Source organism: Eutrema salsugineum, unplaced genomic scaffold (assembly GCF_000478725.1).
Source record: "Eutrema salsugineum unplaced genomic scaffold, Eutsalg1_0 scaffold_11, whole genome shotgun sequence".
Lineage (NCBI taxonomy): Eukaryota > Viridiplantae > Streptophyta > Magnoliopsida > Brassicales > Brassicaceae > Eutrema > Eutrema salsugineum.
In genome coordinates, this window is record NW_006256901.1 from 9,804,120 (window position 1) to 9,869,289 (window position 65,170).

Below are 65,170 nucleotides of genomic sequence, written 5' to 3' on the forward strand. Positions count from 1 at the left end.
CCATGGATCAGCTTTTGGGGGTCACATGGGAGCATTCAAGACTGTGGCCAAGGTTCTTCAGAGTGGGTTTTGATGGCCCACAAAGTTCAAGGATGCTCAGAGGGTTGTTTCAGCATGTGATGCCTGTCAGAGGCATGGGAACATTTCAAAGAGGAGTGAGATGCCTCAAAATCCAATACTAGAGGTTGAAGTCTTTGATTGTTGGGGAGTGGACTTTATGGGGCTTTTCATCTCATCTTATGGGAATCAGTACATACTAGTGGCTGTGGACTATGTATCCAAGTGGGTTGAGGCTATTGCTTCCCCTACCAATGATTCCAAGGTAGTGGTCAGGTTGTTCAAGAACATAATCTTCCCAAGATTTGGAGTACCCAGGGTTGTTATTTCTGATAGAGGTTCTCACTTTGTGAACAAGACCTTGGAGGGGTTGCTGAAGAAGCATGGAGTGAAACATAAGGTAGCTACTCCTTATCATCCTCAAACTAGTGGCCAGGTTGAAGTGTCTAATAGACCAATTAAAGCCATTCTTGAGAGGACTGTTAGCTCAAGCAGAAAAGATTGGAACAAAAGGCAGGATGATGCATTGTGGGCTTATAGAACAGCCTTTAAGACTCCAATTGGGACATCTCCTTTCAATTTGCTATATGGGAAGAGCTGCCACCTTCCTCTTGAGCTGGAGTACAAGGCATTATTGGCTATGAAGTTGCTGAACTTTGATATCCAAACAGCTCAAGAGAAAAGGATCATTCAACTCCATGAACTTGAAGAGATCAGGTTGGGGCCTTTTGAGAGCTCCAAGATCTATAAAGAAAAGACCAAGGCTCTACATGATCAAAAGATTTTGAAAAGGGAATTCAAAGAAGGTGACTTGGTGTTGCTGTTCAACTCTAGGCTTAAGTTATTTCCTGGAAAACTTAAGTCTAGATGGTCTGGTCCTTTTAAGGTTCTTGAGGTTAGGCCAGATGGAGCTGTTGTGCTATAAGGCAAAGATGGTCAAGAGTTTGTAGTAAATGGCCAAAGGATCAAGCACTACCTGGTCTCACAAAGGAAGGAGGAAGCTACAACAGTTCCCCTTCTTGATCCACCATCAGCATAAACCTGGTATCAAAGTCAAACTTAGAGACTTTAAACAAAGTGCTCTTGGGAGACACCCCAAGCTTATCCTTTGTAAATATGCTTTTGATCTTTTCTTTTCTTTCTTTTTTATGTTTTAGAACTTTTTGATGGGTTTTGTGAGCTGTTCTCAGGTTCCAGGTGATTTTTGGAGACTATGGCTCAGGAACAAAGTGGATTGGGGCATGTGAGAAGGCTGAGAGAAGAGTTTAAGGCATGAAAACTTGGAGGACGCCTGTGTGCTACTTAGGCGTGCGGCTCAGTCATGCCATGGACCAATTCGCATCAGAACTCGCCTTTAACACCTATTTAGGCCTGCGAGCTACTCACTTAGCAGAAGAAGATCTGAGCACAAAAAAAATGCTAAGTGTAAGGACTGCGACTTGGGTCTGCGACGTGGACGCACATGAAACCAGGCCGCACTGATACTCGCAATATACACCGGCCTGGGCGTGCGAGAAAAACCAAGAGAAGACCAGGCCGCACTCATGCTCGCAATTTACACCGAGGTGGTCCTCCGAGTCGATACAAGAGAGTCCCAGGCCGCACACCAAACGAAGGACCCAGGAAGTCTAAGTGTCAAGAACTGCGACATGAGCATGCGGCTTAAACCAATGGAAGACCAGGCCGCAGACGAACTCGCAATTTACACCGACTTAGACATGCGGCCTAGCATGATATCGTCCAAGGTTGCACAGCAGGAATAGAGGCCGAGGTGTCTAATTGTCAGAACGTGCGACCTGGTCATGCGAGTTGGACACGAAGGATCCCAGGCTGCACGTTAACTCGCAATTCACACCGACTAGGTCATGTGGGACAGCTGAAGGTTGGGCCAGGTCGCAGCATGAGAGAAGGGACGAGACCGTGCAGAAGAGACTTGTGTGCAACATGGGCTTGCGGGTCAAACAAAGAAGATCCCAAGTCGCACACATAAGGGCACTTAACACCGAGATGGGCGTGCGGCTCGGTCACAGGAGTTCCAGCCCGCACAAAGGGAAAAAGAAGTCTGGTCAATGAGAAAAGGACAGGTCAAAGCCTTGACTGGTAAAAGTGGATCTATTGACCACCAGTCCAAAGGGTGTGCGAAGTCCCACACTCTCTCTTCCTCACCAAAATCACGAGTTTGCTTTCTATATCCATTTCTCTCCATTGTTTTCATCACAACTCTCTCATTTCTTCACCAAATTTGTTGATTCAAAGTGCTCTGAGCTCGTTTTTGAGTTGTTAACCTCATCCTGATAGCATTTCGAACTCGTTTGCATCATAATCCCAAGGTATTCACTCTGTTAAAATTCATCTTTTTCCATGTTCTTAAATGGTGATTTTTGAACTTCAAAATGTGGAATCGATTTTAATAGGTTGTTTTTGACCTTGGGATTATTTTTATAAATGCGAGGGTGCTAGATTATCATGGAAAACAGAGCTCTTTCTTGGTGATTCACTGTTCTTGAATTATGAAAATTGTTGCAAATAATTCAGGGAAAAAATCGATTTTTCTTGAAAAAGTGATGAATCTGTTTCTTGCTGAGTTTCTGCTTTGCACTTTTGTTTTGCATTGCTATGAATTCATTGGACTGATGCTTGGCTTGAGAAACTTGTTCATGTGCTTTAGAAATCGATTTTTGCAACAATTTTTTCAAAAAATTTGAGAACTTTGTGAAACTTGATCTTGTGCTAACTTGTTTCTGAGAAAATCTTTTGCAGATGACTGAGAGAACCAATGCTCTAGCCCGCATGAAGAAAATTCTTGCATCCAAAGACAAGGGCTTGGTCTCAGGATCTTCAAAGCCAAAAGGAAATGGCCAAGGCACCAAGAAAAGCACAAAGCAAGGGAAAGGTGAACAAGCGACAAAGAGGCCAGACAAGGAATAAAGAGAAAGCATTGGTGGTTGCTTCTGCTTCCAAGAAGAAAGGAAAACAACTTGCTGTGGTATCTGATGATGAACAGACTGAGAGTGGCTCAAGCAGCTCAGCTGGAGGTTCCCAAGACACCATTGAAGAGGCATCAAAGAGGATCAAGAAATCTGAACCAGAAACACCTGATTATCTGGCCAAGTTTCAACAGATGGGGATCCAGAAAGGGAGGTTCTTTGATGTGGACTTTCTGAAGAAGATTGGCATCTATGAGGATGTCAAAACTTTGCTTGGGAACATGGGCATTGAATCACTTTTGGAGCTGAGAGAGATCGCATATGAAGTGGAATCTCAAGAGTTCTTGGCTTCTTTTGATGCTTTTATGTACTACCCAAGGGATTCAAGGATTCTTCAAGGGGATGATCTTGGATACATGGAGTTTACGGTGAAAGGAAAGGCCTAGAGAGTGCCATTCAGGGAACTGAATGAGATATATGGGTTTTCTGCGCCTAAAAACGTTCCTCTCTCCAACCAGATCGGTCTTAGAAAGGAAGATGTTCAAGCTTTATGGAGATCAATAGGTTCTGGGAAGTACACAGCTGGAGCAGCTAAGTCCTCTTGGATAAGAAATCCAGTGCTGCGATATGTCCACAAGATCCTCTCTCACAGCTTCTTCTTCAAGCTTGATTTTGGGAGAGTTCATAAAGGTGATCTGAACCTCCTTGGTGTGGGGCTGAAACAGTTGATGCCAACCTATGAAGATGGGAAACCCTATGAAGGATATGCTTACACACCTTGCCTTGCCTCTCAATTAGCAAAGCCTTTGATGTTCGACAAGGATTGCATTTGGGGTTCAACAAAGAAGGATGCAAAGCTGGCCCATGGTTGGGTTGTAACAAAGATCTTGAAGGCAAGAGGGTACAAGTTCAAGGAGAACAAGGCAAGGTTTGACCTGATTAGTGAAGCTCATTTGTGTAAGATCGGTTTCTTTCAAGGAAGAGTTGGAGCAAAGCTGATTTACAACTTCAAGTCCTTCATTGATGAGCCAGTCCAAACTCTCCTGCCCAATCCCTCCATCACCACAGTCCAAGTAAAGAGAAACATTCACTTCTACTTGTTGAAGGAAGAGCTGTACAATGTCCAAACTGATCCACCAATTCTCAAGTACAAGAAGGCTTGCAGAGAAGAAGCTTCCAAGGAAAAGAAAGCAACCGCTGAAGCTGCTACCACTAGTGCTGCTGGTGATGGAGATGATGGTCTGCCTCCACCTCAAAAACGTTATGGTGGGAACAGATATCACTTTGATGATTACAACTGGGAGGAGCCAGGCACTTCAGGGTTTAGAGCTCAGCAAAAGATCGGTGTTCTCTAACAATGGTGCAAGTACCAGGATAAAACGATACACAAGATGGCGAAGTGCATCAAGGAGATGAAGAAAAGGATCAAGAAGCTTGAAAACCCTTGCAAAGGTGGATCTCCAGCACCGGTTTCACCAAGGAACAGAGAAGAGGTCGAAGAGAGTTCCACCAACCGCACAGCCCTGGTCCCATATGGTACAGCATGGGTGGATCTTGAAGACGGTTCTGATGAGGCAAGCCATCACTCCTGGGAGACACCATCCGGTCACACTTCAAACCCCTCCTACTCCTTGGGGTCAGACTTCCACAGCTCTTAGGTAACACTCCATCCTTGTAAATATGCATCTAGCTTAGCTTATTTTCTCTTTGCATTTTGTGACTTTGCTTTGCACTTCTCCTTCATGCTTTTATAACACAAGGGACTGTGTTATTTAAGTGTGGGGGAGGAGTTTCATCTTTCACTAATCATATTTTCTCTGTTCTTATTTTATACTTTGAGTCTTGAGTCACATTCTTGCATGCATTCATATAGATGCATTTCATCTAAGTGCATATAAAAAAAAATTGAAAAATCTGAAAATTACAAAAAAAAAAAATGCTCATGTAGTTGCATTCTCATTCTTTTTAGAGTCTAGTTGCATCATATAGGTTGCAATGGAGCAATGAAAGGTTTTCCTTCAGAATAAATCACTTTGAGAATTTGGACTAAATATGCTTGTGAAATGACTTCTATGCTTGCAAGGCTTGAAATGATCTAAATCTGAGAAGCAAGTTTGAATTGAACTCAACTCTAATAAGTGAAAACCCTGAACTTGATTTGAAATTATCATTTGGTGCATTGTTTGAATAAGCTTGTGGATACCATTATACATATTTGAGCTAGAATCCTGTTTTTACCATCATCTTCCTTAGCTCAAATAGCTGAATCTGCATAATAGATCAGTTTTCCTCACCCTGAACCCATCCTTCTTTCAAGCCAATTGTTTGTGTGTGATTGAGAGGCCACCTTAGACCAAACTTAGCAGAAAGTGTTAGGTTTAGGGCGACAAGGGCAAGTCTCATTGTGAGTAAGTTCCATCATCAAGGAGCTGAGAGATTTGGCGAGATTTAAGTGTGGGGGAATACTTGTTGGTGAGTGGAAAAAGGAGAGATGAGTGGAAATAAAAGGAGAATGGTGAGAACTAGGGGATAGAAAAAGAAAAGAAATCAGTCTTGGAGTTTTGAGTCAAAGAAATTGAGCTCCAGTGTTTTGAAAAGAAAGAGTCTAGCCTCTAAGTGAAAAGAAAAGAAAATAAGCCAAAGAGCTCAAATGTTTTAAAAAGAAAGAAACAAAAAAAAGAGGCTAGAGGTTACAAAAGAAAGTGAAAAAGAGCTATGAAAGTTTGAACTCCAAGACTTGTGCATGGAAAGAAAAAAAAAGTGAATCCCCTAGTGAGAGAGGAAAGAGTGTGAAAAGTAAGCAAGTGAGGAAACTTTGAGTAGAGTGTGGGGTGGGATGAGTTCTTGCCCTTGTATGCATAGGTTGCCTTTTACCTTTAGCATTCTGCAAAAGTTTGGTCATTCATAGAGAGATCCCTTTGCTGCATTAAACCCACTCAGGCACTGATGAGATCATTTTAGTCTCATAACCTCAACCTAGCCAAACCAGCTTGTTTAGACATTGCATCATTTGATTCACTTGGTTAAAAGCTTAATGAATGTCAAAGAGTTGAGGAATAAGAGAACTTGTGGAGATTTCTTGTTGTGTTGAATAAATCTGAGTATGGTCTTGCATTGCATATTGAGCATGTACTTGAATTCTCTTAGTGGTCACTTCTCTCAAAGGAAATATGAGCTCCCAATGCATTCAACCTCTTTCTCTCATTTGTTCTTTGTGCTTGAGGACAAGCAAATGACAAGTGTGGGGGAGTTGATATGTTCATAATTTGCATCATTTAGGTTGTATATTTCATTCCAAATCATGTTATTTCTCATGCATATTAGGTCCTTAGGTGTTGTTTTAGAACTTAGGAGTTGCATTAGGTCCCAATGAGCCTTTGCATGTTTGAAGTGTTTAGCAGGTGTATTTGGAGCTATTTGGAGTTGAAAAGGTGAAACCAGGAAGAGAAACGGTGATCAGAGCTTGAAAGATGGTGAAATGGGTATTTGGAGGTTCTCGGCAATTCTCGCGTACCGCAGGCAACTTTTCTCGGCGTTTTTCACGTACCGCAAGTGAGCCTCTCGGCCTAAACGCGTACCGCTGCTAAGGTTTCTCGGCCAAAATTTCCGGGTACAGAGACATCTCAGAAATCGCGCTACCGGAAGGTCTTTCCGGTCGATTCAATTGTCGGGTGCTTCATTAAAGTTGGAGAGGATTGGGTCATGGTTCCAGAGCATGTGGAATTATAGGATTTGGAGGCGTGAGTAGAGAATTAAGTTCACCGGAAGGCACGCCTGTCTCCCTACCGTTTTTGACCGACCCGATGAGCTCCGAATATTGCAAAGGACGATGCACTTCCAGATCGATTCAGTCTACAGGGATTTTATCAAGATTCGAGATATTTGAGTCCTCTTTCTAGAACGGTTGAGATCATTCAATTTGGAGCTATGAGCAAGGAGATAACGTTTCCGGAATAGACGCATGTCTAGAAACCTCTTTCTGACCGTATCAATGCACTGGGAAGATGAGCCCTCCAGGGAACATTCCACTTCTGAAGCGCCAAAGGTTCCTTCACCAAATTTTAAGATATCTGAGTGCTCTTTCCACTGAAGTTAGAATCAAGCCGTTCGGATCTATATTCCGAGAGTTACTCACCCCCGAATGTGAAGTGGTCCGAAGAGATCTGAAGGCTGCGAGATAGTCTTGCAACTTGGTTAATTCGCAGTGCCTGCAGATTAATGTCTGGGGATTGAGCTGCGTGTTGAGATGTGCGAGTAAGGTAACACTGGGTAAGGTCAAAGGTTCCCGAGCAATAAAAATACTAAGTCCACAAGCGTGCGACTTGAGCATGCGAGTTGGCCAAGCTTGGAACTGAGCCGCATGAAGACTCGCAATTTACACCAACTTGAGCATGCGATTCGGGAGTGATGAAGACCATCCCGCACATATTTCTGAAGGCTCCTGCTACATAGTCGTGCGAGTTAAGGAGCAAAGGGGACTGAGCCGCATGAAGATTCGCGTTTTACACCGAGAGAGTAATGCGGCTGGGCTTACATAGATTCTATCTCGCTGAAGCTTCTTTCTAGGATCATGCGAGTTGGGCATGCGACTTGTGACTAAACGAGGACCAAGTCGCACACATATTCTCCCCAGATTTCGTCTTGGTCATGTGAGTTGAAGAAGAGGAAGACTAAATCGCACAAAGACTCGCAGAACACACCTAGATGGGCATGCGGCTGAAAATAAAAGACTTATGGCTCACAAGACTGCTTCTTTGGCTGTGCGACTTGGGCATGCGACTTGGGAAGCTACTGACCAACTCGCACACTCGTCATTTTACCCATTAAAGCCGGGTCAGGGCCCGGTTTGTTCCGGGCTGACCCGGTTCGTTTTAAAACCTATATATAGTTTTTTAGGGTTTTACCCCAAGGACTTAAGCTTTATTCCTCATTTTTTTGCCTCTTTTGTGTAAGAAAACTCCTTTTGAAGAGAAATATCTGATTTTAGGCGTTTTAATCAAGAGATTCAGAGATTCTTGAGTGTTTAAGGCTGTCTTCTTCTTAATATATCATCTCCATCTTCATTTACACACTTCTAATCATGATTAACAACACATCTTGCAAAGGATTTAGTGTGTTGATTATGATTAGTGAGTAATCCCCATATTAAGGTCTTAGATATGTAGATTAGGGTGCTTAGGTGGTAGATTAGTGAGCTTAGGGGTTAGATCATTCATATTCCGTTCTCTACAACCTGTTCTTAATGCTAGATCCATACACATCATATGTGGTCTAGATTATGGGCATTTCATGCACCAAAAGTGTTTGATGAAATGCCTGAACCAAGGTTGTTAGAGGCTTAAGTATTATTCATCATGGGAATGATTGTTTATATGCTTAAATGACAGATTAAACTGGTTCTTAATGTTTGTTGATTCATGTTTCACTAATGATGATTAGGTTAGAGACTGTTTTAGCAAATAAGTTAATGCCTTCATGAGAGGATTAGCTTAGTTAATGATGTTTAAGTTGAATGGTTTGCTTGATCACATGATTCATTAGCTCACTAGTTTAGCACCAAAGGCACCCTAATCCACTATCATGTCTAAGACCTTTCTCATCATCATACATACATTCTCATCTCATTTAGCTTATTTACTTGGTTGTTTAAGTTGATCATTAGCTTGAGTCCTTGTTTTAAGTTCTTAGTTGTCATTAATCATCAAAACCTTGCTCATTTGATTTGAATTAAGAAATGATCCTGCATCTTAGTGTCTACACATGATGGATTGATACCCTTTGTACTGCAAAGTGACAAAAGGGATTGATAACCCCTCATTTAGAGCCTTGAAAACTCTAAGTTATCACCATTAAAAAGATGATGGCCAGCTATGAAGCCAACGCATACAAGGACAAATGTCGCCTAGAAAAGGCGAGGCAAGATGCCGCAGTGTACAAAGCCGACCTCGAGAAAGCTATGAGCGAGAATGCCAAAGTGCTGTCTCGGGTTGGTGATATATTTTCATATCTTTGCATGTTTAGGGTGCATTGTTAGTCCAAGAATAGAGTCTCATGCATGCATTTTAGATAGATTCTTCATAGTTTATCCTTGTTTTAGAATTTTAGGACTTTGCATTAGGTCCAAATGAGTCTTGCATGTTTGGAGTGTCTATTAGGTACTTTAGAGGTCACTTGGAGTGGAAAAGGTGAAACCAGGTGAAGAAGTGGTGAAAGAAGGAGCAAAAATGGTGAAATGAGTTTTAGAAGCTTATCGGCATTTTACCTTACCGCGAGAAGGTTTTTACCGGCTAAAAGTCCTTCCCAGGAAGCTTTTCTCGACCAATTCACGTACCGGATCGAGCAGCATTGACTAAGATTTCCTGCTGCAAGAAATGAGTTTTATCACGGTACATGAGTCTCAGCCAAAACGTGTACCGAGGTTATACCTCGATAACAATGCCTCGACTCAATCCAACTCAAGGCATGTCTTCTCAACTCTTGTTAGGCACGCCTCGACATGAAGGCCTCGACCTGATCAATCCAAGGCAGGCTCGCTCAGCAACTTTATCTCCAAAACGGCTAAGTGTCAAGCTCTATACTTCATCATGTGTTTGGATCTGGAAACGACTAAGTGTCACATGAGGCCTCGACCTGTATGCCTCGGTCTACACCAAGCCGAGGCACCTCTGCATTCCTAGCCTCGAAATGAAGGCCTAGACTCATCAAGGAACCCGAGGCAAAGTCCGAAAGAAAACATGCAAAACCTCGGGTTGGTGTTTTAGGCTGAGGCAAGCTTTACCGAAACAAATGCTCAAAACCTCGACCTCTTGCCTCGACCTATTGTACCCTGAGGCCCACTCTCTTCACACATCCTGATCAAGAACGGACCTGCCTCGACATATATGCCTCGTGAAGATCAAGCCGAGGCATGCACGTGTTCTTGAGCTTTTACCCATATTTCATGCCTCGACATGGAGGCCTCAGCTTGGAGATCTGGACATTGACCCAAGACATACCCATTTTTACCCAAGAAGACCGGGTCAGTACCCAGTTTTTCCTGGGCTGACCCGGTCTGAGACCCTCTCTATATATAGTTTTTGGGGCTAAAAACCCTAGGGATCCTTTATCTACTTTTGTTTTCTTGCCTCTTTTGTGAAAAAACCCATAATTTGTTAAGAGATATCTTTGAGTTAATCAGATTTTAAGCTATTTCTTGCAATCTTATCATCTCTTCTCACCATCTAAAGCTTATAATCATGATTAACAACACATCTTGCAAAAGATTAAGTGTGTTGATCATGATTAGCGAGTACTCTTTTCATAAGGTTCTAGATATATAGGTTAGGGTGCAAAGGTGTTAGATTAGGGAGTTTAGGAGTTAGATCGTGCATTTTCCTTTCTCTAAATAGCTACTCCTAATGCTAGATCTCTGATAATCATTTTAGTCTAGAGCTTAGGCATTTCACCACCCAAAAGGTGTTTGATGAAATGCCTGAACCAGCTAATTAGAGGGTTATGCTTTGTTCATCATGAGAATGATTGTTTAAGGCATACATGACATATTAGAGCTGATTAATAATGCTTACTGATTCATATTTCACTAATGAGAATTAGGTTTGAAAGTGGATAGTATAGAGATTAATACCTTCATGAGAGGATTAGTCTACATTTGAGTTATAAGTTTATTGAAATTGTTTAATTGTTTGTCATTAGCTCTCTAGTTTAACACTAATGCACCCTGATCAACTATCATGTCTAGGACCTTTGTTTTTATCATATTCATATCATCATCATCTTGTCTTTGTTTGTTTTGCTTGCCTTTGAATCATCTTGTTAATCTTATTTAGTTTCTTTTCATCATTTGTTACAAAACCAACTCATTTGCTTGCTTGGATTAAGACAGAATTCATGCATTCTGGTATCAAGATATCACACATTGGATTTGACACCTCTTTGTGCTACAATAGAGACAAGGGGAATTGAAACCAAAGAGCTTGAAAAAGATCTTGTTTCAATTTGGCGCTGTTGCCATTGTGTGATTGCATCTAGTATTGGTCTTTGAATTCATCTGGAGATCAAGCATTTTTCTTTTGTTTTACTAATAAAACGTTTTAGTTCTGTTTTTGGAGTTTCAGGCTTATGAACCATAGGCCTACAACAAGAACCAGAAGTTATGAATCATTAGAGCCCTTCATTGACAACATTCAGCTGCTTGAAAGAAGAGGTAGAAGAGCAAGGAGAGAGCAAAACATCTTCAGCGGCTGGGTATGGATCAACAAGGGAATCAAGCTGAGCACCAGGCTCAGGATAATCAAGACCAGGCGGCCAGAAATGAGCAACAAGCCTTTGTGAACCAAAACATGGCTGAAAGAAATGAGCACCAAGCTCAGATGAACCAGAACCAGGCGGCCAGAAATGAGCATCAGGCTCATGTGAACCAGGAGAACCAACACCAGCATCAGGCTCATGTGCGCGTTCTCATCATGCTGAAGGATGTGATTAGGTAGCCGATGAGAATATGGACTAGGGTTGACCATAGGAGATGGAAAAGCTTCATCTCGGTACATAGGAGGCTCGCGGCTTCCGTAAAACTGGTGGTTCGGATTAGGGTTTTGAACCAAGTTGAGAAGCGCATATAATGCTCTTCTCTGCATCTGGTTGCTTGAGGAGTGTTGTAGAAACCTTCCTCATAGTAGTGATTTCGGTCCATAAGGTGCATTTCTTTAAAACCTGAAACAAAGGGAACTAAAAACAAAAATAAGTAGAAAAGGGTGTTCTAGAGTCGATTTACTAAACTTTCTAGGGTTTTGCGGAAGAGAAAACGCTTGCTTTCCCCAGCAACAGCGCCAAAAATATGATGTGCGTGTGGTGTGGGCAGCAAGTTTTACCCTAAAAGAATCAATTAAATCCGCAAATGCTCAGGTACTGGATTATAGTACTTAGGGATCAAATCCACAGGGAAGGAGGATCTTTTCTACAAAAACCATTGAAAGAGATTAAAGGGGATTTATGGGGTGTCACTAAAAGGGAAAAGGAAGGAACGATCAAAACGTGAACCAAAAACGACCTAATCTAAAGATTTAAGAAAATCAGCTGGGAAGAAGAAATAACCTAATACTAAAAGCTTGAAATAAAATCGCTGTAAGACTTATTAAAACGAGATACTAGATTTTCAGGGAAATTATATCCAGGGTATGAACAATTCAAAACATTGCTAAAAAGTAATTTAAAAGATCCTAACTAAAGCTTTTAGAACTGGAGCTCGAAGGTATGACTCCATCACAGTCGTTATCGCAACCAACTGTCACCAACGACCCTGACCAGTAGGTTACCACTCCGGCCCTGGAAGCAAGTGTACGCAATCTTGCTCTAGACTCATCTACATTGACAACTCACCCATAGGTAGGTTTCCACTCCTATGACAGAATTGCTCTTCTCAAACTACATCTGGCCCCTAATGAAAACTTTCGCAACACTATGAACCTAAATCAGATTATAGTTCATGACACTACTCTCATGCATTAAAATAAGTTTAGAAGAAAAAGTTCTAGAATTCGGCTTTAGTAGCTAATGGAATCCTCATCGAAAATATATAATCCCCATCAAAAATTCCCTTAAACCCAACAAACAAATTACTCAAACATGATTCAAAAAAAGCAAAAACATTGTATTGAAAGGCAGAATAAAAATTGATATTGAAAAGAAACAAAGAGGGTTCAAGAGATAGATCTCTATCTCCCTAAACCTAAAAACAAGCTAACAGTATAAAGAATAACTAAAACATATGGTACACGATAACACACGGCCTAGGGTTCCTAGAAAAAAGTATTTATAGAGCTCAAGTAATTTCTGGAGGTCACTTAGAAATTCTACAAATGAAGAAAGCGATCTTGGCCTGGAAATGGGCTCCTTGGTCTAGCAGTGTATTCTCCGCGGTCAGAGGGTACGCGACCGGTGGAAAATGCTTGCTGGCCACGGTCAAGAATGCTGGCGTACTGGTTGACTGGAAATCTTGCTCTTCGCGTAACTTTTGATTGAACCGTTGGATTGTCCTGATGTAAAGTGTGCTGGAAATCTAGCTGCTCCATCTTTAAGATATCCAAATTCGATCTGGATCAAACAGTGAGAAGGCCTTCATTTTAGGGTAAACTTCTGACGGTTTGACTCCAAGCTAAAAATCTGGTTTTCTATCAATTTTGCTAAGCTTTTACCTAAGTTTCCTGAAAAGAGTCTTGAAACTACAAATACTAGAAAATCAAAATGAAAACACTTAATATAATTAAAAAGCATTGAAAAAGTATTTTAAAAAGATCCATAAAAATGGTCAAAATACGATATTGTCACTAAGGTCCATAGTATGGTTTTGGACCCTATACGCCATCTGATGGTGGAGTGTCACTACATATTGAGTGTGGGAGAATGGTTTGTTGGTGAGAGCTTAAAGAAAGAAATCGTCAGGGTAAGAGAAGAGAGGTTTATGGAAAAGTGGAGAGTGATGAGAGCTAGGGGATGGAAAAGAAAGGAAAATGGTTTGGGGCCAAATGTTCAAAGAAAAGAATCTCTAGTGTTTTAAAAAGTAAAGTCTGGCCTCTAAGGGAAAAGAAAAAAAGAAAAGAAGCCAAAAAGGCTCAAGTGTCTAAAGAGATAAGAAGAGAGGTCAGAGAGTGTTAAGTGAAAAAGAGCTAAGTGTAAAGTTTAGACCCCAAAGCCAGAGTTTGTAAATGAAAATAAAGAATCCCCTAGTGAGGTGAGAAGGGTGAGGTTCATGTGAGGGAAGCAGTTGAGAGTGCTTCAGCCCAATAATATAACGGTATAAAAGCTTGATGAAGGAGAGATCGTACCATATTGTTGTTCGTGCAAATCATGTCTTTAGCTTTACAATTCTGTTGCAAGGTATGAGGGCACAAGAAACATTGAATGCTGCCATGAGAAACTACAAATCACGAGAGAGACGATTGTTATACCTCTTGCCATTATCACACTGAATGCAGCAATTTCCATGCCAAATTGGGTGCCAACATATGCTGTAAAGTGAATGTTATGACCCAATATATCACTCTAACGATGGAGAGGATAAACCCAAATGCACTGTGAGAAGTCATCAAGAAAGAACAGCATAATATTTCAAATCCCTAATACTAGGAAGTGGAGATGTCCAAATATCAGAATGGATTATCTCAAAAGGTTTTGAAACACGAGTATTTGAAGAATAAAAAGGCAAACAAACATGTTTTCTTATTTGACACACATGAAAAAAGACATCATGTCGATCTTATTTAAACCAATAACACCCGAAGAAAAAAAAGAAGAAGAAAGAACAGCTTTGCCAAGATGACCAAGACGACGGTGCCATAACTGAGTAAGAAGACTAGAAGCAGACAGAGCCTGCGGAGAAAAAACAATATGCGACTGATATTATTACAGAAGTTGGTTTTCTTAGTTGCAATTTTGTTGGTTCTCCTATTGATTAATACCATCATTTAGCTCTCCCAAATTAACATGTTCATGCAAATCCTGCACACTACTATCATATGTTTGGATTTCTCATTTACTTAGCTACAACTCGTCCCAACCAGACGTACCTCATTCACATTCTATCACAATTCATGCATAAGCCAAAAGCAAATTGCCTGATCTGGATCTTATGGATGTAACTGTCGTAGAAGATGAAAGCTAACTACGGAGGGGACGTGAACTGAGATGAATTAGGTTTAGTCAATGTATGATCTCTCTTGCGACCAGAGACAAAAGCTACTGGTCGAGTTTGAGCGATTAGATGGTTAGGGTGATGACAATTTGCTAATCATACTTGTGTCTGTTCTAGTTCCAGAATCATAGAAAATCCTTATTTAACTTCCTAATGTTATAGATCATGAACCCTAGACAAAATTCCTAAGGCCCAACACTTTTTAATCTATTGCTTTACAACCTTTTTCTTTTAGTTTGATTTTCTACTTAGTGTATTTAGAATTTTCCTCACAAAACTCCCTTTTAATCTGATTAGGTTTAGAGTTGTTATTAGTATCAATTAGAGTTCTTCTACACACAAATCCCTGTGGATTCGATTCCTAAGTACTACTATGTTCTTATCATCAACTACGTCTTCTTCTATATACTTATACTTCTAAGTTATAAGAATTATATATAGGTGAATACAAGTAAGAGCAATATATATGATTATTAGGAAAACTATTAGTATGTATTTTTTAACAATAAATAACAATTATGAATGGGTAAAAATAAGAACAACATATAAATTATTAATTAGTAAAAACTTATTAGAAATCTGTTTAACCGTTTATTTTTATTAATGATTATTAAATTTAGAAAATATATTAGGGAAAATAATTAAAATCTAAACACAACAAAAAATCAAAAAAATTGTTAAAATAAGATAATTAAGGAAAAAAATCAAAGACAATGCAAAGAATTGACGAAACTTATACTAAAAACATTGAAAGGATCTCCAAACACGAAAAGGATGCATCATAGAACCTGCACATAACAAAGCATTGTACATCATTCGAAGAGAGGAGCGGGAACTCATTGACTTGCCTCATAGATAGCTTTGACATACTCGGTATCATCGTAAATTAAACCAAAGCATAATATGCATCTTTGAAAGTAGGATGGACAACACCATTAATTATTCTTATATCCATATAAAAACATGGATCGTGAACGACATGCAATGAAACCCTCAAGTAGTAGACTTCGCCAGCGTTAGGGTTACAATTGGCTATAATACTCAGTCTGGAGTTGCCGCAAAGACGGGGATGCCATTGATATTTTATAATACTAAACCCAATGGGTCGGAAATTCAGAATACATATACGATATGGTTTCAGGATAGTCCTAATTACACTTCAACTAACCTGTAAATTTATCGTTGTAAACATAAATTTTTATTACTTGACGATTCTATTGTAAGGCGAGAGATAAAATATTTAATTAGCGAAGTGTGAACTATTAAAAAAATAGTAGGTTGTCATTACGGAAATGAATAAGTAATAGTATATATCAATTTTTTTTAAAAAGACGTAGATGCATTTTTTAAAAAGATGCTAGACCTTAGAAGACGGACGTTGTATGTAAGAAAACATGAAGATCGAGAGGAGTATATATAGCACGATGGATACGCTAGAGTTTAGATTAGTACCGATTTTGATATCGGTGGTCCATAACCAAAACCAGTGGCTAGGACCAACTTCGAGATTAGTGGCCCATAAAAAAATCGCTGGCCCATAATCGAAGGAAAAAGACATGTCACAGGTTTTTTCACGTAGGATTAATGATCGACCTATCAGAATAAATTAAAACGCCACATAATATTTTATTTAATAATGACACGTAGGACAATCGCTGTGGAGACGATACATCAGATTTTTGACCTCGCAAATAATAGTATAGATCCTAAATTCGATAAGTTAGCTGCACGTAGTAAGGACTACATATTTCTCGTATATCCTTATCGACAAAAAGTTGCAAATTATATGATCTTGAGAGGAACATGTCTTTCATCTCTTGTGATGTTGTGTGTTTTGTGAAGACCAGCTCTAGTGTTTCTCAACTTTGAAAGTCTCTCTATGGTCTCAGGCAGGCGCCTCATTGTTGGTTCACCATACAAGCTGATGCTCTCAAAATATATGTTTTCAAACAAGCTCGATTGGGTTACTCTCTCTTTGTGTACTTAAAGAAAGGGGTTTCATCATCTCTGGAAAGTCACCACTGGTTATTCAATCTTCCAAAGACTATCTTTCTACTTGCTTTCATATGAAAGATCTTGGATTTCTAAAATATTTTCTCGACACTGAAGCTGCTTATAGTCCAACCGACATCTATTTTTGTCATTCTAATATGCATTATTCTCACCAAATTAATCATTTAAAAGGGAATCAACTTCTATCTACACATACCTCTCATATTCATTGCATCAAATAGTCGTTGCTACGATGCTGTTTTATAATCAGCAAGGTAATTAATCATAACTGATATCTTTTTTATTTTGGATATTCATTTCATCAAAGAGTCGTGGCTACAACGCTGTTTTGTGAACCTTCGTGTTTTTCTTTTTTTTTTCACACAAGGACTCTAATGTTAAGGATGAAATGATCTCCTCTAGTATCTTTGTTTCTTTGCTCTCGAATTCTTGCATCAACAACAAATACTCGGATTCAGACCTAAAACACTCATATTTCAAACAGTTAACTCCGTCTTGCAAGTTCCTTAATTCAGCCAATTTGAATTCAAGATAGTTCAAATGTTCATTAAGACAATTCAGTAATGGTTTAAATATTAGGTAATTAGCTCGATAACATTTTGAGAACCAGCAGCCCGTGCAGGCAAGCCACCTATTTAGAAATTTTAAAACGGTGTAATGGTAAAAGTAAATCATTAAAATAGGTAAAAGAGAAAGATAAGTCTACGTAAATGTCTATAATATCTCCTTTACTTATTAGGAAAATCGCATTTTAAGTAATAAAAAAAAAAAATCGCATAGTGGGAAAGTTTCAAGAGTTTGTGAAGAATGAGAAGATATCCTCAGCTATTAGGGTGATCTGGTACAAAGATGTAGTGAAGGAGATGAGTATTGTTAACTATGAGTGGGATGATACTTATATGCTTGGTTGGGCAGCAAAAGAAGCAGGTGCACTTGATGTGTTTATCCAACACGAATGTGATGACATGGTTCCACAGGATGTAATCTATCTGCCAAGCAGCCAGGGTGAGGATACTCAGTATGATGTTGGAGAAACTGCTGGTGGATATGAGGCTGGTCGGGAAGATGGAGATGCAAATGAAGAGGAAACTGACAGTGATGGTAGCGACGATGATGTGAATAGGCCAAGGGAAGATGATGAAACCGAGGATTCTGAGGATGAACAGAATCACAACAATGTGGCTGAAAATCGCAATAATGATCATGGAGTTGATGGTGAGGTTAATGGGGATGGTCAGGCAGATGAGAATGATCAGAACAAGGATGTTCATAGAGTAGATGAGGTTATGTATGATGTTCCAATTTTCAATCAGGCCGCTGTAGTGAAAAAGGTTGATGAAGTGAATAAGGCGGATGAAGGAGATGATGTCGTATTAGATGCAGGAGATGGTGCTAGTGATCAACAGTTCAAGGAACTGTTTATGAAGGGGCAAGGATAAAACCTGAAAAAGAAGCTTAAATTAACCGTGAAGAACAAGATGAAGCAGCAAGGGAAGCAGAAGAAAGTGAGCAGGAAATCCCTCCTGTAGGGGATGCAGAGTATCCAGATACGCTTGTAGAGTCTGATGAAGAGTGGGAGTAATGGGTGAATCCGAGAGTTCGAAGGAGACTACAGTTTCATGGATCTTTGCTGGAAATGTGTTTAAGTCTTATTGCTCTCAAATTGGTAAAAGTTACATCATGAATCGCATACATCGTCTATTTATAATAATTCTCTAAACGGCCTACCTGAGAATATCGGGAGAGATTTTCGGAATATTTCCTTATCGCCAGCGCGGCCACCTTCATAGCACTTTGCCTAGGATTTTTATGGGCGTACGTCCTTTATGAATTAGATTCGGCCCATCTGAGAAGAAACAGCTCGGCCCAATCAAAGAGGGAAGTGTCTCGGCCTATTCTCCTTCTTGCACGGCTCGGCCCATTCTTTCTTCTGTTCAGCCTCGTCCATATTACTTCGCGGCTAAATCCATGCCATTTCTAGGGCTCGGCCCGTACCATTTCTGGGCTCGGCCCATCCTGCTTCATAGATGGGCTCGGATTGCTTCTTTACAGGTGAATTCGCAGATATCTTCTGACACTTAGTCACTCTGAGATGGTTAATTCAGCCAGGTGGAAACCGACCCCAACAGTTAGCCCCCCAGCTCGTCGGTCTCGGAGGCGAGAGCGACGGGGTGTGAAGCTCTGAAGGCTGGATTGACCATGTTCACCGAGCTGCCATGGCACGGTTTTGCTGAGCCTTTCCAAGATGAAACGATACCGAACCGTTGTGCTAGTGATGTGATTTTAGAGAAATGTCAAGCCGTTTATTCAGCAATGCAATTGAGGAGCCGAGCCGTTGCAGGGTAACAATGACATAGCATTTTAGAGTGATGTCGAGCCGCGTCAATGACAACGACGAGGTACTTTCTGCGAGGCGATACCGAGTCATATTAACGATGAGGCATTTTTAGAGAAGTTGTCGAGCCGTGCCGTGTTAATGATAACGACGAGGCATTCTAGACAAGTTGCCGAGCTGTGTCGTGTTAATGATACCGACGAGGCGTTTATGAAAGTTATCTTGCTAGCAACATCGAGCCGTGTTTGGCAATGACGAGCTGTTTTGTGTTAACGATAACGACGGGGCGTTTTGCCGAGCCGTTTTGTGTTAACGATAACGACGAGGTGTTTGCCGAGCCGTTTCGTGTTAACGATAACAACAAGGCGTTTGCCGAGCCGTTTCGTGTTATCGATAACGACGAGCGTTTGCCCTTCTCCGAGCCCTTATGGCGCTTGCTCTGTAAATAACGAGGCGTCTGCTTCGACAAGCTGCTCTCGGGGTCCCATCAACAACAAAGATGTTGACTACGCCGCGGTGAAGGCCGAGGAGGTAGCGTTTCCCTTTGATCCGGCCAAAGCGAGGCTTGAATTAGAGTGTCTCATGGCATCTTGAGGCGCTTCTTCTTCTAGGAAGGGAAGATCTAAACGAGTTAAAAGACAAAAACCCGATCCTCCAGGTTCCACGCTCTCCTCTCCTGAGTCGCTCGAGGCGTTACGACATCGCTTTGGAATCTCCGAGGCGGTCGAATTCGTCATTCCGGAGAAGAGTGACCAAGCCGACAAACCTCCCGAGAATCACTTCACCATATACGAGGCATTTTTTGAACTATGCTTCGTTTGGTTCCCGATTCCTAGAGTTATCCTTCAGTACTTATGGGAGCATGAAATCTCAATCGGACAGATCATGCCGAGGGGCTTGCGACATATGATTGGCATCCTGGTTTGGAGTTTCGAATGTGGGGTCGAAGTTGAGCTAGGTCATCTGCTCAACTTGTTGGAAATCAGAAGAGCCCCGGGGTGAGGCAGGTTTTATATTTCCAATAAGTCTAACCGCCGGATCATAGGCGGTTCCCCGAGCAAAGATCAGTTTCGGACCAAACGTTTCTTCTATGTTTTCGTGAACGAGGCATTGGTGGGCGAGGGTTTCGTTCATTAGACAAAGACTGTTTGGGGACAACTTGGTAGTCGATCCGAAGCCTTGCCTTGGCTCGGAGCTTGTTGTGGTATGACTTCCACCTTATAACCTAGTTGTTTTGGTGTTGTTTTTGCAGTTCGGAGCTTCCTTCCTTCTATTCCCGACGACCTTTTCTTTGTTAGAGATACTCTCGCGGCTTGGAAAGTCAATTGGAGGAAAAACTTCTCTTTTGAAAGAGTGGAGAGAGTCCGAGCCATTTTTGCCGGGGTGTCCATTTGCTCTTCTTCGTCAAATTCCTCAAGAGACACGAGAGAAAAGATGGTAATCATTACGCTCAGGGAGAAGAAGAGGCGTGAAGCCGAAGAGGTTGCCAGATGAGCCGATCAGACAGCTCCCGTGGGGACCGAGGTGGTACCTCGGGATGACCCGCCGAGGCTTGAGGGGAGCGAGGCTGTCCGAGCTACTGAAGAAAATGCAGGAGGCAGCACCTAAGGTGGAGCCGGGCGAGATTATCCTCGAGGCGTCTAGGGAAACTCCGCGGCTCGGAGTAAAACACCGCCCGCCTCGGCAATTCTGGCCCTTCCGAAACAGTCGAGGCCCCCAGCTTCAAATCTGTTGAAGCATGATGTCAATAGAAAATGGTCGGCTACGGAAAAGGGTAAGGGGGTGGCCATCCGAAAGGACGAGTCATCGAAAAAGAAATGCAAGCCGGCGCCCGGCGAGCCCGCATATCATAAGCTGGCTATCGATGATCCGGCCGCTTCCGCAGTGATTTTCTCGCGTGTTAATAATGCCAACATGCGTCTTCCGCCTTCCGAGCAGCTGAGGAGGTCGAAGTCTTATGCTGCTATGGCGCAGCGCGGCACCAAGGTTTTTCTTTATCCCTTTTCTTCTTTGCTATCAACTTTTGACTTAGAGTTTGAAATACTTCTTTTTTTGTAGTTTGTTGTGGCTATCAACGAGATGATGGCCGGCTATGAATCGGACTTGGTTAAAGACGAGCGCTGCTTGGAAGAAGCTCGGAAGGAGGCCGCGGTGTTTAAGAGAAAGTTGGACGAGGCGATGGCCAAGGTTAAAAAACTGGAAGAGGAAAAAATAGCTCTTCGGGCCAATGTTGACAAGGTGTCGTCCGTAGTGACTCATCATAAGGAGTCCAAGAGGGCTAAGAGTACCGAGGTGGCTCTGTTGAAGAGGCGTATCGAGACTAAGGACACCCTGTTCGACGCTAAAGTGAAGCGGGCTAAGAAGGAAGCGAGGCTTGAGCTGACGGCCAAATTCCAGGAGCGCCTTGCCAAGGTGGAGGAAGGTCTCGCCAAGCTTGAGAAGACCAAGAGCAACGAAAACAAGCTGGGCCAGATCAAGAGCAACCTTGCTATGATTGACGAACTCCAGAAATCTGATGGCTCGACTTTAGATGCCGAAGAGGCAAAGTTGAAGGGTTGCGAAGCCGAATACATCGATGACCTGGCGTATGAACGCATCGTATCCGAGATCCGAGGTGAATTGGTCTTTTCGCCCATGTCGCCAGATTCCGTTGACACCTGTCTGGGCAACGAGCCGATCAAGGAGACAGTGGCTAATCTTGGTGTTCAGGATCCGACCGGGTCAAACGCGGGTACACCAGCTCTTTCGAAGCGAATGCTCTTCTTTTGAACTCTCTTTCTTACGCTAAGTTCCTGGACGGCTTTATCCATCTTATGTACTCGTATTATTATTGATGCCTGGATGTCTTTATCCATTTGATTGTAGTGTTTTTATATGGTAGTGATTTTATCCATCTCTTTTTTTTTTTTTTTTGAATTGCTGGTTTTTCCCTTAACGATTTTGTGAGAATCGTCTGGTCCAAACTTTTGGTCCAAACTCTTGTTGGACCAAGCTGTTCCTAAGTAGTTTTGTCGAGCCGAGACAGGGGTGCTTTGGTTTTCCTTTCTGGCTGAGCTGTTATGAAAGATCGATAGAACACCGGATTAAAGAATAGGCTATCTTGGTTTCTGGGTATCGAAGATATTATGTTTAAGTTAAAAAATCCCAAGCTGGGAGATTTGTCTTTGTTTAGATAATTCTTGCAAAGGGCATTAACGTTCTTTAATGTCTTTGACTGTTAGTGTCGAGGCGTTGAGTTAGAAGGGAGAAAGTGTATAACGAGGTACTTTAACTCGGATTTAGTTTTGGCCTTCTGAGGCGCTAAGTTTGAATTTCTCGTTGCCGAGGTTCATGTCTGAGTAGACGGTATCAGAGTTTGATTATAGACCAGCGTTCCCGAGAGGCTGAATGTGTTTGCCGGGTTTTAAGAGTTTGCCTTGGTTTTAAAGAAAGCATTGTAGTCACAACTTATAATCTCGTGAGCGATGGCAAACCGTGGCGACCGATATGTTTTTGGTCTGATTTTAATCCATAGAGGATGTAACTTGCACCCTCGTCCTAGGAAAAGTGGTAAAAAGTCCATTTAGAGAACTTTGTGATTGTTGTCTCGTTGTGGTCAACAACGAGGCGAGGTGTTTGGAACTATAGATCAGAAAGTTTTGCCGAAGCAAATGCAGGGACAAGTAAAAGTCTAGGCGAAGTGAAAACAAGTGAATGAGTGAATGAAAACAAGTTTCTCGAAAACTTCCGAAGTGACAATAAGTGAATGAAAAACTAGCCGAAATAAAAGTGAATGAAAAACTAGCCAGAGTGACAAAAAGTGAATGAAAAACTAGCCGAAGTAAAAGTGAATGAAAAAGTAGCCGGAGTGAGAATGATCTTAGAGACAGTAGACCTGACGAGCTAAAATTATAAAAATGATGTAGGTATAAGTGTATACGTACCCACTCCCCTCCTTTTTTAGGAGGGGGGACAGCTGAACCCGTCCGAGGACGGGCTGCCTACGTACCCTTTTCCGGGATCAAGCCTTCCTATAGTTCATGTTGATCGTGCTGTAGTCTTAGTGATAATACTTCTTTAGGTACTTGATTGTGCTGTAGTCTTAGTGATAATTCTCAGAGCCCTTTTGGCGCTTGCTCTGTAAATAACGAGGTGTCTGCTTCGACGAGCTGTTCTCGGGGTCCCATTGATGCGGTTTGTAACCGGGGTTTGTTGTTTTCGTTTTACTAAGCTTCAGGTTTTCAATTTATAACCCCTAAATGTCTGCAAGTGCACAGATGTGCGCTGTAGTACTTAGGGTATCGATCCACAGAGACTTAGTTGTTTCAGTACGAATTCACGGCTATGCTTAAATCAGATTAGAACTAAACAATTTGGGTTTTGGTTTTCGGTTTTGGTTGTCACTAAATCTAAACTAGAAAGCAAATAAAAAGCAATTGAAAGGAAAGCAAGTGCAAGCAAGTAAAAATCGAATAAACAAGAGCGAATGATAGCAAGTAAATAGCGATTGAAAAGCAAGACTGTATCGAAGGTTGTAAGCAATTAATAGACAAACGTTGGGGCTCAAGGGTAATTCGCAGGGGTTCATGGACTAAGCTATGTAGATTTTAAACAAGTGATAAAGGTAATCATATACGTATGTTCTAGAACTTGAGGCACGGAAATATGGATAGCCTACTTTCGCAGTACTAAACAATTATCTCTCGCAACCCTGATCAGTAGGTTTCCACTCTGATCCTGGAAGGGAGAAGATGCAATAGCAGAACAAGACTCATCAACATTCACAACTCAACTACAGGTAGGTTTCCACTCCAATAGAATAATTGCTCGTTTCACCCTAGTTCAGACAATCAATGAAAGCTTTCGCAACATATCATATCAGATTGGCTTCTAAGTGGCCAGCAAAGAATCACGCAGTAAGATTAAAGGCAAACAAAGAACATTTAGAAGATTATAGATCCTAAATCTATTGATTCATAAGCAAAGACACATGAAATTCCCTTTGATCAATCCCTTTAAACCCAACTGGTAACTACTCAAACATATTGTAAACAATCATCACAGAGTATTGAAAGTTGCATGAAATTAAAAAAAGAAGGAAGAAAAACGAAGAACAGAGGCGACGACGGAAGCGCGATGTCTTCCTCCAGTGGCGGCTCCTCCTCCAAGGGCGACGGCCTCCTAGGGTTTCTCACACGAAAATCTCTATCTCTCTCTCTAAGTTTGTCTCTCCTTCGATTCCCCTCTTTAGAATGACCTAAAGAGGGTATTTATAGCTTCTGGGGTGGTCCTGGACACTTAGGGCTTCAAAAATAACGAAAGGAATTGATCTAGGCTTTAATTAAGTCGTCTGGAAAGTGAACGAGCAAGTTCCGCGGTCGCGGTGGCTCTACCCGCGGGAAAATGGGTGTTGGCCGCGGTCCCGGCACACGGCTCTCTTCCGGAACTGCATTTTCGGTCATTCTTGCATTGGGAGTATCTGAAGATCTAACCGTTGGAATGTCTCCAAACCAAGTGCAGTAAAAAGCTGGTTGGATCATCTATGTTGTCTCAAATTTTGGGAGTGATCAGACAGTAAGAAGGTCTTCATCGCTTGTCATACTTCTGACGGTCTGCATTTATCCAAAATTGCTCATTTGTTCCAAATTGCATATCTTTTGCCCAAGTTTCCTGTAAAGTCTTTTGAAACTCTAAAACATTGGAAAAAAATTAAAAACCATTGAAAACAGAGTTAAAACACCTGCATAAGATACAATTATGATCCATAAAAGTGGTCAAAACACGGTGTTATCAACTCCCCCAGACTTACCTTTTTGTTTGTCCTCAAACAAACTTAAGTCAGGAAAGAAATTTTTGAGAAATCGCAGGAACTAAACAATATCTCAGTGACCGTCCTTCTAAACCATAACTTATCATGAAACATCTATTTGGATCTAGTCTAGAAAATTCTCACCAAAATACAAGCAAACTAGTCTGTTAATCCGTCATGCGAAAATCTACACACTTAGACCTAACTTCCAGTCAACTAGCTCTCTAAATTCATTAAGTATAGTAGTGAATTCTCATTAAAGGCATTATTCAGGGTAGACGGCGTTTGGTATTAAAGGCTATTTAAGATGGTGGAGTTAAAGTATTTAGGGTTACCTGAAGAATATGGAGGATGCTAGATATTATGCAAAACCGCAAGAGAGAGAAGGACCTGTTGGTGGTCGCAGATTTTCAGTCACTTCTCCTTTGCCGAATGTTGTTGCATAATCTTCTGCCTTTGTTGTAAACAGGTGTTCCCCCAGACTTAGACTTTTCTGGGAATCATAAAGATAATCTCTAAAACTCCATAAATTCAAATCAAGCTTGCCTCAAGTATAAAATTCGATCTTCCTAGACTCTCTAAGGTTTTAAATTTCCTCTCCCTTCATATTTTCTTTTCTTTTTCGGAAATTTTTTTTTTCTCCTTTTTTTTTCGGGAAGAGGAAACACCTTTTATAGAGAGGGAGTCTAAGGAACGAAATTGTACCAAGATTTTGAAGTTTTTCCAGGACAAACTGAGTTTTCTTCTTTTGTTGAATCATTCCAATGAAATCGCTGGTCTCCGTCTTTAGTGACTGAAAACCGCATTGATCCTCTTTCTCTCCGACGTTTTTGCACATATCTGCATATTGGACAATGAAAAACAAGAGTGCATGTGGTTTGAAAGAGGTTAGGTTCGGTGGGGAACTAGCTAAAGTTGAACTAGCCATTCAGGATCAACAAAGAGTGGTAAAAGGGTAAAGGAGTCCTGAAAGTATGATTCGTTTCCCTGATCTAATGCTTTAATGAGAAAATTAAGTCAAAATTAAGTCCAGATAAAATGAGCTAGTATATCCTGTCAGAAAGAATCTCCATGAATAGAAGTTCTCTGGTGGGATTTCGTAATGCAAGTATTCTAGCTACTGCCTAGTCTAGGCCTATATCACAAAAAGAGCAAAAAAACGAGGAAATAGCGTAGAAGCACACTGGTCTAAATCATCATAGTAGTGTTTATTGTGTTCCTGGTTTGAAAACTTTTTGAAAAACATTTTTGAAAACGATTTTTGAAAATTTTTTATGAAAAACATTTTGAATAACTTTTTGAAAAATTTTATGTGTCTAAAACAAACTCAAAACAAATCAAATTTCATTAGTAACGGATGAACATCCTCCCCCAGACTTATTTCACAATGTCCTTAGTGTGATAAATCTTGGAAGGAATGGTAAAGGATATAGAAAATTTGAAATGTTTAAGTGAACTTATCGTGCTGGAGATTGCTGCCGTTTTTTTATGTTTATTCTTCCTTATTGAAAACCTGAAATTAAATGAAACAGAAACAAAGCAATGAAAATATAAAACAAAGGTCAAAGGGAAATAAATAAAATACCTAGTGGGTTGCCTCCCACTAAGCGCTTGTTTCAAGTCATTAGCTTGACATTGTTGCTCGATTAGACTTAACCGGGGTCGTGACACTCCTTGATCTCATCATTGGCCGATAATGGATCAATCAAAAACATCACTTCTCTTTCGTCTTCTCTTTCTTCAGCCAGATATGGCTTTACACGCTGTCCATTCACTGTGAATGAGTTTCCGGTTTTGTCCCACAGGACAATGGCTCCGTATGGCTTGACTTCCTTTATCGTGAAGGGTCTTGACCATCTTGAACGTAATTTTCCTGGAAAAAGCTTAAGACGAGAATTGAAAAGAATAACTTTATCGTTAGGAGCAAAATTTCTATGAATAATCTTCTTATCATGATATGATTTAGTCTTCTCCTTGTAGATCTTCGAGTTTTCGTAAGCATTGTGTCGGATTTCTTCTAACTCGTGAAGTTGAAGTAGTCTACTTTCTCCAGCTGTTTTCAGGTTCATGTTCATCTCCTTGATAGCCCATTGCGCCTTATACTCGAGTTCCACTGGTAGGTGACATGCTTTTCCATAAACTAGGTTGAATGGTGTTGTTCCTAATGGCGTCTTGAATGCTGTTTGATATGCCCATAATGCGTCGTCAAGCTTTGTAGAGCAATCCTTGCGACGAACTGCAGTAGTTTTCTGCAAAATCGACTTGATTTCTCTGTTTGAGATTTCTACTTGACCGCTGGTTTGGGGATAGTATGGAGAAGCAACTTTATGTGTAACTCCATTCTTTCTAAGAAGGTTCTCGAAAACTCTGTTGATGAAATGCGATCCTCCGTCGCTTATCACAATTCTAGGAGCTCCAAAACGCAGGAATATTACCGATTTAAACAGCTTCATGACAACTTTCGCATCATTGGTGGGACTAGCGACTGCTTCTACCCACTTAGAGACGTAGTCTACTGCTACTAAGATGTATTGGTTCCAAAAAGAAGTAGGAAATGGTCCCATAAAATCTATTCCCCAGACATCGAAAATCTCGACTTCGAGAATAAAATTTTGAGGCATCTCATTCTTTTTGCTTATGTTACCCATCCTTTGGCATTTATCGCATCGCGATATGTAAGCTTGAGTATCTTTGAACAAAGTAGGCCACCATAAACCTGCTTGTAAAATCTTTGAAGCAGTTTTAAAAGTTGCAAAGTGTCCTGCGTAAGACGAGCTATGGCATCCGAATAAAATTCCTTCCATCTCTTCTTCAGCCACGCATCTTTGGAATAACCCATCAGCACATCTCTTGTAGAGATAGGGTTCATCCCAAAAATAATGTCTTACGTCTTTCAGAAACTTTTTCTTCCTATACCCAAAAAATTGCGGTTGTTCTACATCAGCTGCTAGGTAATTTGCTATGTGCCTAAACCATGGGTTGTTGAAAGCATCTTCTCTTTGCATGAGTAGACGTGGTGGTGCGGTATTGGCATTGGTGGGGGGTAGTATCTATTGCATAGATGTTTTCTTCAGGCAAACTGTCATTTAAAGGCAATCTTTCTTCAACTCGAATTCGTGAAAGATGGTCTGCAACTCCATTATCTGCTCCTTTCCGATCTCGAATTTCGATATCGAATTCTTGCAGTAGGAGGATCCATCTTATCAACCGAGGTTTAGCGTCTTTCTTAGACATTAAATACTTGATTGCAGCATGATCAGTATGAACTATAACCTTAGATCCTACGAGATAAGAACGGAATTTCTCAAATGCAAATACGACAGCTAAGAGTTCTTTCTCTGTTGTAGCATAATGCATTGAGCCTCGTCTAGAGTTCTGCTTGCGTAGTAGATTACGTGCAGTTTCTTATCTTTTCGTTGGCCAAGCACTGCTCCGACTGCATAGTCACTGCATCGCACATGATTTCGAATGGGAGTTCCCAATCAGGTGCTTGCACGACAGGAGCGGAAACAAGGGCTTCTTTGATCTTATGAAACGCGGCTAAGCACTCATCATCGAACTCGAAGTTCGTTTCCTTGCAAAGCAAACGCGTAAGAGGTCTAGCTATTTGAGAAAAATCTTTAATGAAGCGCCTATAGAATCCTGCGTGTCCTAAGAAACTATGAATTCCTTTCACGTTTGTGGGAGGTTGTAGGCTGTTCATGACTTCAATTTTAGCTTTGTCAACTTCAATTCCTTTTCCCAAAATTATGTGCCCAAGCACGATTCCGTCTCGTACCATGAAGTGACATTTTCCCAATTTAATACTAAGTGCTTATCTTCACATCTTTGCAGAACTTTACCAAGATTAGCCAAGCATTTCTCAAAAGAAGATCCATAGACGGAGAAATCATCCATGAATACTTCCATGAAATCCTCAATAAAGTCTGTGAAGATCGACATCATGCACCGCTGGAAGGTAGCAGGTGCATTACACAATCCAAAAGGCATACGTCTGTAAGCAAACGTGCCATATGGACAAGTGAATGTCGTTTTTTCTTGATCCTCCGGGCGAATAGGAATTTGGAAAAATCCGGAGTATCCATCAAGGAAGCAATAGTAGGGATAATTAGCTAATCTTTCTAGCATTTGATCTATGAAGGGAAGTGGAAAATGATCTTTCCTAGTTTCTGCGTTCAGTTTCCGGTAATCGATGCACATACGATGTCCAGTTACTGTCCTCGTAGCGATCATTTCATCTTTATCATTTTTAATGACAGTGACTCCTCCTTTCTTCGGAACAACATGAACTGGGCTAACCCAAGTGCTATCTGAGATAGGAAAAATTATTCCAGCTTCTAAAAGCTTCATAATCTCCTTCTTGACAACATCCATGAGATTAGGGTTCAGTCTCCTTTGACTTTCGATTGAGTTTTTAGCATTATCCTCTAGATTTATCTTGTGCATACAAAGATCTGGAGAGATTCCAGGTATGTCATCAAGTGAATATCCTAAGGCTTTTCTATGCTTTCTCAGCTCAGTCAACAGCATTGTGGTTTCTTCTTCTGTCAAACCAGAGTTTATTTTGACAGGATAAGTAGAATTTGGTCCAAGGAAAGCGTACTTAAGTCCGACGGGAAGAGGTTTAAGCTCGACTTTAGGGGCTTTAAGCTCACTCCAAGGATCGTTAATTGCTGCAGCAGTGTCTTTAGGAGGTGTAGGAATCCTGCGTGTCCTAAGAAACTATGAATTCCTTTCACGTTTGTGGGAGGTTGTAGGCTGTTCATGACTTCAATTTTAGCTTTGTCAACTTCAATTCCTTTTCCCAAAATTATGTGCCCAAGCACGATTCCGTCTCGTACCATGAAGTGACATTTTCCCAATTTAATACTAAGTGCTTATCTTCACATCTTTGCAGAACTTTACCAAGATTAGCCAAGCATTTCTCAAAAGAAGATCCATAGACGGAGAAATCATCCATGAATACTTCCATGAAATCCTCAATAAAGTCTGTGAAGATCGACATCATGCACCGCTGGAAGGTAGCAGGTGCATTACACAATCCAAAAGGCATATGTCGGTAAGCGAATGTGCCATATGGACAAGTGAATGTTTGTTTTTTCTTGATCCTCCGGGCGAATAGGAATTTGGAAAAATCCGGAGTATCCATCAAGGAAGCAATAGTAGGGGTGATTAGCTAATCTTTCTAGCATTTGATCTATGAATGGAAGTGGAAAATGATCTTTCCTAGTTGCTGCGTTCAGTTTCCGGTAATCGATGCACATACGATGTCCAGTTACTGTTCTTGTAGCGATCATTTCATCCTTATCATTTTTAATGACAGTGACTCCTCCTTTCTTTGGAACAACATGAACTGGGCTAACCCAAGTGATATCTGAGATAGGAAAGATTATTCCAGCTTCTAAAAGCTTCATAATCTCCTTCTTGACAACGTCCATGAGATTAGGGTTCAGTCTCCTTTGACTTTCGATTGAGTTTTTAGCATTATCCTCTAGATTTATATTGTGCATACAAAGATCTGGAGAGATTCCAGGTATGTTATCAAGTGAATATCCTAAGGCTTTTCTATGCTTTCTCAGCTCAGTCAATAGCATTGTGGTTTCTTCTTCCGTCAAACCAAAGTTTATTTTGACAGGATAAGTATAATTTGGTCCAAGGAAGGCGTACTTAAGTCCGACGGGAAGAGGTTTAAGCTCAACTTTAGGGGCTTTAAGCTCGCTCCAAGGATCATTAATTGCTGCAGCAGTGTCTTTAGGAGGGAAAAAGGCCGATTAGTACCTCAACACTATAACTTGGTACCAATAAATACCCAAACAATTTTGATAGGTTAATCAGTACCTGAACTTATTAAAATCGGTAATACATAACTCAACAATGTTTTTGTGGCCAATTAGTACATTGACTTTCTCTCTGTTAGTCAAATCTGTTAATTTGCAAACGGAATCCGACTCAGATGCCACGGTGGATGATGTGTTCGAATGAAATCAATACGACGTCGTTTAAGGTTAAAAATCTGGAAAAAAGAGGCAAAAACAACGTCGTTTTAAATTTATTATTCATTAAAAAAATAAACCATCTATATCTTTTTTCGTCTTCGTCGTCCCTATTCTTCGTCGACTTAAAACGGGGAAGAACATCGATAGTTAGGGTTTGGGTGGTGTTCAAAAAAATCGGAATGACTTCATTGTCGAATTCTTACGCTTCCTCGAAGATTCCAGGTAGTTTTAGGTTTGCAATTTTGATTTTGATTTTGATTCAAACACTTTCAGAAAATCAAATCGGAAATTTCAATTTTGATTTTTTTAAAATGTATAATAAATTTAAAACGACGTCGTTTTTGCCTCTTTTCCAGATTTTTAACCTTAAACGACGTCGTATTGGTTTCATTCGAACACAGCATCCACTATGGCATCTGGGTCGGATTCCGTTTGCAAATTAACAGATTTGACTGACAGAGAGAAAGTCAATGTACTAATTGGCCACAAAAACATTGTTGAGGTATGTATTTACCAATTTAATAAGTTTAGGTACTGATTTACCTATCAAAATTTTTTGGGTATTTATTGGTACCAGATTATGGTATTGAGGTACTAATCGGTCTTTTTCCCGTCTTTAGGAGGTGTAAGAATGTTTGTTTGGTCCTTAAGATCTAGATAGTGTAGAGGTTTCCTATGAGTTTCAGATTTATCAAGCATACGTGTGCACTCACTTGAAATTTCTTCAAGGAAATTGCGTTCATCTTTTGCGGGTGAAAGCGTGACACTTAAAGGGTCGTCTAGAAGCAGATCTTCATAGACTTCCTCAATAATTCCGTCTAACTCATCAACCCAACAAATTTTGCCATCCAAAGTTGGTTTATTGAAACTTTTGTTCATGTCAAACTGCATAACTAGACCGGCTAGATGAAGGTCAATTTTTCCTTCAGGAACGTTGATTATGGCTCTGGCTGTAGATAGGAATGGTCTTCCAAGAATAAGGGGATCCTTAGGTTCTCTTTCTAGTTCTAGAACTACGAAATCGGTGGGTATGGAACATTTTTTGATTTCGACAGGAACATCTATTAGGATACCTACAGGTTGTCTAACAGAACGATCAGCTAATACTAAGGAAATTTTAGTGGGCTGGAAAGTGTGATTCCTAAACGTTTTGCTACTGAAAGAGGCATCATGTTTATGCTAGATCCTAAATCACAAAGAGCACGCTCAAAAGCTACATCATTGATGGTGCATGAAAGTACGAAGCTTCAATGATCGTTTTTCTTTTCAGGGATTCGGCTTTGCAGGATAGAACTACATTCATGGGTTATTTTCATAACACCTTCTTCAAGAGTTAAAGAATTTGTTAGAATACCCTTCATGTATTTTCTTAAAGCAGGAATCATAGCACAAGCTTCTACGAAAGGTAATTTCATATTTAATTGATCAATTAGCTCTTTCAGCTTAGCTTTTTCTTGTTCTTTCTTAGGGGCTCTTAAGGCTATAGGATATGGTGGTTTAGGTTTATAGACACGAATTGGTGGAGGTGGAATTGGGTTTTCTCCGAGAATTTCCCGGGATGAATCTTCTCTTACTTCTTCTCCATCTTTTTCTCCTACCACTTCTCTTTCAACATCTTCATTCGTGATTCTTTCTTTTTCTTTCTCCTTTTCCTTACCCTTTTCCTGAACTTCGGGATCTTTAGGAAATTCAGGCTCTTTGTAAGCTAATCCACTCCTAAGTGTGATAGCTTTCACATGATCGGAGGGATCTGCTTCACTTGAGTTTTCGAAAGAATTTTCACTTGGCTCCTCTTCAGAATTTTCTAAGTTTTTAGAATTAGTTTTGATCATCAGACTAAGTAGGGTGGAAAATTTTTCATTGAAATCCTCTTGCATTGTTTTTAGCTCAGATTCAAGATCACTAATCTCTTGAGACCTAGATTTTTCAAGCTCTAGAATCTTTTTGTTTAGGATTTCGGCTTCAGAAGAGGGAAAACTAGAATATGGAACAGGATTATATTGAATAGCCAAGATTGATTCGGAAGGTGGTGTCCAGGCAAGTTCGGGAGACAGTTTCCCACGGTCAGAAGGCTCGCGACCGCGGTGAAACGAGTCTTGGCCGCAGTCAGAACCAGCACGACCACGGTGAAAGCTTGCTTGGCCGCGGTCCGGATGAATGGACCCGCGGTGATCAGAAACAAATGGAAAATCTTGAATTTGATAAACTTCTGCAGTGTTAACCATCCCTTGATCATAAGAATCCATTAGGTTGTCCCAGCCGTCAAAGTTACACGTATTGTGTATCTTATTTGGTTGTTGCAATCCAAGATGACGCATTATGTGATGGAGACACTTCATAACTTCCGAAATTTCTTCTTTCTTCTCAGGAAGTGTAGAATTACCAAAGGTTACTTGATTTCGGATGCTGTTTGCGAAATTTTTAATGAAAACGTGAGCATCTTCTACAGATCTAGTTGAGAAGTCTCCATTACTTGCTGTATCGAAAGATTTTCGTAACTCTGGAGTTATACCTCGATAGAAGATACCCAGCAGGTATTCTTCGGTATATCCATGGTGTGGACAATCTCTTTGGTATTCCCTAAATCTTTCCCAAGTATCTAAATGATATGTTCATAATTTGCATCATTTAGGTTGCATAAATCATTCCAAATCATGTTTTATTTCATGCATTTTAGGTCCTTAGGGTTTGTTTTAGAACTTAGGAGATGCATTAGGTCCAAATGAGTCTTTGCATGTTTTGAGTGTTTATCAGGTGAATTTGGAGCTGAAAAGATGAATCCAGGAGGTGGAATGGTGAGCAAAGCTTGAAAAGTGGCAAAAATTGGGTCTTTGGAGGTTATCGGCCATTCTCGCTGGCCAGGAAGGTTTTACCGGCCATTTTCATGTACCGCGGGAAGCTTTACCGGCCATTTTCATATACCGCGAGTGAAGTGTATCGGCGAAAATCTCCGGGTGTAAACATGTCTGAGAAATCGCCTGTCTGGGGAACCTTCCAGTCCGATTCAGATGGCGGGTGCTTCATCGAAGTTGGAGAATACTTGATGACGGTTTCATAGCAAGTGGAATCACGGAATTCGGACGCCTGAGCAGGAAGTTAAGCTCGTCGGAAGGAACCCCTGTATCGCTGTTGTTTCGGACCGAGCCGATAAGTTCGGAAGAATGCGAAGGACGGAGTACTTCCAAGCCGATTCAGTTTCCGGGGCCTTCATGAGAATCAGAGACATTTGAGTCCTCTTTCAATAACATCCGAGATCAGTCAATTCTGAGCTTTGAGCAGAAAGATACGGTCTTCAGAATGGACACATGTATAAACGGCTCTCTCTGATCGTGTAAATGCATTGCAAAGATGAGCCCTCCAGGAAGCCTTCCACTTCCCAAGAAGCGAAGCTTCCTTTATCAAAGTTGGAGTCAAATGAGGCCTCTGTATTCTGCAACCGGAACCACTCAATTCGGACAAGTCTCCAGGAAGTTACACTCTCCGGAACGCGAGATGGTCCAGACAGCTAGAATGACTAAGTTAAACATGCCGCGATGGAATGCCACGGTCCACACTTGGCCGTGGCAACTTTCACACACCCTCGGCGAATGACACGATCTTCATGCCACGGTCTACACTTGACCGTAGCAAACACACACTTGGCTGAGAAGAACTTAGCAACCATTTGGCGAATGACACGGCCTAAATGCCACGGTCTGAGGCTTGACCGTGGCAACTTCTTGCAACCTTCGGCGATTGGCACGAGCTGATTGCCACGGTCTGGGACTTGACCGTGGCAAATGAACAATTGGCTGGAGGCAACTTTTACACATCTTCGGCGTTTGACACGGTGACTTGCCACGAGTTCCAGATGAAGCTTGATCAGACCGTGGCATCAAAAGGAACCAAGAACACAAGTGAAGGCTTTGACACGGTCAGGATTGCCACGGTCACACCAAGAACACACCAGACCGTGGCAAACCCATACTTGCCCATCAAGGCCGGGTCAGTACTCGGTTTGTTCCGGGTTGACCCGGTTCGCCCAAGCCTCCTTTATAAGGTTTTTAGACCTAATTTGTAGAGAACCTTTAATCTACTTTTAGTCTTCTTTCCCCTTTTGTGAAAACCTACTTAATACACTTTGTTTTAGAGAGCTTAATATCGATTTTGAAGTTTCTTTTTATCCTGTTCCATCATTTCTTATCATCAAATCAAACTTCTAATCATGATTAACAACACATCTTGCAAAGGATTTAGTGTGTTGATCATGATTAGTGAGTAGTCACCTTAATGAGGTTCTAGATGTGTAGGTTAGGGTGCTAAAGTGTTAGATTAGGAGTGCTTAGGGCTAGATTCATTGATTCATTTCTCTAAATAACTATTCTCTATGTTAGATCCTTGATAATCACTTGAGATCTAGATTCTGGAAATTTCATGCACCAAAAGTGTTTGATGAAATTCCTGAAAGAGTTGTATTAGAGGTTTAAGCATTTTTCTGCATGATGATGTATTGTTATTTGCTTGAATGATCATTGAGAACTGTTTATTAATGCATATTGATTCATATTTCACAAATGGGAATTTGGTTTGAAAATGGATTAGTATAGGGGTTAATACCTTCATGAGAGGATTAACCTAGATTAGAGTTCTTAATCATTTGAATCATGTCTCATCATTGTCATTAGCATTTCTAGTTTAGCACCAAGCACCCTAACCAACTATCATGTCTAGAATCTCATGCCTCCATCATAGTATATTCACATCATTTGTCATTGCTTAGTTCTTGTTTTGTCATTGTCATTAGTCTTTAATCCAGTTTATGTTTGTAGTTGTCTCTAGATTAATCAAAACCCACTCTTGTTTGCTTGAATTAAGAACTTGATCACATAGTTTAGTGTCTAACACCACATCTGGATTGATTAACCTCTTTGTGCTACATTGACAAGGGGATTGATAGCCCTGAGACCCTAAAAAGTCTTGTCTATCACTAAAAGATCTTCATCTTCTTTTTGTTTATAAGTTCTTATCTTGTTTCTTAAGAGATTTGAACGATTTCTAGTGTAAAAACGATTTAGGAAAGCAGTTCTACACGCTGCCCACGTTTTTAGTGAAGCAGGTGGCAAAGATTTTAGCCATTTGCTGGCATTATCTCTCAAAGAGAATGGGAAAAGACTACACTTATGGTAATCCCCATTTGATGTAATGGTTGCACATAATTCTTCGAACGTCTCGATATGGTATATCGGGTTTTCGAATGAATAACCATAGAATTGATTTTGTTGAACTAAATGGATATAGGGTACCTTAATTTTGGTTTTGCCATCCTCTGGTAAGGCTGGTTGAATAGCTCTTCGATCTCCCAAGAATTTCTCGAGTGAATCAAAACTTCCAATCAGTTCATCATCATCTTCACGTTTTGTAGATCCGATTAGCTCATTGTCATCATCGATCGGATCACCATCCACACGATATGGTGGATCACCAAGAGTTCCGGGAACATGTTCCCGGTCTCTCATTGTAGAGAAACCTGAAAAATTCAAAAGAAAAAGTAAAAGTAAACAAGTGTTCTAATGGATTTAAGCTGGGATTCGCAACGAAACAAATCAAAGTCCCCGGCAACGGCGCCAAAAACTTGATGCGGTTTGTAAACGGGGTTTGTTGTTTTCGTTTTACTAAGCTTCAGGTTTTAAATTTATAACCCCTAAATGTCTGCAAGTGCACAGATGTGCGCTGTAGTACTTAGGGTATCGATCCACAGAGGCTTAGTTGTTTCAGTACGAATTCACGGCTATGCTTAAATCAGATTAGAACTAAACAATTGGGGTTTTGGTTTTGGGTTTTGGTTGTCACTAAATCTAAACTAGAAAGCAAATAAAAAGCAATTGAAAGAAAAGCAAGTGCAAGCAAGTAAAAATCGAATAAACAAGAGCGAATGAAAGTAAGTAAATAGCGATTGAAAAGCAAGAATGTATAGAAGGTTGTAAGCAATTAAAAGACAAACGTTGGGGCTCAAGGGTAATTCGCAGGGGTTCATGGACCAAGCTATGTCGATTTTAAACAAGTGATAAAGCTAATCAACTACGTATGTTCTAGAACTCGAGGCACGGAAGTATGGATAGCCTACTTTCGCAGCACTAAACAACTATCTCCCGCAACCTTGATCAGTAGGTTTCCACTCTGATACTGGAAGGGAGAAGATGCAATAGCAGAACAAGACTCATCAACATTCACAACTCAACTACAGGTAGGTTTCCACTCCTATAGAATAATTGCTCGTTTTACCCTAGTTCAGACAATCAATGAAAGCTTTCGCAACATATCATATCAGATCGGCTTCTAAGTGGCCAGCAAAGAATCACACAGTAAGATTAAAGGCAAACAAAGAACATCTAGAAGATTATAGATCCTAAATCTATCGATTTATAAGCAAAGACACATGAAATTCCCTTTGAACAATCCCTTTAAACCCAACTGGTAACTACTCAAACATATTGTAAACAATCATCACAGAGTATTGAAAGTTGCAGGAAATTAAAGAAAAGAAGGAAGAAAAACAAAGAACAGAGGCGACGACGGAAGCGCGATGTCTAGCTCCAGCGGCGGCTCCTCCTCCAAGGGCGGCGGCCTCCTAGGGTTTCTCACACGAAAATCTCTATCTCTCTCTCTCTCTCTCTAAGTTTGTCTCTCCTTCGATTCCCCTCTTTAGAATGACCTAAAGAGGGTATTTATAGCTTCTGGGGTTGCCCTGAACACTTAGGGCTTCAAAAGTAACGGAAGAAATTTATATGGGCTTTAATTAAGTCGTCTGGAAAGTGAACGACCAAGTTCCGCGGTCGCGGTGGCTTTACCCACGGGAAAATGGGTGTTGGCCGCGGTCCCGGCACACAGCTCTCTTCCGGAACTGCATTTTCTGTCATTCTTGCATTGGGAGTATCTGAAGATCTAACCATCGGGAGTATCTGAAGATCTGAAGATCTCCTGAGTCGCTCGAGGCGCTACGACACTGCTTTGGAATCTCCGAGGCGGTCGAATTCGTCGTTCCGGAGAAGAGTGACCGAGCCGACAAACCTCCCGAGAATCACTTCACCTTATACGAGGCGTTTTTCGAACTCTGCTTCGTTTGGTTCCCGATTCCTGGAGTTATCCTTGAGTACTTATGGGAGCATGAATCTCGATCGGACAGATCATGCCGAAGGGCTTTCGACATATGATTGGCATCCTGGTTCGGTGTTTCGAATGTGGGGTCGAAGTCGAGCTAGGTCATCTGCTCAACTTGTTGGAAATCAGAAGAGCCCCGGGGGGAGGTAGGTTTTATATTTCCAATAAGTCTAACCGCCGGATCATAGGCGGTTCCCCGAGCAAAGATCAGTTTTGGACCGAACGTTTCTTCTATGTTTTCGTGAACGAGGCATCGGTGGGCGAGGGTTTCGTTCATAAGACAAAGACTGTTTGGGGACCACTTGAGTGACAATAAGTGAATGAAAAACTATCCAAAGTAAAAGTGAATGAAAAACTAGCCGGAGTGAGAATGATCTTAGAGACAATAGACTCGGTGAGCTAAAATCTTAAAAATGATGTAGGTATAAGTGTATACGTACCCACTCTCCCCCTTTTTTTAGGAGGGGGACAGCTGAACCCGTCTGAGGACGGGCTGCCTACGTACCCTTTGCAGAGATCAAGCCTTCCTGTAGTTCATGTTGATCGTGCTGTAGTCTTAGTGATAATACTTCTTTAGGTACTTGATTGTGCTGTAGTCTTAGTGATTATTCTCCGAGCCCTTCTGGCGCTTGCTCTGTAAATAACGAGGTGTCTGCTTCGACGATCTGTTCTCAAGGTCCCATCAACAACAAAGATGTTGACTACGCCGCGGTGAAGGCCGAGGAGGTAGCGTTTCCCTTTGATCCGGCCGAAGCGAGGCTCGAATTAGAGCGTCTCATGGCATCCCGAGGAGCTTCTTCTTCTGGGAAGGGAAGATCTAAACGAGTGAAAAGGCAAAAACCCGATCCTCTCGGTTCCACGCTCTCCTCTCCTGAGTCGCTCGAGGCGCTACGAAACCGCTTTGGAATCTCCGAGGCGGTCGAATTCGTTGTTCCGGAGAAGAGTGACCGAGCCGACAAACCTCCCGAGAATCACTTCACCTTATACGAGGCGTTTTTCAAACTCTGCTTCGTTTGGTTCCCGATTCCTGGAGTTATCCTTGAGTACTTATGGGAGCATGAATCTCGATCGGACAGATCATGCCGAGGGGCTTGCGACATATGATTGGCATACTGGTTCGGTGTTTCGAATGTGGGGTCGAAGTCGAGCTAGGTCATCTGCACAACTTGTTGGAAATCAAAAGAGCCCCGGGGGAGGCAGGTTTTATATTTCCAATAAGTCTAACCGCCGGATCATAGGCGGTTCCCCGAGCAAAGATCAGTTTTGGACCGAACGTTTCTTCTATGTTTTCGTGAACGAGGCATCGGTGGGCGAGGGTTTCGTTCATAAGACAAAGACTGTTTGGGGACCACTTGGTAGTCGATCCGAAGCCTTGCCTTGGCTCGGAGCTTGTTGTGATACGACTTCCACCTTCTAACCTAGCTGTTTTGGTGTTGTTTTTGCAGTTCGGAGCTTCCTTTCTTCTATTCCTGACGACCTTTTCTTTGTCCGAGATACTCTCGCGGCTCGGAAAGTCAATTGGAGGAAAAACTTCTCTTTTGAGAGAGTGGAGAGAGCATGAGCCATATTTGTTGAGGTGTCCATTAGCTCTTATTTGTCAAATTCCTCAGGAGACACGAGAGAAAAGATAGTGATCATTACGCTCAGGGAGAAGAAAAGGCGTAAAGCCGAAGAGGTCGCCAGATGAGCCGATCAGACATCTCCCATGAGGACCGAGGCGGTACCTCGGATTGACCCACCGAGGCTTGAGGGGAGCGTGGCTGCCCGAGCTACTGAAGAGAATGCACCCGAGCTGACTACACAGGAGGCATGATGTCAGTAGGAAACGGTCGGCTATGGAAAAGGGTAAGGGGGTGGCCATCCGAAAGGACGAGTCGTCAAAAAAGAAACACAAGCCGGCGCTCGGCAACCCCGCGTATCATAAACTGGTTATCAAAGATCCAGCCGCTTCCGCGGTTGGATCGTTTGGTTCAAACTTTTGGTCCAAAATCTTGTTGGACCGAGCTGTTCCTAAGTAGTTTTGTCGAGCCGAGACAGGGGTGCTTTGGTTTTCCTTTCTGGCTGAGCTGTTATGAAAGATCGATAGAACACCGGATTAAAGAGCAACCTTGCTATGATTGACGAGCTCCGGAAATCTGATGGCTCGACTTTAGATGCCGAAGAGGAAATGTTGAAGGTTTGCGAGGCCGAATACATCGATGACCTGGCGTATGAACGCATCATATCCGAGATCCGAGGTGAATTGGTCTTTTCGCCCATGTCGCAAGATTCCGTTGACACCTGTCTGGGCAACGAGCCGATCAAGGAGACAGTGGCTAATCTTGGTGTTCAGGATCCGACCGGGTCAAACGCGGGTACACCAGCTCTTTTGAACCTCCTCACCGAGCGAGGGACGCGTTCTGCGGCTTGACTGCTCCCTCTTTCGAAGCAAATGCTCTTCTTTTGAACTCTCTTTCTTACGCTAAGTGCTTGGACGGCTTTATCCATCTTATGTACTCGTATTATTATTGATGCCTGGATGTCTTTATCCATTTGATCGTAGTGTTTTAATATGGTAGTGATTTTATCCATCTCTTTTTTTTTTTTTTTTGAATTGCTGGTTTTTCCCTTAACGATTTTGTGAGAATCGTCTGGTCCAAACTTTTTGTTCAAACTCTTGTTGGACCAAGCTGTTCCTAAGTAGTTTTGTCGAGCCGAGGCAGGAGTGCTTTGGTTTTCCTTTCTGGCTGAGCTGTTATGAAAGATCGATAGAACACTGTATAAAAGAATAGGCTATCTTGGTTTTCTGGGTATCGAACAGATTCTGTTTAAGTTAAATAAATCCCAAGCTGGGAGATATGTCTTTGTTTAGATAATTCTTGCAAAGGGGATTAACGTTCTTTTATGTCTTCGACTGTTAGTGTCGAGGCGTTGAGTTAGAAGGGAGAAAGTGTATAACAAGGTATTTTAACTCGGATTTAGTTTTGGCCTTCTGAGGCGCTAAGTTTGAATTTCTCGTTGCCGAGGTTCATGTCTGAGTAGACGGTATCAAATTTTGATTATAGACTGACGTTCCCGAGAGGGTGATTGTGTTTGCCGGGTTTTAAGAGTTCGCCTCGGTTTTAAAGAAAGCATTGTAGTCTCGGCTTATAATCTCGTGTGCGATGGCAAACCGTGGCGACCGATACGTTTTTGGTCTGAATTTTGTATAGCGCGCTTGATTTTAATCCATAGAGGATGTAACTTGCACCCTCGTCTTAGGAAAGGTGGTAAAAAGTCCATTTAGAGAATTTTGTGATTGTTGTCTCATTGTGGCCAACAACGAGGCGAGGTGTTTGGAACTATAGATCAGAAAGTTTTGCCGAAGCAAATGCAGGGACAAGTAAAAGTCTAGGCAAAGTGAAAATAAGTGAAGAAGTGAATGAAAACAAGTTTCTCGAAAACTTCCGAAGTGACTCTATGGCCTATTTTGCGAGCCACCCAGACTGGCTCGGGCTGTGTAGGATCGAACGCAACGGAAGGGTCGCGAGCACAATAATCGAATGCGATTGGAAGTAAGGACGCAACTTGCGAGCCGATACTATGACGGCTAGGGCGACTTTCTCGATTTGTGGATAACGAGTCTTGGCATCGGTCAATGTCTGACTGATGTAAAAGATAGGTTTTTGTTCGGACTGCTCCTCTCTTATCAATACTCCACTTACAGCCGTAGCGGATACAACGATGTAAAGGAAGAGGAGTTCTCCATCTACTGGTTTTGCCAAGACTGGCGGGCTTGATAGATAAGTCTTCAACTCCTGGAAAGCTGCTTCGCATCGCTCATCCCACTCGAACTTCTTATTTCCTCGAAGGATATCATAGAAAGGGAGACACTTGTCGGTGGGAGATGAATCGGTTTAGCACCGCGACTCTTCCTGTGAGCCTTTGAACTTCTTGCTTCGTTCTTGGAGAAGGCATCTCGATTAATGCCTTGATCTGCTTAGGGTTTGCTTCAATGCCTCGGTGTGTCACCAAATAGCCGAGGAACACTCCCGAGGTGACTGCGAATCTACACTTTCTCGGGTTAAGTTCATGTTGTGCTTGTTTAATTGCTCAAAGCATTCTTGCAGGTGCATGATATGGTCTTTTTCTTCGAGGGATTTGACCAGCATATCGTCGATGTACACCTCCATGGTTTTTCCGAGCTGATCTACGAACATCCTATTGACGAGCCGTTGGTACGTTGCCCCAGCGTTTTTGAGTCCGAACGACATGATTTTGTAGCAATATATCCCATGGTCGGCTATGAACGCCGTTTTTTCTCTGTCGTCGGGATGCATCAGGATTTGGTTATAACCTGAAAACGCATCCATGAACGTCAACAACCTGTTTCCTGCTATAGCTTCGACGGGCCGGTCGATGTGCGGTATAGTGAAATTGTCTTTTGGGCACGCCTTGTTGAGATATGTGAAGTCTACACAGACTCGCCACTTGCCATTCTTCTTCTTCACGACCACTGGGTTTGCGAGCCAATCCGGGTATTTTGCCTCGGCGATTGATCCTACTTGGAGCAATCTTTCTACTTTGTCGTTGACAGCTTTAGCTCGTTCAGGGCCGAGTTTCCTCCTTTTCTGCTTGATTGGTTTGAATGTCGGGTCTACGTTTAGCTCGTGACAGGTCACGTCGATGCTTATGCCCGGCATATCTTCCACGGTCCAGGCAAAAGTGTTGATATTCTCGTTGAGGAAGGAGAGGAGTTCGTTCTTCAAAGGTTCTTCTAGCTTAGTTCCGATCTCGACGCGCCTCTCTGGATGCGCTTCGTCTATGCACACTGAGTCCACCACATCACATTCTGTCTCGGTGCGTGTTTCGCAGCTCTCCGCGATCTGTAATTGCTATAAGAGTTTTGAGAGCTCGTTCGCGGTCTCTCAATCCGTCTTCAACTTCTTGCGCTCCAAGTCTGCGCGTGCGTTGGTGATAGGGTTCCTTAATTTGTGCTCCGTCAGGAAACACATTCGCGACTCCTTCTGATTTCTCCAAATCGTTTTGATGCCTGCAGAGATGATAGGTGGAAGGGATCGCCGTCATATCATTTATCCATGGAGTCCCCATGATCACGTTGTAGATCGCTGGATGATCGGTGACAGAGAATTCGATTACTTAGTGACTACACCGGCCTGCCCATAGTCATTGTTGTTTCTCCTGAAAACCCGGTTAGAGGTTTAGGGACTGCCGTCACCTCGGAGAGGTCGATTCCCATCCTTCTGAGTGTTTCTCCAAAGATAACGTCTACCGAGCTCCCGGTGTCGATGAGTACTCTCGCTACGTCATGGTCTCTGATCGTCAGTTCGATCACCAATGGATCGATGTGTGGTCTATCTATCCCTGCCGTTTCCTCCTCGGCGAAAGAGATTACCGTGTTCGGGATATCGGTCGGTTCGGTCCAATTCTCCATTGCTTCTGCTCGATGCTGATAGGCTTTGATGGAGGATACCGTGTATTGATAATATTGGGATGATCATGTTGATCATTTGCCATGGCTCGGGTCATTCTTCGGGTTCGCCTCTCCTGTCGCGCTTGGAATTATCGCCTCTTTGGGGTGAATTTGTGGGCTCATTCGTGCCGTTCGGCTCGGTCCCTTCTTTTGGCTCGGTAGGGGCGAGGTCTTTAAGGTTAACCGCGCTCTGGAGCTCTCCCGCTGCCATTTTAGCTGCTAGTTTTGCTCCTAGGGTTCGGCATTGCGCCATTGAGTGCCCATAGGTTTGATGATACTCGCAGAACGCCTTTTCGTCGTAGTTAGTGGGCCTCCTTATCCAAGTGTTCCTATGCAGCTCTCCCCTTCTGCGTCCAGCGCCTACTTGGTAGTTGTGGGCACTTCCGCTTCTTGGTTTCTCCGAGCTCTGCGTTGTTGCGTTGTTTGAAGGGTTACCTTTCTTCGAGGGGCGCGTCAAGATTGAGCTCCAGATCGCTGCTTTCGTCGCTTCATACTGCTCATCCAGATTTTTCATTTCTTCTTTGTTTACGACAAAGTCTGACGATCGATGTAGGGCATCCTGAATTGTTTGCGGCGTGTTGAGGGCCATCTCCCGTCGGAATTCAGATTTTTACCACAAAGATCGATTCAGAGCCTCGAGTGCGGCCTTGTCGCTTATTCTTTCTACTTTGGACATAACCGCCTTAAATCTTGCCATGTAGTCCTGAAGCGGTTCGTTTGGTCCTTGGGATAACGTCCATAGGTCGGCGATCCATGAACATCGAATATTGCTTGAGGAACAAAGCGGAAAGCTGTTAGAAGCTGTTGATTGAGTTACGCTCCTGTCTCAAAAACCTATCCAGTGCGGCTCCCTTGAGATATTCTACGAATAGCAGACAATAACCGGCGTCCTTCTCCTGCTCGGTCAGATTGGCAGCATTCCTTGTGAAGGCTCGTCTCATTGCTATCCAAAACGCTGTGATGTGCGCCTTCGGGTCGGTAGTTCCTTCGTAGAATGGGATTCTGACTTTCCCAGGTTCGGGAATCCTAGCCTCCGTGATTCTTGTTGTGAACGGTGTTCTATGGGTTTCTTCGAGCATTCGATCAATCTTTGGCGCGGAACTTGTCGCGTTATGCACTTGAGATTTCATGGCGCCTATCCCGGCCACTATCCGAGCCATCGAGGCTCGCAGCTCTTCGATCTCGGGGGTTTGCGCACGGGCCGTTCTTTTAGATTGGCGAAGTCGCTCCTGATCTTCTCTCCTCGGCTCGTCTTCGTACTCTGCCTGCTCGACCCATTGGAGATTTTCTCTTCCTCAGTTGGGTTGTTGTCGCGAACCGGGTCGGCGACTTCTTCAGCCTGAATGCCATTTAGTGCCGAGGCGAGCTCTTCTTGACTTATCCGCCAAGTCGAGCCGTTTTGTTGCGAGTTCCTGCTTTCGTCGTTTTGTTGGGCGTCCACGTCGATCACGTCGTTCTCCTCTTTGTCGCCTCGTCGCCTTGAATTCCGACAAAGCGGAGGCGGCTCAGTCATGTTGATTCGGGTTGCTGCAGGAGTTTGTTCGGCGAGGGGACGAAACATTGGTGGAGCCATGGGATTTCTTGTGCCGCTACCCAAGGCTCCTGCAGGTGTTGAGAAATCGAAGCGTCTCCTAACTCCATCTGTCGGATCGGAGATCCTGGCTCTCCAAGTTGGGTGTCGTCTCTCAGCCGTCATTGCGTCGAGTCTTTCCGTAATCGCCTCGTTCCTCTTGTCCTGCTCGTCGATCTTCTTCATCAATGTAGCCATCATGTTTTGCATCTCCTCTTGGGCTTCGGTTGTCGCCGTTGTTGTGGTTCTCATCATCCAGTCAACTAGCTCTTAACATTTATTTATATGTTCAAGTGGTTCTCATCAAAAGGATTTTAGAAAAGCGGTCAAAGCTAGGTATTCAAAATGGTTGTTTAGTGGTAAGGCTTGATGTGTTTAAGGTTACCTTTTTCTGGAGAGACAAGATATTATGCAAAACAATAAGAGAGGTTGGAACTGTTGATGCCCCCACAATTTCCAGTCACATTCTTCTTGCCTTGAGATTCTTGATCTTCTTTCTTCAGGTTCTCCTTTTGACTCCCCCAGACTTAGATTTTTGTCCAGGTTTTTAAAACCAATGATCTACCAATGAATACTTGTAGCCTTATCCAAATAATTTTTTCGGCTATCTTCGGCTATCTTCGGCTCTTTAGGCTTTTGGTTTCCTTTCCTTTCATTTTTTTCTCTTTTTTTGATTTTTTTTTTGAAAGGGGAAACCGCCTTTTGACATAATGTCTTAGGGAGCATGAAATTTACCTTTATGATTGAGCTTTTTGAGGCACCATTGAGCTCCACTTTCCCAAATTCCTTTAGTCTATCTCTTGAGTGACTGAAAACTATGTTGTTCCTCCCTCTCTGGCGTTTTTTCACATATCTGTCAAAAGAGCTAAAGAGAGAGTGCATGAAGTTTGAAATGATGGTTTTTGGGTAAAGGGTGTGGTACCAGCTAAAGATGAACCGGCCATCTAGGACAACAAAGAGTTGTACCAATAAGGTGAAGATGTCCTAAATGTCGTATCATGATGCCTACTAAAACCAATGATGAGAAAATTAGATGTCCAGATTATGTTCAAGTGAAATGAGCTAGTATATCCTGGCAAAAAAGATCTCCATGAATAGAAATCCTCTGGTGGGAGTTCGTAGTGCAAGTACTCTAACTACCGCCTAATCTAGTACTAACCACAAAAGAACTAGCATGTAAAGTCTAGAAGCATATGGTTTTGTTCCGACGTTCCTATTTTGAAAACCGGTTTGAAAACTTTTTTATGAAAGATCTTTTATGAAACACAAACTCAAAACAAACCAAATTTAATTAGTAAAGGATAAACATCCTCCCCCAGACTTAAATCACACTGCCCCCAGTGTGGGAAATCTTTGAGAGGATGGGATAATGATGGATTGAAATTTTGAATGTTTAGATGTACTTACTTGGCGATGTTCCGCAGCTCTTGATGAGTTTTCTGGTTTGTGATTTCTGTTCACCTTTTATTCATTCTTCGCTTAAAAACCTGAAATTTTGAGAAAACAAAAATGAAGCAGCAAAAATAGAAAAGGCAAATCAAAGGGAATAAGTGAAATACCAAGCGGATTGCCTCCCACTAAGCGCTTGCTTAAAGTCATTAGCTTGACTTTGATGGTGCTTTAGCCTGGTGGGTCTGTCACGAGCATTTCTTCTCTTCCTTCTTCTTCTGCAAGGTACGGTTTGACACGCTGTCCATTAACGACAAATGTATCTCCCTTTTTGCCCCAAGGAATGAGTGCTCCATACGGTTTGACTTCCTTTACTGTGAAAGGTCCAGACCATCTTGATCGTAGCTTTACTGGAAAAAGCTTAAGGCGAGAATTGAAAAGAATAACCCTGTCATTCGGAGCAAAGGATCGATGTATGATCCTTTTGTCGTGATATGCCTTCATCTTCTCCTTGTATATCTTGGAATTTTCGTAGGCATTGTGGTGGATCTCTTCTAACTCGTGCATTTGAAGAATTCTTCTTTCTCTAGCTGCCTTAAAGTTCATGTTCATCTCCTTAATAGTCCATTGTGCATTGTATTCAAGCTCCACAGGAAGGTGACATGCTTTTCCATAAACAAGATTGAACGGTGTGGTCCCTAAAGGAGTTTTGTATGCTGTCCGATAGGCCCAAAGTGCATTGTCGAGTTTTTCAGACCAATACTTGCGATTTATGCCGGTTGTCTTTTGTAAAATCGATTTGATCTCTCTGCTAGAGATTTCCACTTGTCCACTTGGTTGAGGGTGATATGGAGATGCAGCTTTATGCGTGACTCCATTCTTTTTGAGCAGATTTTCGAAGACTTTGTTGATGAAATGGGATCCTCCATCGCTTATCACAATTTGAAGAATTCCAAAGCGAGGGAAGATGATTAACTTAAACAGCTTTATAACCACTTTTGCATCATTAGTAGGGCTGGCATTTGCTTCTACCCATTTAGAGACATAGTCTACCGCTACTAAGATGTATTGGTTTCCGAAAAAAGTTGGGAAAGGTCCCATGAAATCAATTCCCTATACATCAAAGATTTCAACTTCTAGAATGAAGTTTTGAGGCATCTCATTCCTCTTACTGATGTTGCCTATTCGTTGGCATGAATCACAGCGTGAGATGTAGGTGTGAATATCTTTGAACATAGTAGGCCACCAAAATCCTGCTTGAAGGACTTTGGAAACTGTTTTGTAGGTTGGAAAATGTTCTGCATATGCTGAACTATGGCACCCAAACGGTATTCCCTCTATTTCTTCTTCGGCGACACACCTTCTGAATAAACCATCCACATATCTCCTACACAGAAAAGGTTAATCCCAGAAATAGTGCCGGATTTCTCTTAAGAATTTCTTCCTTTTATAGCCAATGAATTGTGGAGGTTCAATGTCTGAAGCTAAGTAATTTGCAATATGCCTAAATCATTGGGTGTCAAAAGCATCTGATCGCCATATAGGAGGTTGGGATGACTTTTCTTCCACGGTAATAAGGTATAGTCTCCATAGCGTAGACATTTTCTTCTGGCAAACTATCATTCAAAGGGAGTTTCTCTTCTACTCGAATTCTAGAAAGATGATCTGCTATTCCATTATGCTCCTTACCGATCTCGGAATCAATACCAAACTCTTGCAGCAGGAGTATCTATCTGATCAGCCTTGGTTTGACATCTTTCTTAGACATGAGATACTTGATTGCAGCATGGTCAGTATGGACAATGACCTTAGACCCGACAAGATAAGATCGAAACTTCTCAAATGCAAAAACGACAGCTAAAAGCTCATTCTCCGTAGTCCCGTGATGACATTGAGCTTCATCCAGAGTTCTACTCGCATAGTAGATTGCGTGTAGTTTCTTTTCTTTCCGCTGACCAAGCACAGCTCTAACAGCAAAATCACTTGCATCACACATGATTTCAAATGGTTGTTCCCAATCAAGTGGTTGCACAACTGGAGCGGAAACAAGGGCATTTTTGATCTTATGAAATGCTGCCAAGCACTCATCATCGAATTCGAAGTTTGTTTCCTTGCACAGCAGACGTGTGAGAGGTCTAGCAATTTCAGAGAAGTCTTTTATGAATCGCCTATAAAATCCGGCATGTCCCAAGAAACTTTGGATTCCTTTCACATTAGTTGGAGGTTGCAGGCTAGTCATGACTTCAATCTTTGCTTTATCAACTTCAATATATTTCCCAGATATTTTATGTCCAAGCACAATTCCTTCGCGGACCATGAAGTGACTTTTTTCCCAGAGTTCAGGACAAGATGTTTGTCTTCACAGCGCTGCAAAACTTTTCCTAAGTTTGCCAAGCATTTGTCGAAAGAGGATCCATAGACAGAGAAATTATCCACGAAGACTTCCATGAAATCTTCGATGAAATCAGTGAAAATAGATATCATGCACCGCTGAAAGGTTGCAGGTGCATTACACAATCTGAAAGGCATTCGCCAGTAAGAAAAAGTTCTGTAAGGACCCGGGAATGTCGTCTTTTCTTGATCTTCTGGTTTAATAGGAATTTGGGAAAATTTGGAATAACCATCTAGAAAGCAGTAGTATTCGTGATTTTCTAGTCTTTCTAGCATTTGATCAATGAAAGGCAAAGGAAAATGATCTTTCCAAGTTGCAGCATTCAGTTTTTGGTAATCATTGCACATTCGATCCCCCGTCACTGTTCTTGTAGCGATCATTTCATCCTTGTCATTTTTGATAACAGTTACTCCTCCCTTCTTTGGGAAAACATGCACATTACTAACCCAAGTGTTGTCCGAGATAGGGAATATGATTCCTGCTTCCAAAATTTTCATGATCTCCTTCTTTACTACTTCCATAAGGTTCGGATTCAATATCCTTTGGCTTTCAATCGAATTCTTGGAATTGTCCTCAAGATTTATCTTATGCATACAGAGGTCTGGGGAGATTCTTTGTATGTCATCAAGAGAATAACCTATGGCTTTCCTGTGCTTTCTCAACTCATTTAGCAGCTTAGCTGTTTCAGTTCTACTTACACCAGAATTTATGATGACAGGGTAAGTTGAATTTGGTCCAAGAAAAGCATACTTGAGTCCATCAGGAAGAGGTTTAAGCTCGACTTTTGGGGCTTTGAGCTCGCTCCATGGGTCGTTTATAGCCGCCAATGTATCTTTTGGAGGAGTAGGGATGTGAGTTTCCTCATTCAGGTCGAGATAGTTCACAAGTTTCGCATAATCCTCAGCTTTATCAAGCATCTGCGCACACCCCTTTGAAACTTCTTCGAGCAGGTTGCGATCATCATTTGTGGTGGTGAGGATGATTTTTAAAGGGTCGTCAAGAATGATTTCTTCATAAACTTTCTCATTTATCTCATCAAGCTCATCAATCCAGTAAAGTCTGCCATCTAAAGTGGGTTTCCCAAGACTTTTGTTCATATCAAACTGCATAGTCAGACTCCCAAGATGGAGATCTATCTTTCCTTCCTGAACATTTATTATTGCCCCTGCATTGATAAGAAAGGTCTACCGAGTATGAGCGGATCCTTTGGTTCCCTTTCTAATTCAGGCACTACGAAATCAGTCGAAATGCAGTTTTCTCCTATCATGACTGATACATAAATCAAAACTCCTTCTGGTTGTCTAACTGATCGATTGGCAAGAATCAGCGAGATTTTTGTGGGCTGAAAAGTATGATATCCTGTACGTTTTGCAACTGAGAGCGGCATCATGTTGATTCTTGATCCCAAATCACATAAAGAACGTTCAAAAGTCAAATTCCTGATTGTGCAGGCTTTCTTCTCTTTTTAGGTTCACTCTATCAAGAACCCTAATTCCCCAAATCGATTTGGGGATTCTTACTTTATGATTTTTTTTTATCGGGTCGTGATATAATAACATTTTGTTTTTGTGTTGGATTCTATTTTTTTCTCGTAACAATTGTCTTTTTTTTAAATAATTTTTAATGAATAAAATATTCAGCACATTTTAATTAACTGAACAGAGTTTACTGTTCGGTTAATGGAGTTAACTGTTCCGTCTGAAATTCTGGTGATCAGACGTTGGAGCTTAATTTCGAGATTTAATGTGTAAATTTTTCTAATTTCAGGTTTAAAATGTTAGTCGCTCAATCGCAAAGTTTAACGTGTTAGTGAATTTAACTTTGAGAATTTAAAATGTGATTTTTCTAATTAATAGTATACGCGTGATCCCAGACATAGTTTTGATCGTCTATATTGTTGGGTCTTTTATGGGCCTCTTATACCAACACTTTGCCCTTGGGTTGTTACGACGAGTATATATATAGAGTATAAATATTTGCGTCTACACGTAGGCAGCCACTTAATTTGGAGAACTTGCATTGACGAAAAGAAAAAAATTTGGAGAACTTGCAAATTCTCAAAAACCTAATTACTCGGACAAAGTGATTCAATGGCGAAACTCAAGGTTGCTGGGACATGGGGAGGCATAATAGAAGTCGAACTCGAGAACTGGACTGTAACCATGTTGAGAGACGAAGTAGCCAAGCGATCGGGCCTCGATCCTGAATCAATCAAACTAATTTTCGCCGGAAAAATCCTCAAAGACCATGGCGATGCTACTCAGACGCTTGCTCAATTGGGTATTAAGGACAATTCGAAGATCCTCTCCAGTCGCGGTGCTGCACCAGAAGAAGGCAAGTCTATCATGGAGGAGGAAGAAAGGTCAAGACGTCTCTCTCGTGTCAAGTGAGTCTAAATTTCTCAAAATTGCTTAGTGTGTGAACCTTGATCCGTATGTTTTGATAATTTCTGATCGTATTGTTGTGTTCAGGGATAGATTTTCATGATGATGTGTGTGTCTTTGGTTTCTTTGTTTAAAGTGAAAATTTGTGCCGTCTTTCTAATTTCTCAATTGCCTAGTGTGTGATTGTGTGTGAGAACCGAAATTTTTGAATTTCGATTCATAGATTATAATCATTTCTAATCGTATTGTTGTCTTTATGGATAGAGTATCATTCATGATCATCTGTTTGTCTTTGGTTTCTTGGTTTAAAAGTGAGTCTTTGTGCCGTCATTCTTGTTTCTCAGTTGCTTAGTTTGTGATTGTTTGCAAGAACGAAAATTTTTTCCAATTGACTTCAAGAATCTGTGATCATATTGTTGTCTCACATTGTCATCTGTTTGTCTTTTTTTTTTTTCTGGTTTAAAGTTAGTCTTTGTGCCGTCTTTCTAATTTCTCAGTTTTTAGTGTGTAATAGTTTGGAAGAACCGAAATTTTGCGAATTCGACTCATTGACTTCAATAATTTTTGATCGTAGTGTTATGGATTGGTCAAGTGAGTCTTTGTGCCATCTTTTTGATTCTTAATTGCTTAGTGTGATTGTTGCAAGAACTGATTTTGCGAATTCTGATTCATAGACTAAAAATTGTGATTGTATTGTTTTCTTTATGGATAGAATTTCATGATCACCTGTGTCTTTCTATTTTCTCCAAATACTTACTGTGTGATTGATTGCGAAAACTGAAATTTAAGAATTTCGATTCATAGACTTTGGATTAAATTTCACTATCATAAATAGAGTTATAGTAATTTTTTTCAAAAAATTGACCATGGTTAGTGACTGTCTATGTGAATGTTGTAGAGCTGCAGCTACAGCGTTGTCCAAGAGACACGCTGATGGTTCGTTGCCGATCGAAGACTATAACATAGAGCTGGAAGATCAGGGAGGTCATAGAGTAAATTTTGGAACAGAGACTGATCAGAGGTATTGCTGCTCAATCAGGTTAGAAAACGAAACTGCTACCTGTAACTTCGATGCTAACGAAGTTCCTCTTTTTGTTTTGTTTTGTTCCACAGTGCAGCAATGATGGGTCTTATGCTACATACTAAGGGAAAAAGTCTAATAGAAAAGGAAATGTATTCTGATGCAATAGAAGTTCTTGCCATGGCAGAGGTAAGTTGCTACTGCTGGGAATCAAGTTTTTCTTTCCACATTGTATATCTTTTTTTGCGGTAAGTATGATTCTATTGTGGGAGTGGTTCTGCCACAGTTTCCTAATTTGTTTGCGTGTTTCGTAGGAATCGTTCTTGGTCTGTGATCCCAAGATTCTCGAGGTCCTTTCTCTGTCCTTTTAAATAAATTTCATTATTTTACTTTCTGATTTTCATCAGTGGGTATTATTTGTTTTGATCTTTATCTAATCTCTAGTTTCAGCATATACCCTCTTACGTAACTTGTTTATAAACTAATAGCTGCATTTTGGCTGTAAAATTTTTTCTTATACAGTTTGTTGACAACATCCCTATAATGGAAATCGACATTGTATGGTGCTATTTCTTGCTCCGGGACCTCAAATGCCTGTCAGATGCTGGCGTCCGCCTTGAAAAAGCAAGGAAAGGACTTGAGCGTGCTCATGGGAAGGACCTTTCTCGTGTGAGACTCCTCCAAGCTGGTCAATGTCCAGAATTGGCACTGTGAGTTCAGATTCATTATATTTGTTATTTTCTACAGAGTAACCTTTTTGTTAAATATTTTGTGTTTCTACTGGCTAGATATGTGAGACTGGAGTTACTAGAAGGCGTGGTTGCATATCACACTGGTCAAAATGATAAAGCCTTGAATGCACTGAAGTCCGCTCATGCAAAATTGTTGCAGGTCAGTGAGTTGTTCTGTAATATAAATTCACTCTTAATGATATTCAATTTTTAATAGAGTTAATGTTCTTTGGCAACGTGATGCAGCTACAAATACCCGATGAAACGCTGTCCTTAGTTATGGGTATGGGTTTCCAGGAGAAGGATGCTAAGAGAGCTTTGCGACTGAACAATCAGGATATCGCGAGTTCTGTTGATTTCCTCATTGAAGAGAGGGCCAAAAGAGTTCAAAAGCTGAAGGATAATTACCAGAGACAAAAAGAGCTACTGTATGTTTTTACTATCGAAATTGTACTAATTACGATATTTACAGTCATTAGACTTTATGATGTTCTAAATAAGCAAACTGGAGCTGATATTTCAGTGAGCAGAAGACGTATGGAGTGACACCCATGAAGAAAGCTGTTGATATGCAGATGCTTGACAGGCTCGTCTCGATTGGGTAAGCAATACACTGTAAATAGATTTGCTCTTGTTATCCTGCTACTATATAGATTTGTTAAGAAAATATAGTTAATTAATTCTTTTCAAACTCAGAATAAAAATTACGAAAAAGGGGGTGAAAAGGAAAATAAAAGATCTGCGAGAGTTCTGACCTTTTCGAAGTTTGTTAGAAAGCCCTCAAGCTCCCTATATATTAGCAAGGCGTAACTATGGCCTTCATGGTTTTTCAATGCTTTATTTGGATATCTGGATTTGAAACGTTTCAGATATGCGAGGGATCTTGCTGCTGAATCCCTCCGGAGAAATGAGAACGATTTTCAGAAAGCTCTTGATGGACTTACGAATCCAGAAGTTAATTCCTCGATACAGGTTTACATTGAATCTAGGAAAAGAAAACGACAGGAAAAACTAGTAGGCATAACAGTCGACGAACTTGTTTCTATGGGCTTTGAACGAGGACAAGGTAATTTTCCCATCTGGATTGTTTCTTCAGTTGGCGTATATTGTCAAAGTCAATGGTATAGAATTGACGAAATGTTGTTACATCTCTATTTGGCACTACAGCAACCTCTGCTTTGGAGGCAGGTGGCGACCGAGAAGATATCATTCAAAGGCTACTATCTTTACAAAAAGCAAACCCAGGAACTGCTACTCTTACAGGCAATGGCGGTGCAGCGAGTAGTACAAACAATGGGGCTGGAGAAAGCATATCAAATGAAATTGATGGTGGGGCAGAGCAGGACGCTGAGATGAATGGTGAAACAACGGATGAGATTGAAAACCGAGGAAGCACATCCGGTGAAAGTGATGGTGAGGAAGAGCGGGACGCTGAGATAGAACATGAAATAGCAAATGAGATTGCGAAGGTTGATGCATTGTCTGCTTATGATATCAATCTTGATAGAGAAATTGAAGCTATAAATGAGTACCTGGGCATGTTAGATGCATCTCAGACTTCTGGTTGAAGAGCTGTTCCCAGCAAGAGAAGCTAAGATTCAGAAAGTTGTAGATAAACGAATAATAATACTCATCAGAGTTATTGCATGGCCAATATGGGTTGGTATGGTACCTTAATTAGTTATTTGCTATGCAGAAACTGATTTACTAGAGTGGATTCTTATAACCATAGTATGTAGTTGCTCTTTGGGTAAAACTTTTAACAAATGTTCGGTCATATGGATTTACTTAACATATTTTTTTTTGTCAACCAAATTAATTAACTGTACGGTATGGTTATCTATGCCTAAAATTCAAGGTGCGTCTCTAATAAGTCAGGCCGACAAGTTTATTTTCAACGTAAAGATTTCATGAGTTTATAACATACGATCAAAGCATTTTCTCCAAAGATCAGTCGGATGTGGACAGTTATTTCTTTATATTAGAAATTGTGCTAGACTATGGCCTCTATTCGTTTGTCAGTTGCTGATGATGGCGATCAGAGATGTTCTTACTGTTGTTTGTTCTTACTGTTGCTTGGATTACTAGAAAACGCAGTCATCAGAAATTTTGATCGCTAATCGCTGTGATTTGGTAGGATTACCTTTATCTATTATAGAAAAGCTAAGGTAAAAATTATTGTTTTAAAATATGAAGTTTTTGCTAAAAATAACATAAAACTTGACTTTGAATACAAAAGTAGATCCCTGAAAAAACATTTGACAGAAATAACATAAAGGAATAGTAAAAAAACCATTTAATCATGTATGAGTAAACAAAAAACGGATGTCCTAATTACCGTTTACATCCTGACGAAGTCTATTAAAGAGAGAAAGAAGTCTAATAGTAGACTTCTTTTATCGAAATGAAGTCTACTAAGTAATTAAATCTGGAAATTTAATTTTAAAATTTAGAAAAAATTATTTTGGTATCAAATTTATATTCATAAATTCCGTAATTGTAACCCAAATGTACAAAAATTATTTTTTCGTATTGCTAAATGGAAATTTATGTTTTTAAATTAAGTAGAAGTAAATTTATTATTTAGGTTTTAAAAATTGTAGACTTCTATATTGAAATCTGCTAAACCGAATAAATTAACCTAACCGAAATTTAAACCAAAATTAAATCGGGAATAACTTCCCTTAACCAAGAAAAACTGCCCGTAACCGGGTAAATTTACCTAGACCCCGTAAAATTACTAACCCTAACAAAAAAAAAACTTATCCGAACCGAACGAAATTACCAGACTATATAAAGGAATTTTACAGATCCCGTAAAAAAAACCGTCGAAAGTTCGTGTTAAAAAAAAAGTCGAAGGCGATTTCCTGCCTCAAAACGGTTAGTAGATGTCCTTCCAAAGATATATACTTAGTTATTCCTCTATTTCTTCTATCTTCCTGTAATTTTGTCCGTCAGGTTTGAGTACTTAGGTTTTTTTTCCCAGATCTGGTTGCATTTTCTCGACGCCGGCTTCATCTAATCACGGCTGTAAACACTATAAAATTTGTAGATTCCATTTGGATGATTGGTTTTAGTAGACTTCATATACAGTATTTATCATGTATTGATTGCTTTGGTTGGGTTCAGTAGATTACATATGCAGTATTTATGATGTTTTGATTGCTTCATGTGGCTTCCGTAGACTTCATATACTGTTTTTTTGATGTTTAGATTGCTTCGGTTGGCTTCAGTAGACTTCTCGACTCGGATTGTACTTAGAATGTGAAAGTAGATTTCCTTTGGCAAAAGTAGACTCTCTTTGGCAAAAGTAGACTTCCTTTGGCAATAGTAGACTTCATTTTGCAAAAAAGTAGACTTCATTTTGTAAAAGTAGACTTCATGTTGCAAAAATAGACTTCATTTTGTAAAAGTAGACTTCATTTTGAAAAAGTAGACTTCATTTGAAAAAGTAGACTTCATTTTGAAAAAGTAGACTTCATTTTGAAAAAGTAGACTTCATTGTATCAAAAAGTAGACTTCATTTTGTAAAAGTAGACTTCATTCGTGTATAGTTTCAAACCGTTAGTTATAACTAGTTTTTCTCATTAGAGCTTTGTTACCGTTGATGCAGAAATCTGTGTTAGATAATGGTGGCCTCTGAATTCCCTAGAAGATTGTACACCAAAGGCGGTGAGCCAGCCTCGGATAAAAGCATCGGCTATTATGCTGATGATTATAGGCTGGTACCTGCACTAAAGTCAGCTCTACAAGAGGATGAATGGGAAGAGATTTATGAGTCACCGTTGGGTGTCTTTTTAAAGTTCCACGACTTGGATTTTGGTTGGGCTTCTAGGCTGGTGCCCCAGATGGTGACCTTTCAGATAGTTTGCAAGCAGAGGTACGAGATATGGAGCCTGATTGGTACCACTCCAGTTTGGTTTTCATTGCATGAGTTTGAGGAGATCACCGGACTCAACTGCGGGTACGTGGATGACTTGGCTGTAACTGATCTTGAGCTTTCCGATGACATGCGTGCATTTCCGGAGCTAATGGGGGTCGATGTCGAGTCGGGCCCAAGCACTATCGAATTTATTGAAGTCTGTTCCAACTGCTCATCATGGTCTCAGGATGATAGGCTGCGGTTGGGATATCTTGGGATCTACGCTGGTTTCATAGTGGCAACGAGACCAAGCTTATCCACAAATGTCAACCATGCCAGACTAGTGATGGATCTCGAAGGTTTTAAGGACTTCCCATGGGGAAGAATTGCTTTTCAGCATCTGATCAAGTCTGTTAAGGAGAAAGATCTCAGCAAAAACATTCATATAGAAGGATTTGTGCAAGCTCTTCAAGTGTGGGTGTACTATGCTCTGCCGGATTTTGTTGCTGAATTTGGCGAACCATTGCCAAATGATCCTACACCTCTTATGCTGGCTTACAAAGGATCAAGAGGACGAAAGAACGTCAAAGCCAACATGTTAAAACAGGTACTGTATTAGTGTAGTCATTCTCATTTAGAAGTCTTGTTCCGTAGTAGACTTCTATGTAGTAATGAATTACAAAGTAGACTTCAGGAGTAGACTTCATGTGTAGACTTCTATATAAAATCTTGATAGTGGGAGACTTCAGTTGTAGACTTCAGTAGTAGACTTCAATGGTAGACTTCATACGTAGTTTTTCCAGGTTTAATATGGCTAGTAATTCATTTACTTATTGTGTTTTTCCAGGCTTGCATACAGTGCTGCGTGGCTAAGGACTTGGCGAATATGTTTCCAGTTTGGGATGATGAGGAACAGGATCCGGATATTGTCAAGATTGTCAATGCAATCCATGACCCCCATTTCAAGTTCTCAAAAAACCACTGGCCTTTGAAGGTGTTCTGGGTGCACAAATCGTCAAGGCAGAAGCAGGAAAGAGGAGCCTTCCCTCAGATGAATCAAGTCACAAGAGAACCTGCACAGCCTCTGCCTCTGCCGCCTCTTTCGTTGGTGATGAAGGGGTCGGAGTTGTCGTTACTATGAAAGCGCACTTCGACCAATGCTTCAAAAGATTTTCAACCAAGATGCTGAATGGTCTTGGTAGCTGTGAAAAGCAGATCAAACTTCTCACTGACAAGGTTGAATCTGTAGAGCGCGCGGTAGAGGAGTTGACTACAGGGTCGGCGAAGCACACTGAGGAAAAGGTTAAGGACAATGTTCAGCCAACCCAGAAGCAGGTCACTGGATCCAAGAAGCATGAAGGGGTTAGTACCAAAAACCCTCCACCTATACGAAAACATTTCATGCGAACAAGATCATCAAAAGATAGGAACACTTAATAGTTAATACTAATGTCATTTGAATTCGAACATGTTTAATAGTGCTATGTACCATGTGAGATTATTTACTTATGCTTTAAAAACTAGTTGTTTACAATTTTCAGACTATGATGAAACATGTTACTAAATTATAGCAATGGTGTTGTCATTTGTATATTCATGCCTGTTTGTGACAATAAACTGCAGAGTAATTCAGAGAAAGAAGATGCTCTGATGAAAGATAATGTCAACGTTGGTGCGAGTGAGAGTGTTAACGCCCCCGGGGATGCAAAAGGAAAGAAGGCTGCCATGAAGGAAGAAGAGGCCCCTGAGCCTAGCTTTTGTGAAATTGACCCGAAGACATGTGATGTTGACTTCGACACAGTTGCACTAGCCAAAAATGCCAAAGCCAGAGCAGCGGCTCAGATAGTTCCCCAAGAACCGAGTGCCAGAAACCGACAGCTGGCTGCGACACAGAAGAGTCCTTTCTTATGAAATAGCACCGCAAAGGCGATCATTCCAACGTCGGCATCTCACTCCGTCCGTGTCCGTGGATATGATCCTTTCGATCAAACCGGTGTTAGGGCGAAGCATACCACTCTAATGAACTTTGTGAAAGCAAACCCGTAAGTAGACTTCTATACTTATGTAAGTAGACTTCCTCATATTATTATTTTCCTGTCTGACTTTTTCACTTATACAGTGCCTATCCAAGACGTCCAAAAAACTCTTTGATCGACTGGTATTACATTCTCCGAACACCAAAGAAATGGCTAGCTGATACGGTTAGTGTTTTAGTATTTCATATTAGACTTCATAGATAGACTTCATACGTAGACCTAATATGTAGACTTCTATAGTAGACTTTATTTTCAGACTTCACTCATGTCTTATTTTCATCAATGTGCAGCACATGGAAGCTTATATTAACGTACTCAGACTGCGGTTATCCAAGCATCCCTTGTATCCGACCGGATTTGCTTCCTCAACTCCATGTTTGCTACGGTTTGGAGGCGTGACTACAATGACTTCAAAAACTCTGAGCCGAATGAAGATGGTTCTGGCAAACTTCTACCACATGGAGCGTATTCGTACTACACTGGCGAATTACCTATCTACTGCCAGACTAAAACGACGTGGGCCTATGAAGTCGACCATTTGTACTCAATGTTGCACATCAGAGGGGATCATTGGGTAGCTATCTGGGTTTCATTTGTGACGAGGCATATCACGATATGGGATAGTCATGCGGGAACCAAACATGCATCTGACGCCCAAATTGACGAAGCTGTGGAGCCTCTTGCTGTTATGATACCCTACCTTCTTCAGACATGAGCACCTGATAAAGACAAGTGGAGATTCCCCTACACGCCGTTCACCCATTCGCGAGTACCAGGTACGGAGATACCTCAAAACATTCAGAGTGGTGATTGCAGAGTCTACTGCCTGAAGTACATCGAGTGTCATGCTTTGGTTTTGCCATTTCCTCCGTAAATTTGTGATAAAAACATTCGACAAATCAGGGAGAAAATGGCTGTAGAGATCTTTGACGAAATAGGTGCTAGGGGCCATGATAAGCTAGATGCAACCGGGCTGAATGTCTATGATAGGAAAGCTTATGGTATCCGTATTTAAAACTAACTTTGATTTTTATGGCAACTTTTGGGCTACTTGCATAAATGACCTTCAATGGGATTACAGGTCATTTTAGCAATTGGTAGATGATAGGTGTGGAAGTTTTTTGACCACCTATCGTATAATTAAAATGCCAAATATGTTGTATTTTCCTTTAGGATATTGTAATTGAACTGAAGTCTTCGACTGAAGTCTACTACGTTGTAATTGTATTTGTACTGAAGTCTACTAAGTTATTAACATGTTTGTATTTATAAGTTTCGATTTCACCCTAAACACTGAATCCTGTGAAATATTATTGAACATGCACTCCTGATAGTGTATACGGAAAAAGTTTAGTAGAACTCATAAATATGTTGCATACAATAAATATAAGTCTACAAATGAAGTCTATTACAAAAGTCTACTAATGTCATTTAAACATATAAGTAAACACAAAAACATAAAACATGGAGTCAACTAATTTCAATGTGGCCATTCATTTGCAAATCCAGGAATTGTTTTCCAAAATATGGCACATTCCAACTTCCAGAAGCAAGGACTGCAGAGTTTGACATCATATGAGTCGACAAGGCTTTCATCATCCATCCAGTGCTGGTTTGGCAGATTCATACAAGCACAACTCCTTGATTGTGCCTTAGCAAAAACATGGAAGACCGGTTCATGAAACTCGTCAGGCTTCTTATAAGTGGTCGGACACCTGTTGAGGTGCTGCATAGTCTTCCTCATCTTCGTTGCCTCTGCCGAAAGCAGACCACGAATGTGGTTAAATATATCATGGCTGCCATCCATTTGATGACACTTTTATTAAATCAAACCCTGCTTGGATGCTGTCTTCATAGAAGATTAGAGAAACGCCTCGTAGGTATTGCGCTGTAAGATTTCTACACTCTAAACAGCGCCGAAAGAATGCGTCAACCCTCCCATGTTTATCCCAGACCCATGGAATGGTCAAAGTTATTAGATCAACGGCTCTTAAAAAACCCTCTTCATTAGAAATCTCATTTAGATGTTTGGAGAAAACCCTTGCTTTACAGAGCGCAGCGTAGGAACGAGATGTGATTTTTAAGAGGATATCCCACAGAATGTCGGAAGGGAGAGAGTTGAAGTTTATCAGGTTCGACATCTTCTAAGGGTCTGGAATGAAACTATAATTCGTATAAACCCGAGAATTTATAAGCAGAAATACCGTAGACAAACAGGTACAACAGTTATACGCACCGCTAAAGTTTTTAAAGCAGTTACTTAAATGAAGTCGTTTCAAACATAACCGTAAACAAAATATCACATACATAGTAGACTTCGACAGTAGACTTCCATAGTAGACTTCTATAGTTGACTTTCATAGTAGACTTCTTGACAATAATAGAAGCTTTGTCCTCCTATTCAAGAGCCTTCTTGTTATTGTCCTGGTGAATCTTTGACGTCTAAGTGAGAGACACAAAGTTTAGTAAATAAAACTATCAATATTGTATAGGACATTATTAGATGAGTTTAGCTCAACTTACACAATTCGGTAGGGTATGACCAAGTTCCTTGCATTGTGAGCAGCTGTATAGTTTGTGCAGCTTCCTTGGCTTCTTGCTTTTCCTCCTAGCAATTTCTAGCCATGATTGCCACCGAGACTTCTTCCGTCTGCCTGGTTTGCGGCAAATGTCTGGTGGCAGACATATTGATGGTTGGACTCCTTGGACCTCTGAAATTTGGGGATATATGTTGGCAGAGGATGCAGTAAACAAGTAGTTTTTCGAGTAAGTGATGCGAGTTGTAAACGGGGTTGTTGTTTTCGTTTTACTAAGCTTCAGGTTTTAAATTTATAACCCCTAAATGTCTGCAAGTGCACAGATGTGCGCTGTAGTACTTAGGGTATCGATCCACAGAGACTTAGTTGTTTCAGTACGAATTCACTGCAACGCTTAAATCAGATTAGAACTAAAAGGGTTTTGGTTTTGGTTTTGGGTTTTTGGTTGTCACTAAATCTAAACTAGAAAGCAAAGAAGGTAAAAGCAATTGAAAAACGAAAGCAAGTAAAACAAGTAGTAAGCGATTAAACAAGAGGCGAATTGAAGCAAGGAAAAGCGAATGAAAAGCAAATAAAATTGAAGGTAAAAATCGATTGAAACTAGAAGGCTGTAAACAATTAAAGACAAACGTTGGGGCTCAAGGGGAATTCGCAGGGGTTCATGGACTAGGCTATGTCGATTTAAAACAAGTGATAAAGGTAATCAACTACGTATGTTCTAGAACTCGAGGCACGGAAGTATGAATAGCCTACTTTCGCAGCACTAAACAACTATCTCTCGCAACCCTAATCAGTAGGTTTCCACTCTGATTCTGGAAGGGAGAAGATGCAATAGCAGGACAAGACTCATCAACATTCACAACTCAACTACAGGTAGGTTTCCACTCCTATAGAAGAATTGCTCGTTTCACCCTAGTTCAGACAATCAATGAAAGCTTTCGCAACATATCATATCAGATCGGCTTCTAAGTGGCCAGCAAAGAATCACGCAGTAAGATTAAAGGCAAACGAAGAACATCTAGAAGATTATAAATCCTAAATCTATCGATTCATAAGCAAAGACACATGAAATTCCCTTTGAATAATCCCTTTAAACACAACTGGGTAACTACTCAAACATATTGTAACAAAGCATCATAAAAGAAATTGAAAGTGCAGGAAACTAAAGAAAACGGGGAAGAAGAACGAAGAACGGAATCGCAGGTGGAGGCGCGATGATGCTCTCCTCGACGGCTCCTCCTTCAAAGGCGGCGGCCACCTAGGGTTTGTGAGGCACCCACATGAAATCTCTCTCTCTTTCTATCTTATGTCGTCTCCACACCTTTAGGAATGACCTAAAGGGGGTATTTATAGCTTTTGGGGTGGTTCTGGACACTTAGGGCTTCAAAAATAACGAAAGGAATTGATCTGGGCTTTAATTAAGTCGTCGGGAAAGTGAACGACCAAAGTCCGCGGTCGCGGTAGCTCTACCCGCGGGAAAATAGGTGTTGGCCGCGGTCCCGGCACATGCTCTCTTCTGGAACTGCATTTTCTGTCATTCTTGCATCGGGAGTATCTGAAGATCTAACCGTTGGATTGTCTCCAAACCAAGTGCATTAGAAAGCTGGTTGGATCCTCTATGTTGTCTCAAATTTTGGGGGTGATCAGACGGTAAGAAGGTCTTCATCGCTTGTCATACTTCTGATGGTCTGCATTTATCCAAAATTGCTCATTTGTTCCAAATTGCATATCTTTTGCCCAAGTTTCCTGTAAAGTCTTTTGAAACTCTAAAACATTGAAAACACTTTAAAAACATTGAAAACAGAGTAAAAACACCTGCATAAGATACAATTATGATCCATAATAGTGGTCAAAATACGGTGTTATCAACTCCCCCAGACTTACCTTTTTGTTTGTCCCCAAACAAACTTAAGTCAGGAAAGAATTTTTTAAAAAAAATCGCAGGAACTAAACAATATCTCAGTGACCGTCCTTCTAAACCATAACTTATCGTGAAACATCTATTTGGATCTAGTCTAGAAGATTCTCATCAAAATACAAGCAAACTAGTCCGTTAATCCGTCATGCGAAAATCTACACACTTAGATCTGACTTCCAGTCAACTAGCTCTTAACATTCATTGGAAATCTCGGTGGTTCTCATCAAAGAAAGTCTAGGCAAGGCAATCTAGGCTAGGTGTAAAAAGGGTTATTTTAGGGGTAAAGCTTAAAGTGTTTACGGGTTACCTGAAGATCTGGAGAATGCAAGATATTATGCAAAACCGCAAGAGAGAGTGAAGCTGTTGGTATCCACAGTTTTCAGTCACTTTCTTCTTGCCATAGATTACTGGCCTTCTTCCTCAGGTTCTCTCCTAACTCCCCCAGACTTAGATTTTTGTAAATCTTTCAAAAACATAGCTCTATAAACGCTTAGTAGATACTTCTTGCTCCACAAATTTCGACAATCTAGGACTCATTAGGGTTTTTGTTTCCCTCTCTCTTTTCATTCTTTTGTTTTTTTTTTTTTTTTTTTTTTTTTTTTTTTTTTTGAATAGAGAGGGAACACCTTTAGATATAGAGTCTTAGAGAGCACACAATTACCAGTTAAGATTTGTCTTGTAAAGCTTCTTGATGTTTCTGATACTCTTCCTTCCCAATTCCATTCAGTCTCCTTTGTGAGTGACTGAAAACTGCGTCGCTCCTCTTCTCTCCGACGTTTTTGCACATATCTGCTGATATAAACTAAAGAGAGAATGCACGAGGATTGAAAACAAGGGTTTTGGGTTTAGGGTATGGTACCAGATAAAGATAAACTGGTCATCTAGGACGACGAAGAGTGGTAAAAGTGAGGGTAAAAGACGTCCTAGATGTGTATGTCGATGCCTGCCTAAAATCAATGATGAGAAAATTAAATGTCAATATTAAGGTCAAATAAAATGAGCTAGTATATCCTGTCAGAAAGAATCTCCATGAATAGAAGTCCTCTGGTGGGATTTCGTAATGCAAGTACTTAGCTACCGCCTAGTCTAGGCCTAAATCACAAAAGAGCAAAAAACGAGGAAATAGCGTAGAAGCACACTGGTCTAATTCATCATAGTAATGTTTATTGTGTTCCTGGTTTGAAAACATTTTGAAAACGATTTTTGAAAAATTTTATGAAAAACTTTATGAAAAAATTTATGTGTCCAAAACAAACTCAAAACAAATCAAATTTCATTAGTAATGGATGAACATCCTCCCCCAGACTTATTTCACACTGTCCTCAGTGTGATAAATCTTGGAAAGAATGGTAAAGAAAATTGAAAAGTTGAAATGTTTAAGTAAATTTATCGTGCTGGAGAGTGCTGCTCGTCTTTTGAATCTATTCTTCCTTATTGAAAACCTGAAATTAAATGAAACAGAAACAAAGCAATGGAAATAGAAAATAAAGGTTAAAGGGAAATAGATAAAATACCAAGTGGGTTGCCTCCCACTAAGCGCTTGTTTCAAGTCGTTAGCTTGACATTGTGGTTCGATTAGACTTAACCGGGGTCGTGACACTCCTTGGTCTCATCATTGGCCGATGATGGATCAATCAAAAACATCACTTCTCTCTCGTCTTCCGTTTCTTCAGCCAGATATGGCTTTACACGCTGTCCATTCACTGTAAATGAGTTTTCGGTTCTGTCCCATAGGACTATGGCTCCATATGGCTTGACTTCCTTTATCGTAAAGGGTCCTGACCATCTTGAACGTAATTTTCCTGGAAAAAGCTTAAGACGAGAATTGAAAAGAAGAACTTTATCGTTAGGAGCAAAAGTTCTATGAATAATCTTCTTATCATGATATGCTTTAGTCTCCTCCTTGTAGATCTTCGAGTTTTCGTAGGCATTGTGTCGG

General features: G+C 41.0%; 2 protein-coding genes across 2 annotated transcripts; both read left to right on the forward strand.

The window, feature by feature from the left end:
• Positions 1 to 50,741: 50,741 nt before the first annotated feature.
• On the forward strand, positions 50,742 to 54,581 carry LOC18026216 (NEDD8 ultimate buster 1). Its single transcript, XM_006409641.2, has 10 exons — positions 50,742 to 51,128; positions 52,025 to 52,147; positions 52,240 to 52,336; positions 52,462 to 52,497; positions 52,670 to 52,857; positions 52,936 to 53,038; positions 53,125 to 53,306; positions 53,402 to 53,479; positions 53,748 to 53,944; positions 54,046 to 54,581. The coding sequence occupies exons 1-10, from the start codon at positions 50,833 to 50,835 to the stop codon at positions 54,444 to 54,446; spliced, it is 1,701 nt and encodes a 566-aa protein (XP_006409704.1). The 5' UTR covers positions 50,742 to 50,832; the 3' UTR covers positions 54,447 to 54,581.
• A 1,926-nt stretch (positions 54,582 to 56,507) lies between these two features.
• LOC18026217 lies at positions 56,508 to 57,881 on the forward strand. The gene is made up of 2 exons (XM_024160602.1): positions 56,508 to 57,347; positions 57,588 to 57,881. Exons 1-2 carry the CDS (start codon positions 56,508 to 56,510, stop codon positions 57,879 to 57,881), a joined length of 1,134 nt encoding a protein of 377 aa, XP_024016370.1.
• Positions 57,882 to 65,170: the final 7,289 nt, after the last annotated feature.

Bases quoted from the DNA above. Each gene is read 5' to 3' on its own strand.
- LOC18026217 (XM_024160602.1), top strand. From the start codon at position 56,508: ATGGTGGCCTCTGAATTCCCTAGAAGATTGTACACCAAAGGCGGTGAG. The intron at 57,348-57,587 runs GTACTGTATTAG...GTGTTTTTCCAG, and splicing joins AAGCCAACATGTTAAAACAG to GCTTGCATACAGTGCTGCGT.
- LOC18026216 (XM_006409641.2), top strand. From the start codon at position 50,833: ATGGCGAAACTCAAGGTTGCTGGGACATGGGGAGGCATAATAGAAGTC. The intron at 53,307-53,401 runs GTATGTTTTTAC...CTGATATTTCAG, and splicing joins CAGAGACAAAAAGAGCTACT to TGAGCAGAAGACGTATGGAG. The intron at 53,480-53,747 runs GTAAGCAATACA...GAAACGTTTCAG, and splicing joins GACAGGCTCGTCTCGATTGG to ATATGCGAGGGATCTTGCTG.